This window comes from Bactrocera neohumeralis, chromosome 5, assembly GCF_024586455.1.
Source record: "Bactrocera neohumeralis isolate Rockhampton chromosome 5, APGP_CSIRO_Bneo_wtdbg2-racon-allhic-juicebox.fasta_v2, whole genome shotgun sequence".
Taxonomy (NCBI): domain Eukaryota; kingdom Metazoa; phylum Arthropoda; class Insecta; order Diptera; family Tephritidae; genus Bactrocera; species Bactrocera neohumeralis.
In genome coordinates, this window is record NC_065922.1 from 93,956 (window position 1) to 156,525 (window position 62,570).

Consider the following 62,570-nt stretch of genomic DNA (forward strand, 5'->3'; position numbering starts at 1 on the left):
TACACATGTATATATACCGTATATATATGTATCTATATATATTCAAGTATCATATGCATATGAATGTCTATATATGTGTGTATTCTCGTAAAATTCTGGTCTATAAAGGGCAACTGTCTTTTTATATTCAGAGCTATCGAGGACAGGTGTAATTTAATTATCCTTACGTGTAAATACTGTAATTGCTGCACCGTATAAAAATTCGTTATTGCCCTTAAATTTGCTCAGCTATTATGTTGAGTTTGTTTATTATTAGTACACATAGTTCCGGTCTCTGACTTTCGTTTTTGCACACTTACAATGTTAATACGAGTGTTCCTTTTAAATTAAACATAAAATTGTTCACTTATCTAAGTTGCCACTGAACTCCTGAAGTACGCAACAATACGAAGTGGTTAGTTAAGGGTACCGATAAACATATTTGTCTATTCGACGACATATGAACACCACAAAATGAGTTCTGAACAAATTTCGTCTAGTCATGTCTGCGCATTCGTGACCCTTCCAACCCCACATAGTGGACAGACAAACATCTAAGATTGCATGTTACTGTTCTTATGTATTTTCGTTAGAGAAGCAGTTGTCAGGTGTCCTGTCGCTTTTATCCTCATTATAGTTAAAGGCAATTTAATTGTGTAAACGATTACAGTATTCCCGTTCAATTATTTTTAAGAGGCGTTAGATTTCACAATTGAGGTTTCTGTGAACACATATTGTATGTAAATCTATACATTCTTATTAGTTTTACATATCCATAGCAAATAAAACTCGAGTACTTGGTGGTAGGCCAAGATACCGATATTAAATAATTAATGCATCTGTACGGCTTGTATTAATTGTTCACCTGAATATGATCGGCGTATGTATGTACGAATACGATGGACGAATTCGATCCATCACTTCATTGGAACGGAAATAGAAAAATTTACACCTGATTAATTTCTAGTTATGCGAAGAGAATGGAATTTGCTTCAATATTTGTATTTGCCAAGTCTTACAGATAATTTTAGAGACTATTCCCTTTGTATTTTTTTCACATGTGGTTAAGATTTAAAATGGTCATACTTGTATAAGAAAGCGTACCAATTTTTTAAGTTCTTCTTCAGTTCACAATTTATTAACATTCGTTTTCCTATTACGATAATGTTTTCTCATTCGCAACAAAACAGTAGTTCAAATCGCTGCATTTATTAAACACAAATTAATACATAATACCGTTATATTTCCATTTTAATAGAGTTCATTGCGTACATAACGAAATCGAAATAAAAGATCAAAAAGTTGTTAATCGATATGATAAAACAGAGTTCACAATTATAAATATGTGCTAAATATAATAGAAATTAATACAAGGATTTAGAGCAGAGATGGCTTGAAGTGATTCAAATATTTAAATGATATTTTCCCCGCTTTTCAATTTAACTAGTGAAATTTTAAAGTAAGAAAATTACGTTAACTAGTATGATTGATTTCATAACTCAGCAATTACTTTACCGATTTAAACCATGTTGAATATTTGAAGTGCCTTCTTCTATCACATTCGTTTGCTTAACCATAAATAAGTCAACTATCAATATAGATATCGAAGAAAACCTTGGCACAAATAGTGGCACTGCGGCGGGTCTCATATAAGAATCTTTTCTTGCTTCTTTTAACCCACACGAATCGAAAATGAAGAAGCTGACATTGTACTGGAAATATTTACCATTGTAATAGAGAACAAAATTAATTGGTTGCCTTTATATTATGCACACATAAAAATGTCAATGTGAGATATGAAATTGAGTTGAAGTGCTTTCTTGAGGACTCTTCAGTTTACTGTGAAACGAACAAATTCGGACGATTTGTTACGCTGACCTTCACACCTATGTATATTATTTAAATGTAATCATTTTTGTAGCCGCGTTTTTGTGGCTATGGTATACATACATTAAATTATATTACAATACAGACGAAAAGTTATAGCCGATAAATTTGAAAGTGATTAATATACATTCGTGCAAATCTGTATTAATCGCAAATCAACATAAATTGTTAAGTTTTATATTCAAGTTTGTAACAAATTGATTGTTAGTTGATGATATTATGAATGAGGTAAGTAGGGTAAATCATTAGTTATTTTTAACAGTAAAATTTATAATTTCGAATTATAAATATTTGATTTAATTCAGTACTGTTCGGTGCACAATATTCTTCGTTAATCTATCTCTAGCCTGCACAAGTAAATAACGAATGGGAAACTGTAGTCATCTGAATAAAATCACGGATTCAGATAGTACATATCATTGACATACTTAGCAATAGTACTATTTTCACTTTAATGTTTTCATTGAAAAAAGTTGCAATGACCGTGTACCTAAGTTCCGAGTTTTAGCGATACAAACGAACAGCAATTCATTGTTCTATATACAAGTATAGATATATGTATGTTTCAGAAGCAATAGTATACGTAGATATAAAGTTACACGATACTAAAAATAAGGATAATTTTGTTAAGATAAGCACCCACATTTGGATTGTTTTTATTAAAATGTAAGTAAAAGCGGTTTTGTCATGTTTGGAAAAATTCAAAATAAGAAATCGAATTATTGTTTTGAAAAGGTCGTATATGTACATATACATATTCATCTATATTTTGATTACTTTCATTTGTTCATTAATCATTGACGCCACATTAACTTATTATTGCGAAGGCTTCCGTTCAAAAACGTAATCAATTAAGCCCATAACGAATTCGTGGAATGACGCTGCATGGGTAAAATTTCAATGTTGCATGCTCACGTGAAATATATGTATGTGGAGTTGTATATACATATGTTATAAGTATATGTACATATATATGTATATACCTTAATAAATGTATGTAGTTCTGAATGCTGCTAAGGGGTTACAATTTAAATTATCATAAAGGACGCAGGCTACCAAATGCTTTGTCATGACCGCAAAATAACGTTTCACTCGTTGAGAAAATTGTATTACTACCAGAGTCGTTTTGAATTAACAGTAACTTAGAGATTATTGATTAACATTTTTTTAGTAATATTAAGTAAATGTGTGCCAAAATTTCAACGAATGTAGTTCATATTTAAATTAGTTTATGATAAACCACAATTAAAATAATTACAATTTCTAATATGATACATTTCAGTAGCAAGGTCTTAGCCTCTTATACATTCATACTCGGTAAATTATTTGGAATTATATTATACAATAAATTTATATATGTACATATGTATGTATGTATCTAGTGAAACTCATTAGAAAGAGGTGTGGAAATAGTTAAGTGAAAGCAAGACAAGCCATCAATCACATTCACTTGACCGATACTTAGAATTGTACCGTGTTCATTCCCGCTTTCCGTTTTTTGAAACTGTACCACGATAAGTAACTCCACAGCGTCAAATTTTTGTCAAGCATGTTGTATGACCTTAACAACATTTTGGCGTTTCACCACAATAGTGTGAGTGTGAGGACCTTTTCTGCTACAATCCAATCATACCAAAGCCATTAGCTAAGAGAATGAAAGGACAGGTATGAAAATAAATTTTCGTAGTGTAATATAATTTATCATCAATCAAGATGTTAGAGCTGATAACTGGTTGGGTTTCAAAAGAGCGTTGAGGGTTTCCCAATAATTCAATTAACGCTTTTGAATTGAGTTTTATGCATTATGAGTATATGGTATACGTATATATAAAAAGTTAAATCAATGTGCTTGTAGCCAATAATTATGTAGACAAGTTGAATAACAGTGGTTTTCAAAATAAATATAAAATTTATATATGTATACTATGTATATTCAAAATTTATTACAATGACTTAATTACTCACACTACAAAAAATAAACTTATATTTAAATTGTTCTGGTTAGTTTAAAATTCTAAGTCACTATGAACTATTTTCATGCAAAGACACTTTATACATATTAATTTGAAATGATGAGATTTTTCATCTGATTTTCATAATTATTGTTTCTATATTGATTTATCAATCGTAAGGTCCTTGATTTATCAAGGCGTTGATGCCTTCACTTCGGGGATAACATGCGACAACAGAATTTTTTCCGGGATGTAAAATTGAATCATTCATTACACAATAACTCAATCAAATTTATAATGATTTTTCTTATTTTGCTTATGTCTTTGAAACAACAATTATGTACTCAAACTTATATTCTGTACCTATAATATATTTTAAATTAAATTTCATAATACTAATGTACATGTGCATCTACAATATATAAAGAAATCTTGCCACAATCCTTTTACCATATATTTTAATCATAAAAATTTTAATTGGTGAAAATTTCAAACGTAAAAGTAGACTAATGAAGATATTTCTGGAGAGGTAATTTGAAGATAAATACATGTATGTACTATATACATACATATGCGCATATGTTCATATGCTTGACAAATGGTAGCAATATTCATTAGCACATTAAGTACTTACGGGTGACAAAATTTCCGGTCATCAACCATCACGACTGCAAAAAGTATTCAAAATTTAAGAAATCATGAGGGACAGAGGTAATTAAGAGCAATGAAAGAATCGTAGTTGTCTCTCATTAATGAAAATTTGATACCTGTTTATTATATATGTATGTACATACATACTTATACCATATATACCATATATGTATAAGCGCATTTGTTTATGCAATATATGCCTCAAACAATTAAACTGAATTTTTTGAGAGAAATTTTAATTAAAATAACTACAAGCTAATTAGATGTGTAAAAAAATATATAAATTAATTACTAAAAAATTGATACGCATCGTCAATCTACCACCAAAAGTATAAGGAAAGCATGGCTCAAATAATTACGTAAAGAACGAATATTACAATCATAAGGTAGTAATATTAAGAGATATGTAAAAATAATATTTTTTCTTTTTACATGTTGCGACGGGATGATCATTGTCATAACGACATGGGGAATGTTAGAAAACGAGGTTCCTCTAATAGTTCCAAATCATAAATTAAAAATTTAAAAGTTTGCCTCAAAATTCAAGAGGAAATAGAGTTGTAGGTCTATTGATAATACTATGGTAATCATGTTAGGATACTTAGAATAGAGTTTCTAAAAATATGCACTAGTTACTGCACTAGCTACAACACACTGCACTCAGCGTACTGGGATATTGCATTGAATATTTGGTAAATAAGTATGAGTAAATACATATGTATGTATTAAAAAAAATATCATTAAGCTTCAACTTTGGAAGCTCGAGAGCTAATACTCATGAAATGTAGTAAAATACTCATGAATTCACCTTTTAAATATGCAAAAAGAGAGCAATTTACATAAATTTTCCCAACATTAAAACAATTTTAACTCACAACACCTTCACCCTTGACACCTACATACATACATATATATAAAATACCTATCTTCATGAGCCATTTTGTTGGTGGGTGAATTCCCCATTCGAAATTAAGGCCTCTCACCTTCTTTCATTTTGCTTTGCAATGTTCAGAGTAACTTGGGGGTGAAATCTCACTGACAACTTTGTCGTCAACCACATTAACAAATTTACAGCACGCCCTTTCTTGAATTAATAAAACACCCAATGAGTGTATACAAAACTCTTAGCAGGACTTGCGTACCCTTCGACTTTTTTTAATTTTTAGTTTATTATGGGTTCGGTTAGGTGTTGATTTGTAAAGTCAGGTGCCCTGCCATGCTGTGGAAAGTGGAAATTATATATTCTGACACCATTAGTGTTAAAAGTGTACACATTAAAACATTTGAATTCCATTCCATGTCAACAAGAATGTACCTATTTCGTCATGATGAAATATTCGAACGAGATGGATTTTCTTTTATAATTATTTTAACCAACCAACCATTTGTTCATTCATTTTCAGATATAATTTTATGATAAAATCTTTTTGAATAAATAGTTACACATTTGGAAAAACCTGCCACCAAGATATGAATAGCAATTGAAGTTAAATAAAGTTTCCTCACTTATATTTATGCGCTGACTCGGATCACTAAAGCATATAACTGCCGTACAAACGTCAAAATCATTTCCTTGTATGGAAAATCTTATTATTTGATGATATATTCTCAAGTACTCGAACAAATTGTTTGGATCAGAGCACTATATCATAAAGCTGTCTCACAAACTGATCGATAACAAGTAAGGAAGACTAAGTTCGGGTGCAACCGAACATTTTATACTCTTGCAACTTGTAAAAGTCAAAGCCACGGGAATACATAAAGGGTAATACCAATCATATAAAGTATAGTCAGCCTTCGAAAATCCTGATATTAGTTATATAGGGACTAGGTCAAGTTTTTGCTCAAATTTATCTATTTTGGCACAAAGATACACAGTTATGAGTAAACCACGTTCTCTTATTTTATTGAGATAATTCACATATTGGTCGATATTTGCGGTACAATTTCATCCGGAAGGTCGAAAATTTTTATATTAATTATATGAAAGTTTGGTACGATTCAACCCATTTTTGACATACAGGCATACCATTATAATATATGTAAGAGTTATCCCTTCATTTCAGTTATACTATACATATATCACACATTGACCGACATTTTCGATCAAAAGTCAACTATAGGTACCGGGGTCTAAATATTCGGTACCTAGGGGCTTAAACAGTTTATATTGGACTTAAGTAATTATACCCTGAACAGGGTATATTAAGTTTGTCACGAAGTTTGTAACACCCAGAAGGAATCGTCGGAGACCCTATAAAGTATATATATAAATGATCAGTATGTTGAGCTGAGTCGATTTAGCCATGTCCGTCTGTCTGTCCGTCTGCCCGTCTGTCCGTCTGTCTGTCTGTATATATACGAACTAGTCCCTTAGTTTTTAAGATATCGTTTTGAAATTTTGCAAACGTCATTTTCTCTTCAAGAAGCTGCTCATTTGTCGGAACGGCCGATATCGGACCACTATAACATATAGCTGCCATACAAACTGAACGATCGGAATCAAGTTCTTGTATGGACAACTTTCACATTTGACAAGATATATTCACGAAATTTGGTACATATTATTTTCTAAGACAACAATGTAATCTCCGAAGAAATTGATCAGATCGGTTAACTACAGCCTATAGCTTCCATACAAACTGAACACATAGTTACTAACAGAAATGCACCTGTGAAGGGTATTTAGCTTCGGTGCAACCGAAGTTAACGTTTTTTCTTGTTTTTGATTACAAGGTGGTACACACTAAAGACATTATTAGTGCAAAGTTTTATCCCGTTATATTAATTGCTGCTTGATTTGTGCACTGAAACTGAACGAATCAAGTGGAATTTAAAATTGTGCTACATGGGAAGTAGGCGTAGTTGTAGTCCCATTTCGCCCATTTTTACAATGTGATAAAGAATGCCACTTACTAAATTTTTTCGAAATCGGTTAGTCGGGTTCTGAGATATGGTATTTCACCAAAAAGTGGGCGGTGCCACGTCCATCGTCCAATTTTCACACCCATTAAGCTCTCTCCTACCACCTCTGTCGTAAAATTTAATGTCGCTGGCGAATTTAGTTATTGCTTTATCGTGCTTTTAGTAGTTCTTAACAGTACCGTACTCCGATTTCATTTATTTTCATACTGTCGGTAGAAGTCCTTATGGGATGTATAGTCAGCAAATTTTGTTGTTATAGCTTAAGTGGCTTAGGAGATATGTACATTAAACTTGTTAGAGGACGGGGGCACGCCTACTTTTTCAAAAATTTTTGCACAAGTGTCCCTTGCTACTACGATCCTCTAAATTCGATATCTGTACAATTATTATTTATACTAGTAAAATATTAGTTGGAACCATTGTTATAATATTGCTTGTAACTACACTAAAAGATCAGAGAATTGTATCACTGTATCGGTTTTATACATACATACATGCATATGTTTAAAATGGCTTAAATTTATGTTTGCATTTTAGTTAAACTCAAATTCTATCGCTCAATTATGTCATGATAAGACACAGGCACATTGTATGGATTGGTTCGTGCTGAGCATTCTTATTCATTTGCTTACTAACTACAAGCCAAAAGAACAAGTTACAATTACGGCTGCAACCATCAAGTTAGTTGCCTGACTTGCTATTGGAAATATGAGGATGGCGTTAAAATCCCTTTAAATTAATGCCACGCGTATTAAATGTGCGTCGGTTCCTTTATTCTACAGTTCTTCCAGTTCTTCCATCTTTCGTTTATTGGTGCTATGAAAACAAATCCCCCTTTCGAGAATCAATTTATTGATGCTGTTCTTTAAAGTTGTTTTAAAATTTATTACCAAAATTATCACCTAAACGATACAGGCGAAAACATACCATGTACAGAACGAGTATATCCGAGTTCGATCTTTATACCTACTAGTAGGTGTGAGCTGTTTGACTGAGTCAGTTAAGTAAGAAAATGTACGATAATGGTGTTTCATTCTTACTACGCTTAAATCATTTAATGTGGGCCAAGAAGTCGATGTGTGTACGTCGACGTGAGTATACGGCCAAAAATCAAAAGACATTTAATAATAGAATGCAAGAGGTTGACATAAAATATAAACCTTTTAATTTGCTTGTAAAGAAAATTTGTTATCTCCTAAACTATGTTGTAAAAAATGTAGAAATTAAAAAGACTTTGCTCATGTGTTTTGATATTGTGAAGTTTAACCTTAGGTCGAGTAGTATAATCATCAACTAATCACAAAACCTGTTAAGCGCAGAGCACCTCTTGCTGCAACGGAAATAATTCAGAACGTTATATACAGTTAAAAGGCCGAAAAAAGCGAAATTTGCCAATTTTTTCTGTGAAAACTTTTAAATTTATTGAACCAAAAATTTGTACACATGCTACGGTATCTTTTAATTGTATTTTAAGAATTACTATTAATAAAAATATTTATTTGGAAAGGAACTGCAGCTGATCTCCGGACCTATATCTCTGAATTGGATCTTCTGAAATTACGAAACCAAACAGATTTCGTTAAAGTAATGTTAAATCTAGTAAAGCAAATCAAAGGAATAAGCAAAATAAAATTTTTTGACAAAATGGCGGTTTCTCAAAAAAACATAAATTTTTACCAAAAATTTCGGCCTTAAAAAATATTAATCGGTTAGAAAAAATCTTCGTTTATTTACTTAAATATATATTTACGAAGCTATTGCTAAAATTTGGGACTAATCGGTTTAGCTGTTTTCGAGCAATGTTGGTCACCGAATTTAAAAACCCCATTTTGAGAAAAACGAGCACTCTGAAGCTCCGTTTCAAATTTGCGTGTAACTTCGAAAATATTCACCATAACGATATGAAATTTTTCTGTGTATTCTTAAGTATATGTACATTAAGAAAATAAAATTAAAAAAATGATTTTTTTTTTTAACTCTAACTTTATATAACCCAATAAATTGGATATTGAGCAGTCCAAATTGTTCCTTAAGGAAGAGTTCTACGAATATTCTCCTTTATATTTATTGATTATTAAGTTATCTATCATAAGGTTCAATTACCCGATGGGAATCAAATAGCGTTATATCGCAAATACATTATGTAGGATTTTGAGGCTTTTTAAAATATCATCATGAAAGAAACTGTTAAGAAACTATGTTTAGAAATTCTGTCAACTGTCTTCTCACTATAAATTAGAAAAAATTATGTAAATAATTATCGCATTTGTTTTTGAAACAGTGATTGAAATATCAAAGCGATCAGTTCAACGTTATTGCCTAGACATCAGATCAGATTTATTAATATTCAATACGAAGCTTCTGTTAATAAAACAAACCTTAAGACATAAAGTATAGTGGATAGTGCAAATGCCGAACTTGTGAATGTAATTTAATAAAATTTAAATAAAATTCATATTTGTACATTAAGTATGTATTTTAATTTCTATATATTTAAATGTTTATCTATTTCCTAGATGAGAAAGGATATGAATACTTTTTACCATCCACATTAATTTAATCGAATACTACGGACAATCTAATAAATAATATGAATCGTACCAACAAGTCCACAATACAAAGTTTTAATCAATTCATAGTTATTATATGTATTTTTTATTTGTAAAATAAATAGTGATATATATATGTATATACATATATGTATATAAGATATGTGTTATCGAACTACAATGGCATTGTACTTGTGAAAATCATTTGAATATTTGAGATAAAGAATATTTTTTTTGTCTTTTTAAATACAAATCCACCGGCTAAATGCACATAAACTGCTTAAGGAGAGGTATATAAGAGTGAGAATCGGCATTCAAATTTATGCTCGAGCTCATAAAACGCAATAAATGTCGAGAACATTGCTAATGGATAATATCGTTAAATACCTCTTAAGTGCTTTCAACGAGTTTATGGTGTCAACGATGTTCATTTGTATCTATGTATTTTAAAATCAATTAAAACTTATGTCGAATTAAATAGGTGAAGCCCTTTTGTTGTGATACCTTATTAAATCTTTGCCGTCGCAGCAATCAGGGCATTATTTCCATCAACCTAATTATTATTACCTCTTTGTACAGTTCTTTCGTAGACTCACACTTAATGTATGTAAATATGTATGTATATTAATTACAAAGTACTATATATACATTTGTAGGTTCAATTTAAACTGGTACCGAAGGCTGTTAACTAATTGAAATAACAATTGAATATATATCAGTTATATTTATATGTAAATATGTGTGGACGACAACGGTTTAACAAAACACCATAACGAAGGGTTTCCCAATATTTAATATTTACATACATATGTATGCATACGGCACGAGTATCAGAAGCTGATTTTGTTTTAATATCATTTCTTTCACATAATGACTTTCCTGCAATGTTAGTTTATTTGGTAAGTTAAATTTCTAATTTCCATTAAAGTCGGTTAAAGTTTTTTCAAATAATATTTTTGTTTGAAAGGTGTTGAAGTAGAATTAATGCTCTCCGATCAGCAGGATTGCTTTGAAATAAATGAGTGCAGTCAAATGTATTTCCGTCTACAGATGCATATAAGTATGTACATGCAGACGTGCACGTCCTATCCCTTGCTATACCGAAACCGAAGAAAGCCTGCTGTGCTGTATAGCGGTTACTAATCACAAAAATTTGTACAACTGTTTAAAAAGCCTTAATGTACTCCTAATAGCAAAGTTGGCATTACCCTGCTGGCAATTCAAAGTAAACAGTTGCTGTATCCAATTACGATCTGTAATCCCGTCGAGTGGTGTGGCACGCTTCAACAATTTGCTTATTGACTCAACAGTTAAATGCAAACATACATATAGAAGGTACGTATGAGATATGTATGAATATATGTATACATATGTATGTATACATGTTATTGAAAGCATCGATCCATTCTTAACTGGGTGACTGCTCATAGGACAATACGTTGATAGAGCGAATTATTTCGATGTAGGTACGCATTTAAATTTAATTACATCAATGCCTCTGCTAATTTGTCAAATGCCAATAAAATCGCAGTTTGTATGGAAAAATAATAATTCAACAAATTGGTTTACTTAAATACAACGCCGAAACCACGAGGCACGTATTTTGAAAAAAGATAAATAAAATCACCAAATGTGTTTGCCAGGCATAGTAAAGGTAAATCATTTCATTTTTAGACAATATTATCTTGTAACACAAATACCAATGTTAAATTATTGAGTATTATTATCACTTTCATGCCGAAAAATTTATTTTTTGGAAATTAAAAACTATCAAGGTTCTGCGGAAGATTTATGGTCCTTTGCGCATTGGCCATCTGATAGAACGACGAGCTGTATGAGATATACGACAACATTGACATAGTTCAGTGATTTAAAAGACAGCTAGACTGGCTAGGTCATGTGGTCCGAATAGACAAAAACCCTAAACTTTCTTGTTCGTAACAGTTTCTTTTATCCACAAAGGATTTAGTTCGAATATCATTTTATTTAAAACAAGAAATATAATTATTTAACGATTGTTTTGTGCGTAAAAGATGAAAATAAATACGGGTATTTATTACTTCCCGATAGATTAGGAAATTGCCGTCATAAATTTGGCCTTGAATATATTAATAAACTATTTAATAAACTCTGATGAGCTAGGGAATTCCCGTCATAATAATGGGTACACTAAATATTGTTCTACCACATTCATGGTAATTTCTTGTTAGCAAAATATGAGACCAACATTCAAATGAGCTATGCAACACGCGAGTCGGCGCCGAAACTGGTTTCTCGCTTTAATAAGCTTCGGATTTGGTCACAACTTCCACTCTGCGGTGTCTGTGCAATTTCGCATGAAACAGTACTCACATTTTTTTGAAACTGATTTCTCGCTTTAGTCAGCTTTGCGCTCGGCTCGGTTTTGAGCGTCCACTCTGCATGCATTCTAAGGAGACTCTACAAAGTATAAGGTTGTTAAATATCTCCCTTTCTCTGCTTTTTTGCTCTTTATTCAATGCTTTTTAAAAAGTATTACAGTGATCGGATTTAGTTCAAATATGCGCCGTTTCGTTCTATAATCTGTTTCCATCTAGACGGCAACTTCATAATACCCCCCTCGTAGAAGCCGCCCTCCTTATTTGCGAAGAACTCGGACAGCTACTTTTCACAAGCCTCTTTTGAGTTCTACTTTACACCAATAAGGGCGTTCGCCGTGGACAGGAACAGGTGGTAATCACTTGGCGCTATGTCCGGGCTATATGGTGGGTGCGATAAAACCTCCCTTCCGAGCTCCCGTAGTTTCTGACGAGTCATAAACGAAGTGTATGGTCTTGCGTTGTCCTGGTGGAACACTACAGCCTTCCTGTTGGCCAATTCTAGACGCTTCTGGTCGATCGTCTGCTTCAAGCGGTTCAGTTGTTCGCAGTAGATGGTAGAATTAAGCGTCTGGCCATATGGAAGCAGCTCATCGTGGATGATTCCTTTCCAATCCCACCAAACACACAGCAAAACCTTCCTGGCCGTCAATCCCGGCTTGGCCACTGTTTGGGACGATTCACCGGCCTTCGACCACGACCGTTTTCGCTTGATATTGTCGTATGTGATCCATTTTTCATCGCGTTCCCTCGCGGGTCAAGTTCGTTCCGTTTCAGCAGCATATCGCAGGCGTTGATTCGGTCAAGCTTTTTTGTGTATCCAGCCTTCTGCAGATGGTTTAAAATGGTTTGGTGACTAACTTCCATCTTCTGGGCGATAACACGAGATGCCACATGCCGGTCTAACTCAATGTTTTCCACGATTTGATCGGTATTCTTCGTCACAGGTCTTCCGGCGACTGGCTCATCCATGGTGTCGTTTTCCTTTAACGAAGGAAAACTCTAAAATAGCGCGAATTTCGACGTTAGTGAACTCCATGTTTACACGTCTATAACTGTTGAACGCAATATCTAAACTACTTACGTAATCATGCATAGCGTCGTTTTTAGGTTATGTCAAGAGTATTGCCAGATACGAGCTCTGCAGCGCTTTATACATAGCCGCTAAATTCAAAAGACAAAAAAGCGGAAGAGAGATATTTGATATTAATACATATGTATATAGAGTGAAATTCCAAATTGCGGACAGTCCTTATGCCCGGTCACGTCCTATAACCGGAAAATTTTCATAAAGACAACGTTTACATTAATATTAAAAAAAAATTCTGTACAATTTGTAATTGAATTGTGCAAAAGTTTTTTTTAAGTACAATACGCAAAATGATCCCAGCAAACATATTGATTTGCCAGGTTCGCGGTGGCTCAACGGAAACTAACGGGTTAATTCTCATTCATTCACTCATGCCTGACATTGGTTTGCATTTATTTGTTCAGTAGAAATATAGTTGTGTAACATCCAGTGATCCAAAGAATTTTCGCAAAATCACCGATTTTGAAAATTAGCAGTTCATTATGAAGGGGACCAGACGCACAACTAAATATTTCATCAAAAATCTTTTTTTTGAAATTTAGAGTACGATGAAATCGTTCTACTATTTTCTCATAAACTACTAGAGATAAATCCATGAAATTCAGAGAGAATCCTTTTTTCTGTAGGTAAATAAATTTTAATTTGAAGATTCTTTAGAATTTTCAATATTAATCAACTTGAAAAACTGAGTCAACACACAAAAATTTAGTAGTGTCACGACGAAGATACAAATTAATTCCATTTCACTATACATGACTATGAGCGTCATTGTTCTCCGTTTATTTCTGTTTTATTTAACGATTTCTGTTAAAAATGTAAGCAGTGCTGCCAAATACAGGGTTTCCCAATAAGAGTGATATGAGGTTTTTTCAAAGAAAAAAATACTCTCATTGTTAAGGAAATTTAAATGTTTTTTATTTAATGTGAAGCAAAATTGAAATAATTAACTTCTGAATATGACATTATTCAAATGGCATACACGACTCCTTTTGCAGAAACGAAATCGATGTCGAGTACTTTTTCCACTAAATCAAGTCGTATGTCATGAATTCCATCTTGAATTCTTAAGCTTAAAGAAAGTCTGGTATATTGTTTAATACCAATTACTTCAAATAATCCCACAAAAAGTAGTATAATCGTATTAAAAACAACTTCTAGGAGGCCATTCAATTGCACAATTTTTTGAAATAATGGAATCTCCAAACATTTCTCGCAATAAATCGGTTGTTGCTGTGGGGCAAGTAGCCCCGTCTTGTTGGAGCCAGATGTTGTTAAGATCAATCCATTTGCGGCCATAAAAAGTTGGTTATCATCGATCTATACCGCTCTCGAAAGAAGTACGGGCCGATGATTCCACTAGACCAAAAACTACAGCAAACTGTCAGTCTAGGTGAATGTAATGGTTGTTCATGAGTAATTTGTCGATTTTTTTCGCATCAGAATTGACAGTTTTGTTTATCTATTGCATCACTCAGATGAAAATCGAGTTCGTAGATGGACGTAATCGGCCCACTGCCACGCCCACAAATCCCCTTTAACCGAAAACACATCAAAAAACCTGTGGGAAAAACATTCGGAAAAAGTGTTCCTGGCTTCGCCCTCTAATAAGTTTAATGTACATATCTCCTAAACCACTAAAGCTACAAGAATCAAATTTTCTCAGCGCAATTATTAAAAGAACTCCTACCAACAGTATGAAAATTGATGAAATCAGATGATAACCTTGCTCACTCCCCATATAACGGTACTGTTCAAAATTACTAAAAGCGGATTAAATCAATAATTACTTACACCAAAGACATTGCATTTTACCTCCAAGATGGTATGAGAAAGCTTTATGGGCACAGGTGTGAAAATTGGACAATGGGCGAGGCACCGCCCACTTTTTGGTGAAATCACATGTCTTGGAACCCGACATACCGATTTCGACAAGCTTTAATATGTAGCATTCTTTTTATATTTCTAGATCATAATGTGAAAATGAGCGAAATTGGAGTACAACCCCTCTACTTCCCATATAACACAATTTTAAATTCCTCTTGGTGTAAAAAGGACAAGTGCAAAATATTAGATATATGTATGTACATATATCTCAAAAACTGAAGGACTAGATCGTATATATACAGACAGATAGACAGAAGAGCGGACAGAAATTAACATTTTCTTAGTAACTTCTTTAATTCATAAATATGTACATACATGTGCAATATTAGTTTTTATGAACTCACATTAAAGAATCAAATGGAATTATTTTGTTGAGACTATAAAGAAATGTGCTTCCATGTGTAAAAATGCATACGTGGTATACTTGTATATGTATATATGTATATATGCACATGTTAAGTTCATGGATATGTAGAACAAAGTACTCATATTACAAAACAGCAGTTGACAGTGAAAATTGTTTTCTATAGCGGCTTAAATGGGGGTGTAAGTATATGATGAGCCTACTTCCAGGTCGGAAGTAACGTAGTTAAATATGCGCCACTGATTTACCATGATTCACATTTTTTTAGTATGAGAAAGTATTACATTTTCTTCGTAAGTAACTGCTCATATTATTTGATGATAGTCCAATTACTGGGGAATTTATTGCTTTCGGAAGTGTGCTTAGAAGTTTTTATTTTCCAACAATGGTGATGCGGGACAAATTGAAAACGTTATTTATTACATTTATTGTATATTTGTATAGCCTGGTGGTTGTTGATACATGCATTTCGCTATTTTGTTGAAAATACTGCCACCATTTTTTATATTTGGCACGTGATAGGAAATACAAATTTGTGATGAAAGATTAAAAAACTATTTATTGAGCAAATAACATCACCCAAAACATTAGCTTCATTGTAAAACTAGTAATATCCCTTTGAAATAATTTATCTATCCCTTTAGTAATATGTTCTTTTGCTTTTGATTGTGCTAATAATTGTATTTTATAAAATGTGTTTCTTCTGTAGTGGAATAAAAAATGAATAAAATTCTATTAAAAAACATTTTCACTTGCCATTGTGTACAATATTATCTTTATTAAACATCGCTAAACTGATAAACCATTGCAAACTTCAATTTAACAAAATATTGAATTAAAACAATGATTTTTCGTAACTTCTCAATTTAAACTTTATTTAATTCACTTAGTTTAGTTAATACATCTTGCTTTGTTTCGAAATACTATTTTCATTAAACTCAGCCTAACCAACTCAAATTACTATTTTCAGTATACCTGAATAGGGTACCTAGAAGACGTGTTCGTATGTCTGTAAATACGCGAGGAACTAGGTTTTAGCGGTATCGATCTGAAGTTGTTCAGTTGTCGAAACCGCCGATATAGCATCACTATAGCATAAAGCTGCCATACAATTATTCAAATCGGATAACTATAGCATATGAATTGCTACCATACAAACTCAACGATTAATTGAAGCATCAATTCCTTTCTATTTGTGAATGGTATTATAACTGTTTTTTCTTGTTTTTACTACGGCATACCATAATATTGATAAAAAAATATTCTCGCTTCATTTTATTAACACATCTACCGCCAATACAGATATTTGAGATATATGCTCAACCAAATGAAGGAAATACAATTATTAATATTATAGGGAATATGAGGAAAACACACACCTTTCTATTCTGTTGTCCCTTAAAATATCTCACATATTAAGATCAGAAAGTCGAAAATTATTATTTTAGGTATATTGGGATTAGGACAGGGGAACATCTGAACTGATTGCATTTACTTTCGGTATTATATGAATTATAATATATCCAACATTATTTATAATTATTTAAAAATGTTACAATTATTAGTATAATAAAAAACTTGATTATTTAAATATTTTCGTACCTCTAATCTAAATTTCGACCCAAATGTTACGAGATTGTGTCCCTTATATTATCAATTGATAATATACCAAGCCTGCCAGTTTTTCTTGACACATAGTAGATCACAGGGTGTTTTTGATAACTTTCATTTTAAAAATTTAAATAACATAAATTTTATTAACGCTTATTGGTATTCGTATACATTTCGTTATTTTGTTTTAAAGCTGTGCTTTTGTGATCTTATTACGCTTTTAATCTTCACAACGGACGCTTCGGTTAATAATAAAATGCATAGGAACATAGATATATAGTATGTATATAGATAATACATATGTATGTACGTTTATATATTTGTCTTCAACTTGAATCTCGCACTGATCTGGACACTTATCGGTGGTTTTAAAATTGATTAATTTCTATTAAAATGTAATGATCGTTGATGTCTATTAAAAAAATAATATCATGTTATGTTAAATCAAATCAAAGTATACCAAATTATGGTACTCTACAGGATATGTTCACCTTAAAATTTAAGTATACATATTGCACTTCAAATATCTGCATTTTAACCCTGCAAATTGAAATGTTAATGCAGACATACATGCAGATTTGGAAACAATTTCGAATTTCTCATAACGAGCACATCGAAATATATCAAGTATTTCTCAAGTGTGATTAATATGTAATGAAAATATAATAAAACCGGCATATAAATAGGAAGTAATGTGCTAAACAAAAATAAACAATAAAAGTCATTGTAAAGGCAGTGAGTTGGCAGTTGTGAAAAAAAATATGTAATACAAACAGGGTGAAAAATATACCGACGATTTACTGACTGCAAATTTCATGCTTTGCCTACAAGAGGTGGTGAGAAAAAGTGAGCAACCAGCGTGCGACCAATATTTTTCGTTAACCGTGAAATATTGTATCCGAAAATAACAATAAATACCAAGTAATGTAAGTCAAATAAGGTGCACATAAAGGAGTTTCTATATACAATATATAATATATTACATATGTATATATATATATATATATACATATATAGGTATATAGCTATAAATGTGTTATATTAATTATTATTTCCACTATTCGTATCAAAGGATTTTTATTAATATTGTATGCATGTATATGTACATATGTAAATACAGATTTGCAAATAGTTGCATTTCATACATATGTAACTAAATTGTGACGAGTGATTGCTAAAAGACAAAAACTAGACTCCTTTGAGTGCACCTTATTTGACTTACATTACTTGGAATTTATTGTTATTTTCGGATACAATATTTTACAGTTAACGAAAAATATTGGTCGCACGCTGGTTGCTCATTTTTTATATATACATACATACATATATACTATACATATATACATATTTCTGCATTCGCAAAACTGTATTTTCTTTTATATAGCATTCGCCCATATGAATAACAGCTGCAAAGAGTTATTTTCGAGCTTTTATTGACTTATTAAGTTATGTTATTGTTGTTTCAATAAAATTACTCAGATGGAAGTAATGAGTACTTCACCCAACTCGTGTGCAAGTACCTTGTGGGTATCGAGTACCATTCACATGTATTTGCTTGGTTAAATAGGAATATGCACTACTTGAAAAATACAAAATATTACATTTTTGCGCTTATTATCCAATTCACAAGTTTGAACGTGAAAGTATTTAATCTTCAAAATGATTAAGGTATGAAAAATGAATGATCTTACCTACCATTTGTACCAAAATAACTTCTTTATACATATACCATACCACTATAGAACACAAAATATAGAATCACTAGAATAAAAAATATGTAGAAGTTTATATCTGAGTTTTATAATGGGATGAATTATATTGCAGCACTTCAGTTATTATGAGTACTTAAAAATTTTCGAAATTTTAGATTCAAGTTATACGATATCTCAAAGTGTTTCTGAATAATATATTTCAAAGATATATTTCATTCATAATTACAATTTCATTATAGATATTATGATAATAATAATTTGCGCCGAGTTTTCCTGTTTTTACTTTTTATTTACAATATCTCTTGAAAGCAGCGGTGATGTTTTCTATATCTGGTACTTCTGTATCAATGGTGATAAGATGCCACTCCCTGTAAAATATTTGAATAATATTTAGCGACTATATGCATATACAGAAGTATGCATATAAGTAAGCATATACATATGCAGACCCAATAAGCATTTATGTAATTTATAAAATTAATTGATTCGCTATAATAAATATTAACGAGGTAAGTTAAGTTTTTAGTAATCAGTGAGACTTTATAATGCACCGTAATTACCTCGCATCGTTATTATCTATTTATTTATTGCTAATCTGATGAACTTCTCAGTGGCTAAAAAAACGCAGATTTCAGAAGGAGGTTTTTTTGTCCTCTTACCACTCCTTGGTTATTTATGATATGTCAATGAATATTACTTTTTGGATGACACAATATTATAAATGAATTAATATACACAAAGTATTATATGTAATTAGAAGTAATGAGAAAACATTGGCTTTTGAAAAGAGCGGCCTTCCACAGACAAGCTTGGCATAATTCTCCGTCTCCTGTAAAGAGTGAAGAATGAAATAAGGTTCAAGTTTTCCTGTTCATATTCTTATTTTCAATATTTAGCTAATGTTATTTGCAAAATAAAAAATTATAATAAATGTGTTTCTTAAAATACAAAAAATGATAAATTTCGAATATATGTATTTTATAAACTAGTTTACAAAATAATATTAAAATTATTTATTGCACGCACTCAAATAGAAAGTCATCAGCAAAATTGTATGGAAAGCAATTGTTATCATTATGATATATAATTGATGTAACGTAACCAACAAAGAAAATACTCGAGAAGCTTTTAACCGCGATAATTGTAAAGGGCACACTTTTTCATTCGTTTTGGTATGCGGTGTATTTCAAATTGCCTCTACTCTGTTCCACTATTAAGAAATTTGATACGGAGATTTGCGTAAAGCCAATATAACTATGCAAGTTCTCTCCATGAATTCAAGTGAGAGGTTGAAGCAGTCAATACTTATTTCAGCGTCATTAATCTTCTATCATCTTTACAATCAAAGATGTGTGAGGAGAATGAAATTATTTTCAAACGCTTCCTATATTTAAGAACTACGTCAGTACTCACATATATGTACATACATACATACTTATTTATATATTATTTTGAAATTTTATTCAATCTCTCCCGAACTGAAGGTACATAGTTCTCTAGTTTAGAAATAATGTATCCATTGCTCTTGAAATATAACTGTGCATATACACACTTATTTATATCAAATACTTTGAAGTATTTTCGATAAATGTTGTACTCTATTAGAGTGATGTCTTTTATGTTTAAAATTACATCATTATTATCAAAAAATAATAAAAGAAAAAATATAAAAATATATAAAATTGGAGCTACAGATGATTTCAAAAACTACCTTCGATTTCGATATGAAGCCTTCACTTAGCAATCATTCAACTCGATCACCTATTCGGTATTAGATTTTTTGACATTTGAATGATATTTCCAGAATGAAAATAATCCGCGTTTCCCATTAACTTTTTTAGCTCCATTAAAAACTTCCAGCCGTTGTCATCATTATTTTCACTACCTGCAGGTTTATAAGAGGTAGAGATATACGAATATTATGAGCAGTGCCATTTAAAAAAAAAGTATTGAAAAAAATATTAAAAACAAAACAACCGAAAACTAAACAGTACTTCAACGTCAACTTATCGACGAACCCTCGACAATAACAACTCCCAGTTTTTGTTGTTTATGTTTATAAAAAAATAAAAATATATAGGGTTTTCACAAGTCTCATAAAGTTATAAGTTATAACGATTCGAAAACATAGCATTGAGAATTGTAAATGTGTAAGCTCATTTTTGTATGAAATCCAACAACAAATTTTTTAAACAAGTGTAAAAATGTATAATTTTACGATTTTACGATGCTTTACGACGGGTTGTGAGTACCCCAATAGCTATTTTAGTTTCTAATGACTCATGGTGTATTTTATTCATACAAATACGTGGAACACTAGCCCCCAAAAATAATTACTTAAGTAATATTAAGGAATATGTATGTATGTATGTATGTACATAAACCCTAGATAATATATTTAGTGAAAATATGATTGGTAAAATATGCCATAACACATAGGGATAAATTTGGATAAAATGGATAATGGAAATCGCTTTTAGCTCGTAAATATATATACATACACAGATTCTGTAAAATATATATAACTATATATATTAGGGTGTGTCATTCTGAGGCAACCTTTTTTTTCAATTGAAAAACAGGCTAAAAACTTTCGAAAATGTGAAAAAAGTCACTCAAAAGATGAGCTCTTAATATTAATATTAAGAGGTGCCTGTTTCAAATTTTCTATTTTCCACATATGTAAATTACATGAAAAAAAAATCATTTTTTTTTGTGGTGGTTATTGTGCGGAGGTTATTATATGTGCACGCGATGGCTGGCAGTAGGGATGGTAAACTCGATTCCCATTCTACTCGAGAATCGACTTTTCTCGTAAATAATCGATTTTTCGAATGTCAAGAATCGATTCTTAATCGAATTCGACTACTGAAGATCGATTCCGAAAAATCGATTATTTTACGAGAAAACTCGATTCTCGAGTAGTATTGGAATCGAGTTTACCATCCCTACTGGCAGCCATCGCGTGCACATATAATAACCTCCGCACAATAACCACCACAAACAAAATGATTTTTTTTCCATGTAATTTATATGGAACACAGAAAATTTGAAACAGGCACCTCTTAATATTAATATTAAGAGCTCATCTTTTGAGCGACTTTCTTTTTCACATTTTCGAAAGTTTTTAGCCTGTTTTTCAGTTAAAAAAAAGGTTGACTCAGAATGACACACCCTAAAATATATTAGAACAGGTATTGAAACAATACAGTCCATATTATACATATGAAATTAAAGCTATAGTCCATATATGTAGTTACTTAATTATTATGCCAAATCCTTAAAAAAACTAACGAACTTTCATTTTTAATATGCAAATGTGATTTTTATTTTATGCTACACATGAAATGTAGTTGTAAGTAAGAGACCTACTGAAAACCCAACCTGGTATTCTATCATTCATACATATATGTATGTATGTACATAGTATAAACGATTATTCATTTACTTGCGATATAGTTATTTTGTACCATATACTTCGTTTATTTTATATGTTGTTTAGTTATCAGTCGTTTATAATATTTCTAAGATACTACTACATTAGTAATATTATCAAAAAATGTGTATTCTGTATATGCGCTAATCACATTTATTACTGGTCTTAATAATAATGTCTTCATCACTATTAATATTGTCACCATTACCGTTGTACCTTTGCTTTTGACAAGGAAAAACTTGAACTTCGGTTGCACCGAAGCTCCAATACTATATAAGTATTCGCAGATTGTACCATTGCTTTGGACAATAATCAAATTTGGTGAAAGTGCCTTATCAAATAAGAAAGTTCCAGTCCAATATCGGCAATTCCATTGGGGTTCTTGGAAGAAAAAGGCGTACATTTCGGATCGATATCTCAAAAGCTAAGAGACTGATTCGCTTATATACAGACAGGCAGCAGACGGATATAACTAAATGAACTCAGCTCGTCACTTTGATCAATACTCATAATACATACAACGTCTCCGACGTTTTTACATGTTTTACAAACTTAGCAAACTTAATATTCCCTGTTCAGGGTATAAAAAAATTGTGCCTATTGAGTTATACATATATGTATACACTTTTTATAAAATCAGATGGAATACAACAATAAAAGTATCTGTCGGACTTTGATCGAGGAGATCTTGAAATGATTTAGTACTACCTTTTGTTACTTTTAATGCACTGTCAATGGCGTTTTCATTTTGAGTAAAATCCATTTCTGCAACGTTCCAGGTAAAGTTAATCATTTTAGTTAAGCTCTAGTATCGATGGTTGCACATATACATAAAGGGTTATAACGTTAAATGTGCGTACATCTTAAACAAATATTTTCTTGTAGAACATTAACATATTGCTGTATCATTGTATGTAAGTATTTGCATCACTCTTCTCTCACAGAATATTTCCGTTTAGGTATATTTGTACTATAGGAATTGAAAGTTACCAAACGTATTCCTAATACTGAAAGTTATATACACAAATCAATTATTTCAACTACCGTGAATTGTATAAGTAATACTCGTAATACCGTCGGTATCGAGATTTTTAACCAAATATTCGTTAGCATGCGATTATAATTTATCATTGGAAAACATTAACCATTCGTTTTCAATAACAGTCCGAAACTAAATCATCACTTCGTTGAAACTTCAACTTAAAACCAGTACACGCTCTAATGATACGCACGAACACAAACAAATATCAAAGCAGCTCCACCAGAGTAGCGCCGTTAATCTTTCAAACATATCCATTCACCTGTCTCGTCTTGCGTTGTCTCGTTTACACCAACGTGGGGAGTTTACTTCTTCAATAAAGGGTGTTTTACATACTGTTATACATATTTACATACAGGTATCTGTGAATATGGGAATGCAATCTTGTTTCTCAATGAACTATGTACGCGCATGCTTTGTATTACCCTATATATGGTACATAAGTAAGTTGTTTCTATTGATCAGTATATTAATAGTTATTGGTTGTAATTATTTCCGATGGACATTCGTTAGTCACTGTAATAAATAGAATTACATACCATTAAAGTCTCAATCAACACAAAATAAAAATAGAAATGGTTTCGTATGTATGTATGTATGCATGTTGGGAATGTATGGTGAATTATCAAATACTATAATGAGGTGAGTTTTCTAGATGCCGATACTACGTACCTCCCTCTTAAGCCGAATACCAATCGGTAGATTTTCTTTCTATGTTGAATTGGGATAAACACGACTAAATGTAAAGAAAAATTGTGACTACAGAAGATCATAACAAACGCCCCCGTAAGATTTAAATTTTTATACTTTCATTAAATTATTATATTCGTAAGAAAATAAAACATGCGCTTGTAAGCAACACGTTATCTGTTGCATCTGAACTATATATTTATATGTATATTTAGATATGTATGTCTATGCTCACCAGATAGTTTTAGCTGAATGGAAAAAATCATCTCATGAATTATGATTTATATTAATGCAAGCATATGTGTGTGTGTTCTAGCGAGATGACATTTTCGTAATATTTATTTCAATATCTAAAAAGAATGTGCATACACTTAAGCATTCCCAGACGTCTGTATGTGCATAATAAAAACGCTACAGTAATGTGGAAAATTAGTTTAATATATACATACATGGTATGTAAGTAAGTACACAGGAACGTAAATTCGAATATGTACATAATTATGACTCTTTAGAGTTTTCTGCTAGTTCTTGTATTACTTATTATAAAATTAACATGCTATAATTTCAATTTCTTCATGCTATAATACTAAATATTCACCATTGTAACCCTTATTTTGCGCTCATGCCTCCTAAATATGTTTGCAGTATGTAGTATATAGTACCATATAATGAAAATTATCCAATTTCATTTGGCATCTTCAACATCCAATTGCTTCGTGAGACACTGAAAAATTTAACTCCACCCCGACGTACGCCAGTTTGCAGCATCACCAATACTCAGCTACAGAAAGGTACACTCGTGTACACATATAGCTATTCCGTTCTCACATCATTTCAAACATGTCCAAAAATAGAAAATATCTTCGAGCAGGGGTTGACAATGGCAAAAGTACGAGACAAGTCTCGTCTCCCGCAAATATTTTCAGCTATTAGTCTTTTTTGTATAGCATTTTAACAGTAAATTGGCATTGGTAAATGGTTACTACTCTTCTTTTAACACTTATACCGAATTTTTTAATTTTTGTAGCAAAAATGAGAATGTATTTGGAATGCACATATGTACATGCAGATATATGAATTTGTATTGGTTTATTTTCAAATATTCTCAATTTGAAATAATTCTAAACTACATACATTCATTTAAATGGATAATTTGTATTAGTAATAAATGTAAATAATAAAAACAACTGTTAACAAATGGATTGTTCGCTGTAATCTTAAAGCACAATACTCAATAATACTATCACGAACAAAAAATAGTAAGGACTTATTCACAATTTTAAAATTCTTAATTTACTCTTCAAACAATCCTCGAAACAATTGTTAAACAAACAATATACTTGTGCTAGCGTTTTTCATTCCTTGAAACAGTTGTTAAAGTGAAATTCAGAAATAGCCTTCAAGCGGGTAGCTTCACGGTTAATGTCTTCAAATGACTCAAAACGGTTTCTCCGGAACGATCCTTTGAGTTTACTGAAGTCAGTTGGAGCTAAATCAGTTGAATACGATAGTTGCGGCACGATATTGGCTGAAAAATTGGCGAAAAACTCACGGTTAATCGTATGCGACGGTGCATTATAGCTTCACGCAAACCACGCTTAACACAATAATATTCCTTGTTGACAGTTTGGCCGATCGGAAGGAATTCGGAGTAGTGCACTCCTCTATAATCGAAGAAAACTATCAACATTACCTTGATTTTTGACCTGCTTTGATGTTATCGTAAGCACAGATCCAAAACTCATCGTCAATAATAATACGTTTCATGACATCTTCATAGTCGGAAAGCATTGTTCTGCAGAAGTTAACGGGACGCTGTTTTTGAAAAAATTGTGCTTTCACTTTTAGATTCAAATGATCTTTCAAAATGGTTTTCAATGAACCTTCCGATATTCCAACGATGACAGTAAGATCAATGACTGTTTAATCGTCGATACTAAAGCACCTATTTCTTTATTTTATTGACGTGTTGATTATCAGTTGATGTTGATGGATGAGGTTCGTCGTCAACGCGTTATCAACCCTCTTTGAATAAGTAAACTTGCACTTATCTTTTATTCGACTTTGTATACCAATATATAACAAGTATTCAATGATGTGGAGAGATTTGATGTCAATTCAGAACGATTAACTATTTTAAAGACGACCAAATATATTATATCAGTGTTGGATATCAGGATGTTTTTTAAAATAAGCCGAATTTCTCCAGTACCCGGTCATCAAAGAACCTGTGTGCTGGCATATATATTTTGTAAGAACGTACATTTTTCAGTACGTCCTACATCTTGGTAGACTTAAGTAAGGGAAGATAACTATCGGTGGAAATATAGTGCCATTAGCGGATATAACAATCAATACTGTTATAGTATCCTTTTCTAACGCAGACGATATTTGGTAGACGTTTTTGTAACCTTTCCCTGCTATAACCCCCACCCCCTTTTTTCACAAAATGAAAAGCCTCATCGCCATTCAACATCTTCTAAAATGTCCTCGATTTTAGTATCTACTCTTCAGCAAATTAAGCAGCAAAGGAAAATAACTTTCTAAATAATTCCCTGCTAACTGCAGATCTTCCTTTTTTAATGGATTTAGTTTCTCCCAATGACAACTCAGAATTTAAGACAAGCAACTTCAATTTTTAATGATTTTATTTCATTCAATAAGTGTAGAACCTTTTATTACAATTTTTAATGATTTTAATTCATTCAATAAGTGTAGAACCTTTTATTACAATTTAACGACAGCAACTTTCAATGAACGTGTTTGTGTTGCCCATTTGTAAACGTATAAAATTCTTTCCGCTTATTAAATTCATTTGAGAGAATAAAATAAGTGTTTTTAGATATACATAGGTAAGGTGAGCTCCCAACAATATGCTGTAAATATATTCGTTTATTTGGGGTTTTGTACATTTGGGATATACATATGACCCCATTGGATTTGTTTAATTCAAATTCGCCGGACATACATACATACATATAATCCCATTGATATACATTTCCGCAATGGAAATATTTATAGAATTTGTATCTTTCAATTTTACAGAATGAATATTAGAAAGCAGTGTTTTTCTAAATTCCAGCGACTCTGACATAAATGGTTTTAATGCTTCTGACTAAGAATATATTACGAAGCGATGTCGCGAACTCTTTTTCAGATCTTAATGTCAAAATTATACTTTAACTTCCCTGAGAAACCCGAAGCAGCATCTACGTTTTATTATATGGAAGAAGTTACCAATTGTTTGAAATATACATTTGCCAAAGCTCCTACCGCTAGTTTACGTCAACGCATCGACGAATCTATGGCGAAATTTAAAGGCCGATCTTCTCTAAAGCTTCCGTTGAAACTGACTAAACGTTGCATTAAAATTTGGAATGTTTGTGACTCGAAATATGGATATACACACGTACGATTTTAAGAATTACGCGGGTAAAAAGGAATGCTCAACATTAAATGGAACTTGATGGGAGAAAGTCGTTTTTAAATTGTGCCAAACTATTCGCAATCCAGATACTATTTTAGTGGTTTTGGTTTTCTCAGGTATACAAAAAAAAATTGTTTCATTTTTTTTATTAAATTGTTTCATTTTTTTTTGTTACATCGTTACGAGACAATGATGTGTTCTTCTTCCTTTGTCAAAAATGATCGGGTACCAAATTTTAAAGAAATCTCGGACACTTTCTCAAATACTTTTTCGTTGAGGCGATATTGAATGGTGGAATTAGGAATTCCATAAATACTGGACGCTTTTCGGAGGCTTAACGCATTATTTTGGATGTCTGTTAATGCCGTTTAAATCGCTTTCTTAGTAAGAACACGTTTTTTGTGCAAGTTTGTTCACTCGTTACAAACATTTTTTTAAATTGAGATAAAACTTATAGATTATTGAAATATCTGCCAGTCCGGATATTGGAATATGTAGTTTATCTGAATTTTAGTAACCGACATTGGAATTTGACTTAATTTTAATTCCTTCAACCGGACAATTGAATTTATCAATAAAATTATTTTTTTTTAACAAGATTTTTATCACGATTTATTATAGATTATTTGTGATCAAACCATATTTTTATTAACGCATTTTTACGAATAATAACTTATAATTATTACCTGCAAAAATCTATATTTCACCAGCAAAAAAATATTTTACAAAACTACTTTACTTATTTCATTACATTAGGACGAATTTACACAATCCACCCGAAAAACGACTACTGCTTCTACCTTCGGTTGCTATTGATTAATGTACGCGGTTCAACTTACTGCTTTTGCTTATTGTGAATGGTACGGTGTGTGCAAGTTTTGGAGAAGTAAGGCAGCAATTACAATTGCTGGAACATGTTGATCACTGGAATGAAAATGAAGTTCGCACACTTTCCGCGATAATCATTTCGACATATCAGCCTTCAAATCCGCGTCAATTATAGGATACGAACAAAAATGACATCGCTAAAAATTGTAAATGGTGCAATTTCGGTTGATACTTCCGGTGGTTCGATATCAATTCCATCTTCCCTTTGTCAATTCACGAAAGATGAACTCATCACAAAAGTTCGGACATTGGCCAAATTATCGTAACTACGATTCCTTAAGTGCACGCGCAATGTTAGCTGCCAAAAATACCGATGTTGTTGACTTAAACTGGAAGATTCAAAGTCAAATTCCGGGAGACTTGCGCTCATACAAATCGATCGATCGTCTTGACAATGAAGACGGCGCCGTGAATTATACAGTGGTATTTCTAAATTCTTTGGACAGGCTTGGTATTCCATCGCATCATTTGCGTCTCAAAGTAGGATCGGTCGTTATTATGTTTCGCAATCATCATGCCACGAAACTGTGTAATGGAACCCGACTGATTGTGACGCACCTATCGAATACAAGGAGCAGAATGCTTGATTCTACGAATTCCTTTGAGTTCTAACGATTTCCCATTTCAGTTCAAACGTATTTCGTTTCCAGTGAAAATTGCATGTGAGATGACAATCACCTAAAGATAGTCGCATAGTGTGAGGCATAAATTTGGAAATGTTATGTTTTTCATACGGCCGTGGCGTGCTCACGAGTTGGAAAACTATCTTTCTGTGCACCGGAACAGAAACCAAAATATGTTGTTTATCAAGCTGCGTTACATTGAAAAAAACAAAAATTAAATGATAAATTTAACTTTCTTTTCATTTCAAAACACATAATTTCACGCAGGACAACGGCTGCGGGGTCAGCCAGTTAGTTATATAGGGGTAGGCCAATTTTTTGCTTAAATTTAACTATTTTAGTCACAAAGATACACTGTTATGTGTAAAACACGCTATCTCATTTTCATTGAGATAACTCACATATTGGCCGATATATGCGGATATATAAGGGAAGTATTGGTCCGGTTCAATCCGGTTTTGACATACAGACATACCATTGTAAGAAAAGGATTATCCCTTAATTTCAGTTATACTTGTATATGTATATCACATTGACCGAGATTTTCGATCAAAAGTCAACTACAAGTACTGGGGTCTAAATATTTGGAACTTAAGGGTTTGAACAGTTTTTTATTGGATTTAAATAATTTTTGGTCTAAGGAGGCACACATTAAAGACATTATTCGCGCAAAGTTGTATTAATTCATTCTTGGTTTGTGTACTGGAAACTGAACGAATCAAGTGGAATTTAAAATTGTGCTATATGAGAAATAGGCATGCCCGATTTCGCTTATTTTCACAATGTTACATAGAAATATAAAACAATATCAAATACCAAATTTTGTCGAAAGCGGTCAGTCGGGTTCCAAGATATGGGATTTCACCAAAAAGTAGGCGGTGCCACACCCATCGTCCAATTTTTACCACGGTCCCTATAAAGTCTTGGCATAACATCCCGGCGGCAAATTTTTGCGTCTCTGGCGCATTTAGTTATTGATTTATCGAGCTTTTAGCAGCTTTGAACAGTACCGTATTATGGGCAGTGAACGGTGTTTTCATCCGATTTCATCCATTTTTACAATGTATGTAGGTAGGAATTCTTATAAGATTCGTATTTGGTTGTTGTAGCTTAGATGGTTTAGGAGATATATACATTAAACTTATTAGAGGGCGGGGCCACGCCCACCTTTTCAAATTTTTTTTCCCACAGGTGCCCCTGGCTACTGCGATTTCCTTTGTCAAATATGAGTTTTATATCTTATTTTAGTGCTTAGTTATAGCATTTTACAGATTTTCGGTTAATAGCGATTTGTGGGCGTGGCACTCATCCGATTATGCCCATCTCCGACTCAAACTTTTTTTTTGTACTAAGAAACTTGCATACCAAGTTTCATCAAGATGTCTCAATTTTTACTCAAGTTACAGCTTGCACGGACAGACAGACACTCAACCGGATTACATCTTTTCTCGTCATCCAGATCATTTATATATGTATATACATATGTATGTATGTATATATATAACCCTATATCTATGTATATCGCTTAGTTTTAGGTAATACGTACAACCGTTAGGTGAACAAAACTATAATACTCTGTAGCAACTGGTTGCAAGAGTACAAAAACTAAGAAGCACGGGTTTATAGCACATCAAACTAAAAAGTTAAAAATAATTACTAAATAACCTGACAACAATAATAAACGAAAGGTACTTGAGCCAGAGAACTTAAAACTTAAAAGGAGCATGCATACATATGTATATTTATGTCTCTTCATATTCTTGGGTATGTGAGACAGAGAACATAATGTGTTTTGTACACATTTTTCGGTGTCAAAAATTAAACAAAATATTAACAAACAAAACGAAATTCTTCGTTGGGAGTCTCTTCATATTCTCTGCTTCGGCATATATGTATGTATGCCTTGTCATCATATGCCGTAAATACATATATTTCTGTCTCTTCATATTCTCGGTTAGAATATATCAGAGAATTGTAAACAATGTTAAAATTGTGAAGCGAATTCCGATCTACAATGTTAACAAATGCGGCGAATTCCCTTTCACGAATCTATCAAATGTTCGCAGTCGAACCTGCACCTTCTCTATGTTTTAAGTTCTCTGGCTTGAGCAAATTTGTTATTCCAGAGAACGTAAAGTATAGAGAAGGTGCAAATTGAATTCTGTATGATGTTCGATTGGACGGTTAACAGAGCTTATAAAATTGCGACACGGAATTTCACCATTCTCGCTGCTATTTAACAGAATTGAGCATGTGCAATAGCAGAAATATATGTAAAGCGACTGAATTCATGCGAGAATGAATAAAGAGAAATGCTTTGAAGAAAAATATGCAAAGTCACACAAAGAACGTAAAGAAGCATTTTCTGAGACACATGCATACATATGCGTGATCTTGTATCATATGAACCATTTTTTCAGAAAAATTGTAAAAATTTTAGTTCTTTACAAAATCGTAAAAAATTAGATAAAAAATAATTAATTTTATTTTTTATTTTTTTAATTATTTCAAAAAAGTTATATTTATTTCGTCTATTACAAAGCGAAGATGTGTCAAATGAACTTCATTTCTTAAAAAAAATTAATGACCTTCATGAAATATGCATATTAGCATTATTTCGTTATCATTTCCATATTTGTACCAATAGAATTTCTAAGGCATATACATACATATATTATTTCTTTGGCACATTTGTCAGTATGTTTACGAAAGCAAATGCGAGCCATATACATACATATGTACATACATTCATAGTAACAAGTGTCGCACGCTTCTTTCGCATCTCCATTGTCACGGTCAACCAATGGCCGAAACTTGCGTTTTGTCAAAGAGTCAAGTGCTGAACAAATTGAGCACGACAGATTGCAAGCGACATCTGTCAAATATTAAAATACACACGTTCTTATGGACACAGTTATGTAGTTGTGCAGCTGGCTCAATAACTGTGTCCCTAAGAACGTGTGTATTCTAATATATTCGTTTGCAGTCGGTCGCGCTTATTGTGTTCAGTACTTCTATGTGTCGAAACACTGACGCGACGGTAAAGCGCCACAACATTGTGTTGTTGGTAGAAAATCCGAGCTGTGCCGAAAGAAACTAACAAACGATCGCCGATTGTTACCGCTTCCCTTGCCGCTGTACAGCTCCGCCTACAAACCAGCGTAAATATGTATGAAGATGTATGCGCGTGCATACATATCGACGCAGATTTTTGCGAGTCACGGAAAAATATTTTAGACAAATATTGTAAATCGACAACGGCTATGTTGCCATTTTTGTCACTTCTTTCTGTGAAGAATCATCAGAAAGTTGTTCAATTTATGATTTTTAGCTTTTGCCATCGTCGCGAAAAGACGCTTGTTGGCAAAGGCATGCTCGGGGAGATGTTACGGCGTCTGTTTTTATGAATGAAGCGAGGTCGCTTGTGGAATTTGCGCCTGCGTTTATGAATGAAATCGTTTTTGTTGTAAAATTTACTACATTTGAGCTTCGCCAATTCGGCTGCCATATTAGCTTGCCATGCTTATGCTATTTAGGCAATTGCTGTTTTTGTAGAACAATGCTTCAATTTTTGTTGGTGACATATTCATATGTGTATGTTATATGTATGTTTGTATCCTTGCGAATTATTTGTTCGGAAGAGTATACAAATATACAGATGTACAAATAAATATATGTATATGAATGCATGAATATGCAGATCAATGCGCGCACATGTAATATATTGATAAGTGATAAAATCATGATTTGAATTTCTGAATGCGCACATGCGTATACGTGCAATCATATGGGCAGATAATAAGATTAATATGATAGACGATATATTTTTGCATGTATATATTTTTGTGGTAAATTAAATTTCTATTAGTAAGAAACATAATACAAAAATATTTATTAGTATATTAGAGTATACTATGTAAAAATCAAATAAAATTATTAAATATGCAAGTCCAAATTGACTGTAAATATTACTATGCATGCATTTATTATACTCATAATTATTTTTACATGCCAATATGTAAATGCCGACGGCAAAACGCAAAAGCATACATATTTGCATACATTGCGATTGCCTGGTTCAAAGCAAAAATTGAAGCATGAAAATATCACAATGCTGTGGTTGGGAGTATCATAAGGAGCCTGCATACATACATATATTTATGTCTTCATATTCTTGGGCATGTGAGACAGAGAACACAATAAAAAATGTCTTTATGTTCTCTGTGTGAGACGTGTCTTTTGTACACATTTTTCGCTGTTAAAAGTGGAATATCAAAGAACTTATTTTTCTTCAATATTCTCTGCTTGAGCATATATGCCATCTCATCATATGCCGTAAATTGTATATTTATTTCTCTTCATATTCTTTGTTGAATATGTGGAGAACTGTTAAAAATGTTAACATTTCACAGCGTGAATTCTGTATTTGTGTGGTGAGATTCCGTGTCGCAAATTTATCAAATGTTCGCTGTCGAACCTGCACCTTCTCTATACTTTACATTCTCTGTTCAAATTATAGCATGGAAAGTTGATGCTTTAAGCTGCATAGTTTTAGGGGCATATTTTTGTTTTATTATTATTTCTTTGGCAGTACCTATCAAATTGTTGATTCTTTTATCAGAGCCATTCAGTTTCAATACCCCTGAAAAAAATTACAAACATACAGGTGAATCTAATAAAAGCGTTATAAATTAACTCAATAGTCGGATTTCGACAATTTTGGGCAAAGCTAATAATAACACTATTTATGTAAAGTTTTGTACCGATATATTACTTTGTGTTTGATTTGTATACTGGCAGTGAAAGAATCAGATAAAATTAAAAGTTGTGTTATATGGGGCGTATAGACGTGGCTGGGTTACTTCACATACCAAATTTGGTTGAACTTAGTCGAGTAGTTCCTGAGATATAGGATTTCATCTTAAAAGTGCGGTAACACGCCCATTGTTAAATTTTTACACCTTCTTTCAATTTTTTCAACATAACTGTTATATGAGAACAGTGATTTTTATAAGATTTTACCCTTTTTCAGATGACCTTTGTTACCGCGGTCCCCTGTACCAAATTACAATCCGATATCTTAATTTAGTGCTTAGTTATGACACTTTATAGGTTTTCGTTTAATGGAGGTTTGTGAGCGTGGCAGTAATGCGATTACACCCATCTGCAATATCGTCCTTTCTTCAGTACCAAGGAATATATGTACATATATAGCAAGTTTTATCAAAAAAAAGTTACAAACATACATTCATAGATACATCCATCCATACATACATACATCCATGCAGGTGGAGCTAATAAAAGCGTTATTAAAAAAAGTTGACACATCTGTAAATATTACATTGATCCAATTACGGTTGATGTTTTCTTCACCTGCGATTAATGTCAGATCTTTGAAGTCTGTCCTATATTGTATTTAAAGGTATTTCTAATCACTTTTTAAACATTTTTTTTAGCTTCATTTAGACTGAGCAGAGCTTTCTTTTCAAAAAGAAGAGCAATAACTTTGTTCTCACTTTTAGATGTCACATGCTCCCTCCCAGGTTTGGCTTGTCATCTGCGGTTCCAGTTCCTTCTTAATGATCAGACCACCTCTTCACAAATATACATCTCGTATTCAAAGCTTTGGACATCTGGGACCTTTAGAATACTCGGTTTGAAATGATGCTTAAAAACGTTTTATACTGAGCACTAATTTTTTCTTATTTTACAGCACGACGTGACAAATTAAGAACATTGAAAAGAATCTGGCTGAATTGTACACAAAGTGTGTTTTTCGTGAAATTAAATTTTAAACAAGTAAGAAAGGGCTAAGTTCTGGTGCAACCGAACATTTTATACTCTTGCAACTTGCAAGAATAAAAGCAGAGGAAACAGTACACGTTACAGCTTGCACGGACGGACGGACGAAGGAGTAGACAGACCAACAACCGGTTTTCAACTTTTCTCATCCTAATCATTAATATATACATATATATATGACCCCGTATCTGTCTCGCTTATTTTTAGGTGATACGTTAGGTAAACAAAACTATAATACTCTGTAGCAACTGGTTGCAAGAGTATAAAAATATAAAATGAATTTGTTTTAAGAAAATATTGAAGATTCTTCTGCGTAAATTGCAATTCTGTTTTATATACGTACATCTCAGTTTTAAATTTTCTCAACATTATGAAATGCTATAATAAAGTCATGATTGATAAAGGAACATTGCGAAAAATTTATTACATGTATGTATATACAATGTACATATGTACATATGTATACAATTTGTCAGAAAATTCCTTAAAACATTTAATATTTTTTTGCAGTATTCCATTTCGGAATTTAGTGAAAAATAAAGTCAAATATGAGTCTTGTGGTATGGCTTCGGCTGTAAAGGTTACACCCCACCGCTTATAATGTTCCTGACTACTGTTTTCTAGACCACGTTAATTGCCTCGCAATAATCTTCCATAACATATTACTCAGGCATGAAAGAAAGGACATTGGCCGACGCCATGCGGATAATTTTATAATATTTGGCAAGGTAACTCATCCATCTTACTCTGTGTAAGATTTAATTAGTAGATTAGGAATACAAATTTTTAATATAATATGTGAAAAAGCACAAGGCAGTGAAATTGCTCCAAGGATTAATAATAGATATTTGAAATGATTTCAATGTATCAAGTTAAAAAATATTTAATAATTTCGCACGCTTAAAATAATGACAAATTTATAATAAACAACACACATTAAGTATTATTTTATTAGATATGCTACAGTTAAATTAAGTACACTAATGTCGGTATTCTGCTTGTCACTTCAGAGACAGACTATATAGCATACTACTATACTGTACATATCTGCCAGAATACCAAAATGAGACTCCTGACTAACAGAGTCGCTAAATTACGATTGTGACAATTAGAGACATGAGACAATCGTGACAAGCAGAATACCGACATAAAGCTTAAAGCAGTTTAAGTATTTACCCTCATAAGCAACAGTAAATTCAGCTTATTAGTTGTAAAGCAATAATAGTGATAGTAATAGATTGAAAATACGTCAAAATAGCGAAAGCGAAAGAAAAATAAATAGTGTGGAATGAAAAAATTATAATCACAAGATTAACTATGATAGAAAAGATTCTATGTATGCATGTGATTATACAAATTTTATTTGGTTTCTATCCTGCTTTCATCACTCGAGCTGAACATAAAGTTGTTGTGATTGTAATAATGTAAATCCCAGCCCATGAATATTAAATGAGCACAGACGATTCTTGCCTCAAAGAAATGTATTTGTGATAATAACAAAGCAAAATTCGAATATTTCTGTAAAATGTATATTTATACTTAAGAAAGTGTTGAATTTTATATTAGACAAAGTACCTTTTTGAATAAAAATTATTACATTTTTGGTAAATTTATGAATGAATACATATGCATCGTATGTAAGTATGTATGTATGTACCCATGCTAACGCATAAACTCATCTTGAATACGATTGTGGCATTTCGATAAACTGAATTATGATTTGGATCATTCGATTAAAGTAAGTTACCAAAATCATCGTACAACTTTTTATATATGTTATAAGAGAAGGCATAATAATTTTCATATAGAGCTGGTTTCTGGGTAAGCGTATGAAGATTATATGCAACGCTGCAAAATTAATAACTTCTATATATGTATGTATTATATCGATGTTTCGTCGTTGGCGTAAATAATTCACTTTAGCTGTAAACAGAGAATATTTCTTGTGACTTAGTTTTAGACCAATGCTTTCCATTGGAAAACTTCTTTCAAACAAACATATTTCAGAGTTAAAGGCGATACATAGGTATTTACGTTAGAGCGGGCCGATTTAAAGGTAGCCAAAAAAGCGGAAAAATCGCGTGAACTGGAAATGTTCAACTCATCATTCTGAACAACTTTGCCTAAGAGACTATCGATCTAAAACCGATTTCGAGCGAGCCTTTTATCTGGAGAATGGCTCTGGTCCCATTGGCTAGACCAAGACCGCTTCTCTCGCAAGTTTGTCTGCTATTTCGTTTGGTTTAATACCAATATATTCCGGAAAACAGAAGATCCGAAATTTATTTCGTTCGCTTCTTGACACATTCCTACACCATGCGCAATCTCTATTAAAGTTCTTATTTGCTACTTTTTAGTTTCCTTTCCTTGTTCCCTTTTTCATCTGAAAACACGCTAATGCAATTGCTCCGCATGCTACATATGTATACTCGTTTTTATTATTTTTGCGTACCGAATTTTGGGAGTACATCTCCTTGTTTTTCTTGCTAATGCCCTGCATACTATTAATACAATAACTTCGTCGCTTTATTGATTCCAAAGTCCGTCTTTCCACGTTACTTTGGCGTCAACTTACCTCAAAATATTTATTTTCAATAATGGGTTTTATTACGATCTTAATTATTTGTATAATTCATTTTTATTTCTTCTACTAAATGGCACGATTGCTGTCACCATTTCTTCGTTAGTTCTACCGTTTCCGCTATTTTGTTATTAAGCTTAAAATTGAATTTCTTAGTATTTCTGATAATTGAAAAGATTAATTTTTTGCACTGTATCGTAGAATTCTTAAAAGAAATGTTTTCACTAAGTCCTGTTGAAAATTTATTTAACCTCAAGTTTTGTACCTTATTTTGTGACTTTGTTGTACCATTTTATAATTTTTTAAGTAAGGGAATGTTGTGCGTGTGGCAATATCGAACATATTAGTATAGTAGTTGAGTTCTAACTAATTAAAAAAAACGTTATCTTCGGCAGCGCGTGACCGATACTCTCCACAAACAAATAAGTTTTCATAGACATCCAAAGAGGATGTAGCGTTGCCTTGTAAAATAATCCATACGAAATCTCTTTTCATTCATTGACATCTGTATGCTATAGTGATCCAATATTAGCGGAGAGAAAAGGACGAGTGCGATTTTTCAGATTGATTTCTCTAAAACTGAGTGGCTACCAAGCAGACGTTTCCTTGTAGATGTTCCAAACTCAGTGACTATGTTAATATACTCAGTCCAGAGTGTATTTCAAGAACGCAGAGGTATTACTGACGTGAGTTAAATATCATTCAAAAGTATCTAAATAATCAATTTCTAAGCAATCAACCCAAAATATGATAAGCAGTTACAATTTAAATATGCATCCTAGCGCAAATATACCATAACCTTAAGAAAAGAATAACTGAAACTAAAAAGTCTTCTTATAATCATCACATTATGTTGATATGCCACGCCTTAGATTAATCTATACAACAAACATGAACAAATCATCCTCAGTTGCAAAAATTACCTTTCAAGAGACTTATGGGATCGTGTCAGTGTGACGCTCCGAAAAATCAGTGATTTTCCCGATTTTTTTTCATGCTAAAATTAATTATTTAATCCTATTTTTTATAAATAAATACATTAATGACGAATACAAAACGATTTTTCTGTGTTTATTTATGGGGTGTATAGTAGTAAAAAAACGATGTACGATGTCCACGATTGCGGCCGCAATTTTGGTTTAAAACAAAAATTTCAAAAAGATTATTAATCTGTTGAAAAGTCGCTATAGCGCTATAGAAACTTTTTTTTGTTTTTTTGAAACTTTGTTCAAATTGCCAAATTGCGACGGTTTGAACAAAAAGTATCGAACTTGGCTCTTTCGATTTCAAAGAATGTTTATTACAGTGTATTCTATCCTATAATGCATCAAAAAAAATCGATTTTTCGAAAATTTCACATTGGGACGATTCCTTACGATCATCTTTAGATATTTTAAATCAAGTATTTTTGTTTTTTAGATCACGTGGATTCTTCTATTTTATTTGATTATTTAAAAAAGAATTAAAGTAATCATGGAAGTTATAGGAAAAAAATAGATCTAAAATGAACAAATATTGCAGATATAAAAAGACAACTTTTTCAGCTTGCCACCATGATCGGTTAACAGTCGTATATAGATGTTAAAAATATATTTTCTATAAATTATATACACGTAATTATTGATGCTGTTTAGTAATTTAACAAGAGAAATTGGTTTTTATGTTATTTTTATAAAAATATGAAAAACTTCACGATCACTTCACTTCAACAAAAATGGCAAGGTATGTTCGAAATTATGGCATCACTGTTGTAAATTAGAATGGGTTCATGAACTGATCGTTTTCGAATTATCGATAAACTCGATATTCGAGACTGAACGAGAATTGATAAAAATGAGAAATACATAATAGAAAAATTTATAATTCATCATTATTGCAGAAAGAAGAAGAAGATGGACACAGAAGAGCGCTCGAAAAAAAATAACCCTGGTCGGTCCAACACCCCGGCGTTCATAATTCTTCTGTGTCCAACTTCTTCTTCTTTCTGCAATAATAATGAATTATAAATTTTTCTATTATGTATTTCTCATTTTCATCAATTCTCGTTCAGTCACGAATATTGAAAATATCGATATTTTAATTTCTTTTTATTTTTCCAATTATTATTATTTTCCTATTATGTACATATTTCTCATTTTTACCAATTCTCGTTCAGACTCGAATATTGAGATATTTTAATTTCTTTTTATTTTTCCAATTATTATTGTTTTTCTATTATGTGTCTCTCATTTTTATCAATTCTTGTTTAGTCTCGAATATCGAGAGTATCGATATTTCGAAACCGATCGCTGCTTGTATCACTAATACCCAATTGAATTTCGAATAGTGATGCCATTTATAGCGTAAATATCGTGCAAAATCATAATATTTCTTTTTGTTTTTATTACAAAAAAACATAAAAATAGATAACGCGCCATACATATTCGTGAATCGGAATTAAAAACGAATTTTTTAAGACATTTCCCGTGAAAATTGGTGCACGTTTTCTGAAAAGCCGCTCTGCTGAACATTTACCCCTTTTTTTTTCTTGATAATAATTTTATCTTTTAACAGCAAGGTCAAATAGTTGGCTATAATTATTACCAGTACTACTAAGGCAAAACTGCTTAAAATTAAAATATCGAAATATGTATATTTTTTTAATACGTTGCCAATCAATACTTACTTTAAGTACTTATATCTTACCTAAACATTGCTACAAATTATTGTATTTTTTATAATCTATATATCGCATTATATATAAAATATAAAGCTCTCATTCGACTTGGCAACTCCATCTGAATAAATACGTTGCGAAATTTCTATTCTATACATTAGATCGTTAATAAATTTATTTTGTAATCAAATTAAAGAAATACATCTAGTTGAAAATTGAAATGCATAAAAAAGTTATAGTTGCTTCGTTATTGCTTCTTTTTATCCAAATGTCAAATGGCTAGTATTAAAAATGCATCGCGTTCGTGCTTTGTTGAAGTCTTTTGTTTTGTTGTTGGAAATACATATATTCATATAGACATTGATACATATTAGTTATTTTTTAATAATCAAATCAAACAAAACAAAGCTTTTTTGGTTGTTCTTTTAAGCCAACAAATCTATACAATAATACATTTCTTTAGGTTTGCTTCGTCGGTGTTTTCAATGTCGATCTAGAGGTGAACTTGGAAGCTGTAAAGATCCATTCTCTTTTAATGCAACTGATGTTGAAAATGAACCCGGATTGTCGGCTGTACCATGTGCATCCGGATGGTGTGGGAAAGTAATTGAAGGTGGTGGCACATATGCCGTGGACGGTATACAGCAACTTTTAAAAATTTAAGTATGACATATTTATACACCTATATTTTTTAGACTATGATCAAGCAATACAGCGGATGTGTGTGCAAAGGGGCCCTGATGACAATCAAGATCGCTGCGCCAACACAGTTTACAATTATAAAAAAGTGTATATGTGCTTTTGCCAAGGAGATTTATGCAACTCAAGTTCAAATATTAGCAGTCATTTTTGTTATTTGGGACTTGTAATAGTCGCTTTTATATGTAATATTTTCTTTTCCTTCCAACGATAAATTTAGATTAGGTGTTCCTCAACACTCTCTAAATTAACTTATAAAATACTGAATTTGTTTTATTCCCAGGAAGTGTCCCGTTTAGCCCAGCTAAATATTTGAAGAACGCTTGAAAATATATGTCATAATATTGTTAATAAAAATGAAACACGAAAGAGTGGAATTTTTATTTCAATTTTATTATTTTATATTAATTCTCCAAACAAAAATAGTACTCAGAATTGTAGTACTGAAGCTTTTATCCGGAACTATCGTTTTCTGGATCACATTTGATAGTATTAACAATATTGAACAGGTTGCGCATTTGTAATTTGTACATTTTGCTTTCTTGCTGTAAATTCACTCGCCGATCCCTTTCATGAGCCAGTTTTTTTTCAAGCTCTTGTGCAGTGGAATGCAGAGCATCTGCTTTCAAAAAAATTAAATTAATCTTTAGATATTTCTTTTGCACTAAAGCAACGTTCAAAATCTCACCCTTGCTGGATAAGCTTGATCGCTGACGTTTACAAGCAGGACAAAGGTTCTGTAATACATTTCCTTGAACAGGAACGTTTGAATGATCAGTTGTCTTTTCGTCTTCTTCTATATGACATAATTGATGGTAGTATCCTTTGCATTCGAGACATTCATCAAAACAACCTGAAGTGATCAAAGCTTTAATTTGTAACACCTTAAACCTCAGTAGTTATTTTAATTTACATACCCCCACTTTTTAGGCACTCATTGCAGCAACGTTTTTCGTCTGGTGAGCTAGAGCTAGATCGAGAAGGTGCTTGGTTCTCGTTTTTGTCAGTATTAGTACGCTTCGGGCGTTTCGATTGTAAAACGCGTTTTACTTGTGGTGAAATAAGAAAAGCCTTGCGCTTTTTTTCTGGAGGAGGATAGCTACCATACTAAAAAACAAATATTTAAAACATTAACTTTTTATCAAAAATATTTTAATTGCAATTTTACCTCAATGCGCCCATAGTGAAAATCAGCACGTTCGTTGTTATGGACAGTACGACGTTTACGTTTCGAACGACGTTGTTGCATCTGAACGAGCATTATTGGGGTAAAAAGTTGAAACAATCGTAAAAACATTTCTTGTCCGTAATGTTCGGGCAGAGTTCGGAGTTCAGTCGAATCCATGATAGTCCATTGGCATTGGGTTGTGGTTTGGAGTCTTTCAGGATTAGAATCATCAGAAGATGAATTTAATTCTGATGTATTTTTTTCTCTTGCGACTATTGCTCCCGTTAATACATTTCCACTAGTATTTCTTGAAGATCTTGTTCTGACTTCATACTTTCGTTGAGAATGTGTTACCGATTCTAAAGAAGTGGAGGCAGGACAAACCGATGTCGAGGAAGTGGGTATAGCTCGCGCTATCATGCTTGCAGCTGCCTTTGCTACCATATTTTCAGTACGCGCTTTATTAAGAGCTTGCCGGAGATTTAGGCGGCTAATTTTTACGTTCTTAGAAACAGGTAAATCTTCTAATGGCTCAATAGATTCATTACTTTTATGCGACGTACCGGGAAAATCTGATACATCTTCTAACGGCAGTACATCATCCTTTAATGCCTCATCATTAGCTTTTTCTTCCACAAGGTTCATTTGCAAAAATTTGGAAGCATCTGTAAAGCGCCCACTGCCAACCAATCGTTGTGAAATTGGTTTTAGTAAAGACATTTGAGACAAACTATTCGAATTTCCCCCAGGACCTTGCAAATGGAAGGCATCATTACTAGTGGCGCTAAAATCATCAATCAAGTCACCTGAAGACAAGATTTGATTATGGTCTTCATCCGAATCTTCAATTTCATATACTATCTTCTCTTTCTGTACTTCAAAATACTTTTCAATTAACTTTTGTTCCGTATTACGAAAAAGTACCGTTGCGGGTAATATTTCAATAGTAAGGTCATTTATAAGTGGTACCACCTCCTTGGAAATTGTAGAATTTATTGCTTCATAATCGATGAGGACGTCATTCCTTTTCAACATTTTTGTGAATTCATCAACTATACGACGTAGTCGTAAAAATAGAAAATGCTGCTCAGCATTTATTTCGTAAATCTCCGATTCAATTTCTTCCAAAATTCGTTGTTTTTGAGCCGGATCCTACAAAATGTTTGTTATATTTTTGAGTAATACACATATGTAATTATAATCCTTAATTTCGAAAATACACATTATACTTAACATAATAATTATCTTAGGACAATATTGAAAATAATATTAACTTAAATAATGCGCGAATTCTGTCTTAACTTACTGCATCTTCCTCGTGGTTAAAAACGTCGATCACCATCTAAAATATACAACAGTTTTGTTTAATTACATGTGATAATAATTTACATACAAAGTAAAATATACCTGATGGACCTTAATATGAGCCTTTAAAGAGCGCTGACAGTAAACAATATCATTCCTTATTTCTTTGGGAAATTTAAAAAAATTATCCAAATAATATTGAAAAACACGAGAATTCACTGTCATCATTTTTAGCAAACAAATTTGCAAGGTTAAATCAATTTATGATAAAACGAGGACTTTGATACTTGTGATAAAAAAGGTTTTGAAATTGCCATTCAGCTCCAACTTCCGTTTTGAAATCAAGATTTTATGATCCTAGACAAAATCACAACAATATTTTATTTAAGAAGTAACTTACAACTTCTGTCAAGGAATGCTAATTTCGATACAGTTTTTTATAACAATCGATTAAGAGAAGACGATTCTTAGAGAATATGATACACTTTTTAACCAGTGTTACCTATTGATGTATCTTAAATAAATTATAATTCCTCGCATTTTGTTTATAAAAACTAGATATAAAGTTTTAAGTAAATTATCTTTGAAATTGAACCAGAGAACATATTCTCTGATTGAAGTACATTAATTTGGTTAAGTTTATTCATTAAAATTAACAACAGATGGCACGATGATCATCCGCTTGACTTTGAAATTGTTTAACTATTTAACCAGAGAACATAAAATAATATAATATTACTTCTCATTGTTGAATATGAGAATGTAATGTGTTTTACATTCTCTGATTCAATTTACACCTTCTCAGATTGAACTTTTTAACATATTATTGCATTTTGGTGGAAGCAAAACCCATCAACAAAAGATGTCGCTATTAAGACAGTACAGTACAGAGAAGTTCAACTTATTAAAATAAATTGTTTTTTGAGGTCATAGTTTAGGGTAAGAATTTTCATTTGATTTTTGATGTGAACAGAAAATGTTTACCTGTTTTTACACAACAAAACATGGCGATATTGAATGAATGTAAAAGTTTATAAAATCGTATTTATTATGTTTAGAGATGTTAGATAGTGTGGCAACTCTGCCGACCACTTCTCGGTAATAATTATGTTATCGAATATTATATGAAATAGTGCCGATTTCGAAGCTTTCTGTGTGTGGTTCTAAGAAACACAGTTTTGTATATTTTTAACAAATTGTTCGGTCATTGCCATTTTTTGCTTTTATAACATGTAAGATTATTTATATAACAAGTGATTTAGTAATATTAAGGGAAGTGCTCAATTAGGAAATTTTTTTGTGGACTACACCGGTCCCTAACCTTCAACATTACATAATTTCGATTGGCATATTGCATATGTTTTTTATTGCAGATAAAATGTCGTTTGTTCGGAATGCTCGTTATTTAATGGGGCGCAGCATCCATAATATACAAAAGCGCGGATTTGCTGATGAGATGAAACTTACTTTCGCTGCTGCTAATCAAACATTTTATGATCAATCGGAGGTTCGTCAGATTGATGTTCCTTCATTCAGCGGAAGTTTTGGTATACTTGCAAAACACGTACCCACTTTAGGTAAGAGTAACTACCAAAAATACTTGAGTATAAATTTATATAATGTTTGTTTAATGTTTATTTTTTAGCCGTTTTGAAGCCTGGTGTAGTGCAGGTCATTGAAAACGATGGAAAAACCTCAAAATATTTTGTATCAAGTGGCTCAATAACAGTAAATGAAGATTCATCTGTTCAAGTTTTGGCTGAGGAAGCGCATAAGGTCGAGGATATTGACGTTTCTGAGGCGAAACAGCTTTTGTCACAATATCAATCACAACTAAATTCTGCTTCCAGTGAAGAAGTAAGTGTTTATGTTTCTTTATAATAAATTTTTGATTAACGAATTTACTTTTATTCAGGCTAAAGCGGAAGCAGCCATAGCTATTGAATGTGCAGAGGCTCTTGTCCGCGCTGCAGAATAAAGTCGATTATTTTCTCTACATCGTTAAGGTGATAGAAAATGGTATACAAAATGAATATCTGCTTGAATGTTCAAACTGAAACTCATACTTAAAGTTTGAATAAACTATAAAAATGTCGACATGTGATGATTTCATAGTTCTTTTTTGTTTCTAAAATAATATAGGATAATTATGCCAACCAAGTGAAAATATTAAATAGTCTATGCCTGTGTAATTAAAACGATTTTCGAATGTAAAATGGTTTCTAAATTATTATAGGAAATGGAACAATATATAAACATATGTTTTTTTTTCATATGTGAGTTTCCGTACTTTTTCACCTACAGTTCAGGTAATTTTATCATGAAGTTTATAACATCTAGAAAGAAACGTTGGTGGGAACGATCAGCGTCAAGATTTTTTAAATTCGCCAAATTGTTTTTATGGTGTTAATTATGCATGTCCCTGAAATACGATAACATTTTTAGCTGTATTCATTGCTTACTTTGTGCGTGAATTCTTGACCAAAAACAATACTGTAACGATGCCCGAGACTTCATATTGTTCTGACATGGCTCCGTCTGACTTTTCTTTTTCCAAAAATTAAGATAATTTCTTCAAAAAATTTTGGATTAACACCTCGTACTTATACAGTTAACGACAATAAACAGGTAACATTTTTTGAAAATTTTCATTTATGTACATATAATATTCATAATAAAAATAAGGAAAGGAAAGTTAACTGTAATTTAAAAAGTGCAAATAGCGTGCCTCGTGCTTTAAAAAGTGTAATAAGTAGTTATATTAAATTAATTAGATCTGTGGAATGAAAATTTATATGGGTCGAAAAAACATTGTTCACAGGAGGAAAGATTGTGCGTCCAAAATTTGCAAAGAATGGGTCACACGAAAAGGGGAATTGCAAACATACTATAGATAGATAGATAGATAAATTAATGAGGATTGCACCGCGACCTAGGGTCTATTGTGCCCTCTCCTGACTCACAGAGTCTCAGCTAGCCCCAGCAAATTGATGAACTCCAATATACTGCTAGGTGCTATTGAGGCGATGTGATCCCTATTTAGAAACATGGATCCTAGGGCCTTGGTCCTGCGCCTACAGATTGCCGTGCAATCCATTAGCAGGTGTTCTGGAGTTTCGGGTTCCAAATCGCAGAACGTGCAATTTGCACAAGAAGCTAGGCCCATGTTGAATAAGTGCTTCTTCAGCTTGCAATGGCCCGTGTAGAAGGCGATCAGTAGCCTGATTTTATTTCTTGGGAGATTGATTATGCATTTAAACCTTTTGAGGTTATAACTCTTCATCAGCAACTTTGCGTGCCGCAAGCCTGAAAGGTGTTGCCAATGTATCTCCCTACCCACTGCTACATCATTGCGGACCTGCTCCTTTATGGTGTGGGGACCCACCGCTATGAAAGGTTCCGGTCCTACCATGCTGGTGGATGCTGCAGAGCGGGCAAGCTTATCGGCCAGTTCATTACCGGCGATGCCTCTGTGGCCTGGCACCCAAATAAGGTGCACCTGGTTGCATTCTGCAAGACTGTTGAGCCGGTCTATACACTCCTGCACCAATAGCGATTTTATCTCGTAAGACGAGATCGCCTTGAGTGCCGCTTGACTGTCGCTAAGTATAGCTATACGTTCGTTGCGATAGCCGCGTTGGAGGTTCAACTCTACGCACCGACTTATAGCAAATACCTCCGCTTGGAATATGCTCGGAAACTTACCCATAGGTATGGAGAGTTTTGTGCGTGGTCCTGCGACCCCTGCGCCAATTCCCTCCGACGTTTTCGAGCCGTCGGTGTACCACCTGATCGAGCTATCCCTGAGTAGCAGCTCGAATGCGGAGTCGCTCCATTCGGCCTTGCTGCCGAGGGTGATCTTAAACTTCTTAGTGAAGTTCAGCTTTTTGTTAATGCCGTCCCTTGGAAGAGGAGCCAGTGGTATAATGCCACTAAGCTCTTCCATGCGTTGGGACGAGATTATTTTACCTATGCCAGTCCCCTCTGCTGTCATTTGAAGCAGAGTGTACTTGGCGACTTGACCAATTAGTAGGTGTAGCGGGGTGAGCTCCAGCAGGGCCTCAAGTGCAGCTGTCGGGCAGGTGCGCATAGCTCCTGTCATACAGACGCACGCAAGCCTTTGCAGTTTCGATAGTTTGAGTGCTACCGTCGTCTGCTCTGCTTTCGGTGCCCACACCACCGCCCCGTAGGTGACAATTGGTCGCACTATCATGGTGTACAACCATCTGATGATCCTTGGTTTGCACCCCCAGGATCTACCAGCCAGCCGGTTGCACACCATCAATGCCTTAGTAGCTTTGACCATGGTCAGGTCAATGTGCTGCTTCCATCTTAACGTGGAATCCAGCGTGAGACCAAGATATTTGACCATGTTTGTCATCTCTATCTCCCTGCCTCCGAGTGTTAAGTTTCTCAGGCCAGGCAGAGACCTGCGCCTCGTAAATGGGACGATGGTCGTTTTCAGGGGGTTGATGTTTAGTCCAACACTGTTGCACCAACCCTTGGCTAGACCTAGTCCCCTTTGTACGATATCGCAGAGAGTACTCACAAATTTGCCTCTAGCTATGATAACAATGTCGTCCGCATATCCTTGACAGCGGATTCCATTGTTTGTTAGCAGCACCAGTAGTTCGTCCACGACTAGGCTCCACAACAGGGGGGATAGAACTCCTCCCTGTGGGCAGCCCTTAGTAGTACCGAGACGGATAGTGGTGCCTCCTGATGTGGTTTCAGCTATTCTGGTGCGCAGTACAGCTTCTATCCACCTGCGCACTGTAGGTGCCACATTCCTTTTCTCCAGTGCCCTTGCCACGCTCCCGTGGGACGCATTGTCAAAGGCACCTTCGATGTCTAGGAAGGCGCATAGCGTCACCTCCCCCGTATCCAGCGAGCTCTGTATCTCCGAGGTTAGCTGGTACAGGGCGGTATTCGTCGACCTGCCCGCTCTGTACGCGTGCTGATTTGCATGCAGGGGTGCAGTTTCAAGTGCCTTCGATCTTATTTCCTGGTCTAGGATCTTTTCCATACTTTTCAGTAAGAAGGAGGTTAGACTAATCGGTCTAAAGGATTTAGCCAGCGAATAGTCTTTCCTTCCCACTTTCGGTATAAAGATCACTTTTGCTGTCCTCCAGGGTTCAGGGATATACGCCAGCGCCAGACTATCTCTCATCAGCTGTACAAGGTGTGGCAGTAGGATCTGCTCACCTTGTTGCAGAAGCGCCGGAAAGATGCCGTCCGCGCCCGGAGACTTGAATTTGGCGAACGAGGCCGTGGCCCACCTGACTGAGTCCACAGTAAACAGATTTCTTGCGAGCACCCAGTCCAGGCGAGATGGCTTGTGCTCTGCGACAGGTAGGCACAGGTCCACCTCAACCGTCTCCGGAAAATGCGCACGTAGGAGTACCGTAGCCCTCTCCTCCGCATTTGTCGTATAAGTGCCATCGTCTTTTTGAATCGCTAATTCTGTGTTCGTCTTCCTCTTGGCCAGAGCTTTGTGCAGTCTAGCTGCTTCTGGTACTGAGGAGACGTTCTCACAGAAATTCCTGAAATTTTCTTGTTTTGCAGACCTAATCTCTTTATTATAAGCAGTTAGGCTGCTTTTGTAATCCTCCCAGTTCCCAGTACGCTTGGCTTTATTGAAAAGCTTACGTACATTCGATCGGAGATCCGAGAGTTTACTAGACCACCAGGGGCATTTACGCCCCTTGGTGATCGTCTTTAGGGGGCAGCTGCAGTGATACGCGTTTGTAATGGCCTGGTTCAGCGCAGATATCCTGCTCTCCAAACCCAGGGCTGATGTACCTCTGACCGACTTCCCCTCTCCTGACAGATTCCGTTCTAACGCATCCCGATAAACAGTCCAATTGGTGTTCTTGGGAATGCGTTTAGGGGGAATTTTCATGACCTCCACCCCTAGCCCGAATCTCAAGATCCTGTGGTCTGACATTGAAGGTTCTGACGATACCCTCCACTGCGAGACCACCCCTGACATGAGCTCGTTGCTTAGGGTGATGTCCAGCACCTCCCTTCTATTGCTTGTGACAAATGTGGGTTCGCACCCAACATTTTCAATACTTAGATTATTGCTAATGATAAATTCTAGGAGAGACTCACCTCGTACATTGCAGTCCGTACTTCCCCATTCTGTGTGATGCGCATTCGCGTCACACCCCAGAACCAGGGGTAGCTTATACCTCCTGCAGTAGTCTACCAGGCCCTGCACCGCTTCCGGGGGCGCAGTAGGTGTGTCACCTGGTAGATAGGCCGTAGCCAAAACAAAGTCCGCTCCCTCCTCTTCTCTGACCTGCACCGCAACTAGGTCCTGTGTTAGGAATTCTGAAATACATAATACATCAATATTTCTCTTAGTTACTATGCAGGCTCGGGGTCTCTCACTAGAAAGATCCCAGATTACCTTATTGTTGTCCACATTGAGGCCTCTGACTTCGCCTCTGTGGACCCATGGCTCCTGTATTAACAGGATGCCCAGGTTATCCGCCGAGAACCTGCTCGCGATTACAGCGGATGCTGACGCCGCGTGATGCAGGTTCACCTGGGCTACTCTTATGCCTTCGACCACTATAGGATCGGTTCGATGAGGAACTGGTCCTCATCTGCCCCGTCCCCCGCAGTACCTATGTCTTCGAGTCCCTCCAAGAGCTCCTGCGTAGAGGGTAGCTCCCCCTCTTCCGTGGTCGGCTTCACTGCTGGGACTTCCGCTGTGGTTTTCGCAGTTGCAACCTGCTCGACTGTCATGGTGCAGGGACGAGTAGATTCCTCGTCCACCTGCATCTTCTCGACTTCCTCTTCTGTAGTCTTCGGTTTGTAGGGCCTTATGACTACCTCACTATACCGATAGCTCAGGCGGAAGCCCTCCTTTCGGATGAATTTGTAGGACTCGTCGTCCACGCACAGGTTTAACCTCCATCCGGCACCCTTCATTTTGCTGTCAACAACTCGCCAGGCCGAGGTATTGATCCCTCTGTTTTGATTCCTGAGGAGCCCCAGAGCAAATTCGAAGGGTTTCCCTTCGCATCTTGGGAGGAGTACCGTCATACTGTGCATGATCGGGATGTCCTCGCCCCTCCTGACGCAAAGACTGGGCCCTTTCCAGCCAGTCAGCTTGGGAGCGATCTCTCTTAGCCAGTTGACGCTGTCTTCATTCCTGCAGTCGATCTGCATAAATCCGCCCTTGAAGTGCACCCCAAGGAAGCGTACTGGGTTCTTGCAACCCCTGTACACCTCCTCCATGAGGAGATTTTGTAGAGCGGTAAGCTCCGCTGCTTTCAGAATCTCCGCGGGGTAGTTCAGGGGCAGCACAGCCATCCGTATGCCCTTTAAGGCATCCGCATATCTACGCTGTCCCTCAGCTGCCCGCGAAGGATTCGGTGCAGAGATCTGGCCTCCAGCTACCTGGGCGTAGCTGCCCCGTTGTCTCTTAGAGTTTGGTGGCTCCTGTGGCGTAATTTGGCTGCTCTTGCGTTTGGCTGCCGGGGTTGCTATCCTGACACTACCAGTCCTAGCGGTTGGATTTGCGTTGACACGACCGCTGCCCCGAATCCCGCTGCTCCCTTTACAGTTGGATGCGATGTTTGCGCCCTTACGCACCTTCGTGGTCGGGGAGGCACTGTTGCCTCTGACTCTGTTCTTTGCCAGTCTCTCGGCCTCCTCAGGAGTTCTTCCCTCCTGGAGGTGCCTAAGGTACCATTTTAGGCTGGCACCACTCATACCCCGCCTACGGGGGTCATCGTTCCCACCCGGACGACCTAATGGTGGTAGAGGGGGCAGTCTTCCCCTGCGCCTCCTTTTCCTTTTGCGCGTGCCTCCTGCTGCGCAAGATTGTTGCGATTCCTCTGGGCTGATCCCGGTTTGAGGAGTTGCGGAGTGGTCCGCTGCGTTGTTAGCGGGTGCAGTGGATGCCGCCTGTTGAGCACCGCTGCATGAGGGCATGTCATCATCATCGTCTCTCGCATGCTCCTCAAACAGCGCTCGCTCATCAGGCGATAGGGCGTCCAGGAAGCTGAACTTACGTTTAGCCCCTGAGCCTCCCTTGCCTGCAACAGTACCGCTGTTGTTGCCGTTGTCCATTGTCGTCTGCTTTGTTCGTTGCCGTGTCATGGTTGTCGTTGAGTTATTAGTGGTTGTTGTTGTTGTTTCGCTCATTCTTTTTCGTACGACCCTTGGCTCAACGAGGTGAGCTGTCGGGTCTCTGTGTTTTTAGGGGAACTCAAAGGTCCGCCGCGCCAGAGCCCCATGCCGCGGTAAGGCCACCGTTACTTCCCAATTCGGCCCGGTGTTGGGAAGGCTCCGTTAAAATACAGCCGAATTTTCCTCCTGGCTGCAAATCATCCAATGGGCACGGGAGTCGCCCAACACCCTGGATTAGGAGGTGGTAGCTCTTGGCTGCCGCACGCATGCGGCACCCGACAACCCGCATGGGCAGTGCCCAGCTGACACCACCCACACCGGTTGGGGGGCGCCGAGTATGCCCTGCGACCTAAGCCCCTGCACCACGACAAGGTGCCTACCATTCGCATACTATTGATATATGATATATGTCCTAAAAACCTCATTATACTTTCCTTAGCCTAATTAGGTCTATGCCTAGAAGATGTGCATTTATATTAGACGATAAAGAGATACACTACAAAATACTAACAATTTTTTCTATTAGTTATCTTAAAAAATGTTTTTTTGATGGAAGATATATTTGCTACCAATAGCACTTGACATGAAGTAAATAATAAAAATATATTTTAGTCGAATTTAAATCAAATTTATATTTTTTTAATAAGGAAAATTAGTACAATGGATTATTCTATTTGAAATCCCAAATCTATCTTACGGTAAAACTAACCAAATCGTTAAGTAGTTGTACGCTGTTAGCGGAAGTGCAGTCTAGCTGAAGGACTGTGAAATACTCCAGACATAGTTAGTAAAATCGCAAAAATCTCTTAGAGAACCAAATATAGTTACTCTAGTAGTTTTTCTTCACCAGAAGAAGTGCGACTGTAATGTAATTGAGGTATATACTGGAATTGAAAAAAGTTGTTGTTGTTGCAGCAGTTTCGAGGAATCCTGCCGAGTTAACAGTCCTTGGCCAGATAAAAATACGGCTCCGTTACGATTACATATTTGGTATGTCAGGGTCGATTCTTGATATCTATCCACGTGGAAACGGGAATCTTCCGCGGTCAGCGCGCGTAAAAATATCCTAAAATAAATATAAATTTAGTGGAAAAATTATTGTATACCACTAGTAGATACGGCCATGCGTTGCTGTGAATATGATATATAGTACAATAAATACTATTCATTTTGAAAATGATTGATGCAAATATTTGTCAATAAAAAAAATAATGAACTTTTGGAATTTAGTTTTTAGAAATATATTTTTTTATATATGAATTGTTTCAATTTTTAATATAATTGAGATATAAACTTTTCTATCTATTAAAGTGGAACAAAAACAGTCTGTTATATTTGACTATTATAGGTTGAGTAACTTAGGGGTTTATCCCGGACAAAGCTTTTTAAGCAAAACTTTGTTCTCAAACATTTGCTTCTTCGCTATTTTACATATTTATTAAAACAAGTTTTTTTTTGCGCTATGAACAAGTTATATTCAATTAGTTTTCTTTAATGCCTATTTAAGGCGTTTCTTCGTATATGGCAACAGCAATTTGCCAACGTGCAGAGAGTTTTAAAATAATTTATTCTGAGGTTAAAGGATAAAAACATAAATCATATACAAACATAGATTAGTAATCAAATCATATAGTTCTTATTAGGGGATTAGTATCTATGGCTTCATGTTTGCTTACAATGCATACAAATAGGATAGAAAAAATGACGTGGGCATTTTTTTATTAATGATTATCTACTTCTGAAGCTTAATTGTGTCTAGCAGAGCAGTTGGCTTCGATTTCAAACCACACAATAATTGCTTTAATTTAATAATGGCTTTACCAGGATTAAGCCCTTTTGGGCAGGTATTTGTGCAATTCAAAATAGTGTGACAACGATAAATACTATATGGATCATTTATCTGCTTCAAGCGTTCTTCAGTAACATTATCTCGAGAGTCTACAACCCATCGATAGACCTGCATTAAAACCGCTGGTCCCAAATATCTATCTCCATTCCACCAGTAAGATGGGCATGACGACGTACAACAAGCGCAGAGGATGCATTCATAAAGCCCATCTAATTTTTTGCGATCATCAAGGTGCTGTAAATACTGCGCTTTTCCTATTGAGCCTTTAATAGTATCGTTACGTTGAAGCCATGGTTTAATTGAACGGTATTGAGCATAAAAGTGTCCTAAATCTGGAACAAGATCCCGAACCACATACATATGTGGCAATGGATATATTTTTAATATTCGTGAAGGATTTCTATCAATTTTACTCGTACACGCCAATGAATTAATACCCGCAATGTTCATAGCACATGAACCACAGATTCCTTCTCGGCAGGATCGTCTGAAAGTCAATGTTTGATCCATTTCGTTTTTAATTTTGATTAGGGCATCAAGAACCATTACTCCACATTTTTGTAGATCTATATGGTAAGTTTGAAGTCGAGGTGTTTTCCCAGGCTGCCAGCGATAAATCTGAATTGTCTTTATAAGGGCAGTATTTTTCCTGTCGTTTGCTACGGTTGTTTCTTTAACTGCTGATATCTTAGAAAAACTTTTGGCATGTGTATTTCTTCTAGGAATTAGTTCTTCACATATACAATTGCACGCACCTTTAGTTACCCGGCAATGTCCGCTAGATTTTATTAATATTCGACCGCTTAACATTTTGCAAACAAGATATTATGCAATATTTGCTTCTTATATAAAGTAAAGTGAAATTTAATATACTATGTATATGTATATAATTTAAGGCATATTTTTCATCACCTACTCTAAACTTATGGAAGCCATATATTTTTGTAGTGGGTAGTTATTCTTCAAAAATACAAACATGTAACTAATACCGCAATAAAAATGTAATTATAACTAACAAGAGATGAATGGTTCGCGTATTCCTTTAATAATGAACACTGATTAAATACGCCGTTTAAGCATTTAATTCTTAAAAAATAAGAGATAATATTACTTTGGTTGAATGGTTCCACCTGATGGGCATTCGAAGATGAAAAGAAAGATTGTAACTTAAGATTTTGAGTCCTCCTACTAAAAGTGTATATTTTAAAAATTAATAATATAACTTTGAACGCGAAATAGAATACTATGGATCGCCAGGCTTCACATACTTGCACATAAGTATGTACCATATATCGTTCCGTCACGACTTTTTTGGCTTTGTTAATGATTTCTGCTTACTGGTTACATAAATTAAGATGACGTTTTGCAAATAATATATTTAAAATTACGTTAATATAATCGCCGGAACCAAACAAATGAATACTCCACTCAGCAATTTACCTCTCCATTTCTACTAATTTGATAATATAATTTTTTTTTTGAATGTTCGAATGAGATTTTGATTCAAACAGAGATATACAAGTTGTATGTATGCTTATCAAGGATAATTCCTTTCATCTTCGCTTGTATAATGTGCCACAGAAATTTGTGATCAAAAATAGAGCAAACTTCTAATAGCTTCCTTTACATCCTTACCTGAGTTTATTGATCTCTCGTAACTTGTACTGTAAAAGAAATTAGATCAGCTGGATATTCTATAACAAATATACAAATCGATCTTTGTAATTCCATATTTTAATTATGAACTTATAAATTATAAAATATATGGCTTATTTATTTAATATCCACAGATATTGTACTTCTAAAACACGATTCATAACTTAAAAAGTGTTCATATACGTAGTGTCTGGTAAGAGTAGATAACCACAGATCTTGGAGTAGAACATACATAAAATATACATATTTACATCGACACACGTATGTGTAATAAAATCAATTGTTATTCTTTTTTGTCATCGGAATCTTTGTACCAATCTTCACAACCGGGAACATTTTCAGGAGCATCACACATCTCCGTTTCTTCATTGTAGACTTCGCCTAATTGACAGGCTAGGTCGCGTGGATCTTCCCCATTTAAGCAGACATGGAATTTTTGACAGTCTGTAGGATGGGGGAACTTCGGATGAGTAACTACCTGACCTTTATCATCATTCTTTGGGCGATCCTTGGGGCACACAAATCCGGTTGGAGATTTTTCTAAACCAAACGAAAGTAATTCAAAATACAAGTGTGTAGAAAATATGATTATTATAATATATACGAGTATACGTAGCACAGTAGATTTTAAGATAATTAAAATTGTCTATCCCTATAAAAGAGGTACTACTTACTCTGTGGTGCTTCGCAACCTTCACGTTTTGCAGTATCTGGCCAAACACAAGTCCCACCAAATTCATCAAAGTGCAATCCAACAGTGCATTTCATTTCTAAAGCATCTCCATCGATACAATTGTAAAAAATATCACATACAGAAGAATCAGGATGTGCGAAGAATCCGTTTTTACGAGGACAAAATTTCGAAGATTTTGGCTCCTCTGTAATTTAAAGTAATTATTGAATAGCTCAAAAATATATTTAATATATACAGAAGTACATACATAATTATATAACAATTCTTGTTTAATTTTAATTTATGAAGTTATGATTTTATTATCAGAATTTTGCAAGACTCCTTAACGTAAGCATATCTAGATATTAAAATAACGATTAAAACTTACGTAATTCAGTTCGGTCACCGCAATCTACATTGAAAGGTTGGTCACACTTATTGATGTGTCTATTGAGAGGATCGAACACTAAGCCATCTGGGCATAGCTTTTCTTTTGCTACGCCATCATTACATTGATAGTATTTATCACACTGGACATCATCAGGATATTCGCCTTCAGGTTTGGGACATTGGAATGCACCTTAAATAAAAATTTGAATTTAATAAACAAATTTAGAATTATGCTTAACTGAACTACATGCAGCATCGGTAAACACATATGTATGTATAAATATTAATAACCCAATGATTTACCGACATCCAATGAAGAATAATGATTCTATAATTGATAATGTGGTAAACAACTTAAATGAAGTAATTTTAGAAATGAATAAATGTTACTTTATGTTAATATAAAAATTGTTTCAAACTTTACTCCTTATGCCAATAGGTAATGTTATGTGAAGTACCTTAATGGAACTCAGCTAACATCTTTTTTATTAATATTGTATAGCAATGTCAAAAATAGATAAAATCTGGTCAATACTACCCTAATGTCTTATATACAAAATATAAGATTTTCAAACTTCTGGTTGGCTTTATACCGTATATGTACCGTTCAATATGTAAGATATCGTAACAAAATTAACTGATCGTATACTTTAGTTTAATGCTGAATATATCAAAAATTATTCATATGTACTATGCTTTTCGTTACTCTAACAATCCGTATGACGAATATATCGGTCAGTGTGTGAGTTATTTCTTTATAAATATATCCGGTCCTGTGATTTCCGCTTTACAGCTGTATTTAAACCATTTAGGTTGATCAAGATATGTGATATAAATTAAATGAAGTGGACAAGGTTTCTTTAAAACTAAATTTACAGTTTAGTTCTGAATATGAATGGAGTAAGTCTAGACCTTCGTCTAAACGTCAAATTATTAACATAATGAGTTCCGTTTCTCTGTTTGAGGTTTTGCACATCAACTCAATATACTAAAATTATTATCTTCGATTCTGTTTATATAAGATATATCTTATTTGAAGATAATTTTAATATAACTTTCGCTGACGGGAGATAAAATATAGTCTGTTTTGTCGAAAAATTAATGTTGAATTCTTTTGCAACATTTTTTATGCAATATATAATTTTGCCAACAACTGAAGATATTTCCTTGGTTTTGATCCTTCCAAGGTGCAAGAGTATGCAATTTTCAGTTACACCAGAGTTTAGTCCTTCCTTACTTGTTTTCGATTAATTTAATTAATTTTGTGCATGTACATATGTCAAGAAATATGTCAGGACAACAAAATTTGGCTTTGATAGTAACAATTCGCAAGACTTCGAACTCCCGGTGTCGATCGAAGAACAACTACATGCTTCTGCTGACGCCTATCTTACCAAGAAAATTTATTACTGATGTGATAGAAGAATGTTGCATGTAAAAAAATTATTTTCCTAAAATACCGATACTTTATTCCAAATTCTGAACATACGAAGCAGGACCTACTTAAAAACCGTGACGTAAATTGGATATTTTAAAATTTTAGTTCGAATATAAGAAAAATGTGTACATAAATAACCATTGCAACTTTATTTTGAAAAATAAAAATAAAATCGGTGTAAAAAAGCAACAATATGTTCTATGAGAATTTGTTTGATAAGAAATAAAAGTAAAAATAAAATCTAAACTACAATGCAAAAATATTGTATTCAGTCCCATTGTAATACGTGGTTTTAAGATATGTATATATACATACATATGTATGCATTTTGCGAATTGTAATGATTTGATATGCGTACATTATGGTATACTACTAGTAAAGCTGGTTCCATACGAAAAACTCCCTTCCTATTTATCTTTCTACATAATTTAAGCAAAGCACGTACATACATAGGTACATACATATATACAGTATTGGAACTTAAATATGAGTATATAATGTAGTATATGAGCATATGCAACATTTTAATGGATTTTCGTATGGAACAAACCTAAATATGCAAATGACTATTTGTATCAATGATTATATTTAGTATTATTTATATCTTCATGAGAGTAATTATGCAAATTTATTCAATGCATTAAAACTCTGACGTCTACATATGTATATCCGAGTATGTATATTAAATATTTTTAGCACAACCATTATGTTACTGGGCAAAATGAGGACGACTAAACAAGTTTGTGATTTTAAGGTTAAAATTTGAGTTTCGTAATAATACCAATTGCTCAAGGTGATATAACTTTTTGTAAACTTCAACTAAAATCCATGCACATATATGATAATATACATATACATTTCTGACTTTTTACTTTCTCCTTATACAAATAAATGCACTCACCATTAGTGTATAAATATGTAAATATGAATGTAACGAAAGACTCACTGAATAGCAATTGAATTCTACGCCAACTATATCAAATTATATTTCAAAAAAATTAAACAGTATTTCCAAATAACTTACTTTCCGCTACGATGCACACCGTCAAAGTGACAAGTGTTAAATACAGAAACGAATATTTCATTTTGATATTTATATTTAGTTATAAAATATTTTCACAAATAATTTTAATGATAAATAAAAATGGTCTTTTCGTACTACTACACCGTACGACAAGTGACTACAAACTATTTTTCTTTGGCCACGATACCGACTTTTGAAGACTTTTATTGTATCCAGCATGTTAATTTATAAACGAGTTGACTCTCTTTATTAGTTTTTCTGTTGTGTGGCAAAACAACTTTAAAATCCAGTTTGTTAACAAAATGCATAAAGTACAAATACTTGGACTGGTAAATAGCAAGCGGTATGGATAATTGCTAACTTACACATATATGTACATATGTATTTTCTTGGAATCGGTATAAAGTTTCGCGAAATACATATATGCAAAAGCACATAAGTATATTTTTCCATTCTTTTACAGCTCTCCAGAAGATACGAAGACTCTTATTCAGCCAAAGAGAGATAATAAATGTAAATTTATTTACATATGTATGTGCCATTCTATACGCGTTGTTACATTATGTTCAAATTTTATGTGCGTGGTCTCCCAAATATGATGGGAATGCTATACTAATTATTGTGTTTGGATAACGTAAGTATTGTCTGAAATTGTTTAGGTCAAATTATTTCGGGATATCATAAGCATAAATTTCGTATAAACAAGTATTGGCTAAGTTCGCGTAACCGAATATTTTATACTCTTGCAACTCGCAAGAATCAATCCCGAGAAATTCCTTCAGGTGCTGGCTAACTTTATATTAAAAAACGTTGCGAAAGAATTAGACATTCATTATTAGATGAAATCGTGAATAAATTATCATTCAATTTGTCATCGTATTGACTTACATATATTGAAGGCCATTAAGTTAGACTTAGTTTTATTGCTATCTTTCAGTCCGCCTCAGCTAAAATTTAATTAAAACATCTTCAAATAAGATATATACTAACGTATGTATGTATGTGTATGAGACATTAACTCAACCGAAGAGGGTAAATTAAATTGTATATTGGAAAATGTAAGCCAGACGATAGAAATTCATTATATTATATTAGGAATATGAGGTTTAAACCAAAATCTAGACCAATTTCATTCTAATTCAGCGCTTTTAAGATAACCTGTTTAAAAATTTCTTCTTCATTGGCTAACGCGATTATAGCCGAGTTAACAATAGCGCGTCAGTCGTTTCTTCTTTTCGCTATGTGGCGCCAATTGGATATCCCAAGCGAAGCCAGGTCCTTCTCCACCTGGTCTTTCCAACGGAGTGGAGATCTTCCTCTTCCTCCGCTTTTCCCGGCGGGTACTGCGTCGAATACTTTCCGAGCTGAAGTGTTTTCGTCCATTCGCACAACATGACCTAGCCAGCGTAGCCGCTGTCTTTTAATTCGCTGAACTATGTCAATGTCGTCATATATCTCATACAGCTCATCGTTCCATCGAATGCGATATTCACCGTGGCCAACGCGCAAAGTACCATAAATCATTCGCAGAACTTTTCTCTGCAAAACTTGCAACGTCGACTCATCAGTTGTTGTCATTTTCCAAGCCTCTGCGCCATATAGCAGGAAGGGAATTATGAGTGTTTAGTAATTTAGGCTCATTTTGACCAAACTGATCGGTTTAAATATAGGTGGAAAACGGAAAATAATTTTATAGGTTATATTTGGGGCATAGGAAAGGATGGACTCACTCAGTTATGTAATACTCGAGAAGCAATTTTATATATACATAAATATACGTAATACTCATAACCTGACATAAAATTGAGCATAAAATTTGTTAAAAGTGGTATATGGAAGTATTGATTGGATTTTATCTATTTTTATCACACAGTAACAAATGCACTTAGGATTTCATCAAAGTCAGCCGGATGTTCGAAAATTAGTTATTTTGGGGCAAAGTTTTCGCCACTCATTTTTGTTATAAGCTCAATTTTTTATTAGGAATATTGGATCTAAGGAAAGTATTGACCCAATTCAATCCTGTTTTCGCATATACCCTGAATTTCAATTAAATATATCTCGCACATTGACTGATATCTTCGGTTAAAAGTCAAATTTACGTACTGGGGTCCAAATATTCGATAATAGGGGTTTAATCAGTTCGATTTCGACAATTTGTCACTCCATCGTCCAATTTTGACACCGGCTCTTATAAAGCTCTCTTGTCCCATATGAGTGTAAAAGTTAATGTCTCTGACTCATTTGGTTATTGAACTATGGCAATTTTAGTAGTTTTTAACAAAACCGTTATCTGCAGATAGGGCGGGGTTATCATTCGATTTCAATAATTTTCACATTATTGTAAAAAAGATTGAAAAGGTTGGTCTCGTGCTAATTCGGATAATACATATATCTTGACTGGTTTGGAAGATACATAAATTAAACTTATTATTAGGCGGGATCATGCCCACTTCTTTAAGCTTTTAAAACACAGGAGCCCCTCCTTAATGTGCTCCATATAATAGCGATTGTCAGAATGCTTTCTATTAAAATCATTATTATATGTACATAGATAGTTAGTATTTGTATAAGTTTTAAATAAGGTATCTACATTCACATGATGTTGCTTTCCAAACCGCTTAACCAATTATAATCACTTTTATAACACCAAATAGAAACCTTGCAAGGGTGATCATATCAATGCAGTTGGGCACAGTCTTTACAAATTTAAATCTTCATAAGGTATACCTATAATTTTTTTTGCACAGAATACAAAAATTCCCTACAAAGATTATATGATTACACTCAGAGAAAAATGAGGGTTATTGAATTTAAAGTTCACTTTTCTAATATCCCTGGAGATTTTTATGATTTCATTGAAATTGATATTAATCGCAAACACCACATCGAGTAAAAAAGAAAACTTTTACATAAAATTCATGATTCTTATTAAGAAACAACTATTTTTAAAAGAATAATATAATTAAACCATCACGATCAAGTCCCGTAAAGCGGGTTTAAATCAAAATATTCGTTAATTTAACATTTTCACCCACTTCTAATTTGAGACTATTTTAAATACGGTCAGATTCTTTCAATTTAGAATAAATAGTAGCTCTAATGTATGTAAACTCTGACCTAAAAAATGTTGCGGATATGATATTGAATATTTTCTAGCCCCCACATACTGAATATACGAATCACCATGCCAGCGGTCGTTACATACCGAAACTACCTTTAAATTTATTAACTGTCATAATGAAATTAACTCATTGTCAGGAAAAAAATCAACATAATTAACACAAATCAGATATTAGCGTTGTGGTAGCTACATAGTGATTTCACAAATCTTTGATACCGAACCATGTAATTGTAAAGATATTCTCGCTTAAATGGTTTTGAAAAAAACGAGTTATAAACAAGTAAGGAAGGTAAGTTTATACTCTTGTAACTTGCAAAAATCGAAATCAGGGAAATACTTAAAGGTGTAAAACCAATCATATAGAGTAAAGTCAGCCGGATGTTCGAAAATCCTGATATTAGTTATATAGTGGCTAGGCCAAGTTTTCGCTCAAATTTATCTATTTTAGGCACACAGATACATTGTTATCAGTAAAACACGTTCTCTTATTTTCATTGAAATAACTGACATATTGGCCTTTATACATATGCGGTACAAAGTCACTCGGAAGTTCGAAAATCTTTAAATTAAGTCTATGAGAGCTAAGGGAAGTATTGGTCCGATTCAACCCATTTTTGACGTACAGACACACCATTATAAGAGAAGGACTATCATTTATAATATATCACATATTGACCGACATTTTCGATCAAAAATCACCTATAGAGACCGGGGTCTATATATTCGGATAAGGTGGCACACACTAAAGACTTTATTCGTGCAAAGTTTTAAGCTGTTATATTGATTGCTTCTTGATTCTTGATCTTGCTTAGTTATGGCACTTTATATGTATGTTTTCGGTTAAAGGCGATTGTTGGGCGTGGCATTGGCCGCCCATCTACGAACTCGTAATTTTTTGGTACTATAGTACATAATTTCATCGAGATATCTCCATTTTTACTCAAGTTACAGCTTGCTCGGACGGACGGACAGACAGACACTCAACCGGATTAC

At 33.9% G+C, this 62,570-nt stretch overlaps 5 protein-coding genes and 1 long non-coding RNA gene across 7 annotated transcripts; 2 read left to right on the forward strand and 4 right to left on the reverse strand.

Moving 5' to 3' along the window:
- Positions 1-19,135: 19,135 nt before the first annotated feature.
- Positions 19,136-23,597, reverse strand: LOC126758817 (uncharacterized). The gene is made up of 4 exons (XR_007666898.1): positions 23,442-23,597; positions 20,673-20,846; positions 19,522-19,790; positions 19,136-19,329 (listed from the first exon to the last, which is right to left on the reverse strand). It is a non-coding gene; the product is annotated as an uncharacterized LOC126758817 (long non-coding RNA).
- A 16,462-nt stretch (positions 23,598-40,059) lies between these two features.
- LOC126758258 (uncharacterized) lies at positions 40,060-41,171 on the forward strand. 2 transcript variants are annotated; one of them, XM_050472421.1, is made up of 3 exons: positions 40,060-40,117; positions 40,567-40,740; positions 40,799-41,171. In XM_050472421.1, exons 1-3 carry the CDS (start codon positions 40,075-40,077, stop codon positions 41,014-41,016), a joined length of 435 nt encoding a protein of 144 aa, XP_050328378.1. In that variant the 5' UTR covers positions 40,060-40,074; the 3' UTR covers positions 41,017-41,171. The 2 variants fall into 2 exon arrangements, with proteins under 2 accessions (XP_050328378.1, XP_050328377.1); XM_050472420.1 differs by lacking the exon at positions 40,060-40,117 and adding an exon at positions 40,214-40,381.
- Positions 41,172-41,174: 3 nt separating this feature from the next.
- On the reverse strand, positions 41,175-43,708 carry LOC126758255 (uncharacterized). The gene is made up of 6 exons (XM_050472418.1): positions 43,378-43,708; positions 43,277-43,312; positions 41,971-43,122; positions 41,720-41,909; positions 41,491-41,655; positions 41,175-41,421 (listed from the first exon to the last, which is right to left on the reverse strand). Exons 1-6 carry the CDS (start codon positions 43,501-43,503, stop codon positions 41,255-41,257), a joined length of 1,836 nt encoding a protein of 611 aa, XP_050328375.1. The 5' UTR covers positions 43,504-43,708; the 3' UTR covers positions 41,175-41,254.
- A 680-nt stretch (positions 43,709-44,388) lies between these two features.
- LOC126758257 (ATP synthase subunit delta, mitochondrial) lies at positions 44,389-45,379 on the forward strand. The gene is made up of 4 exons (XM_050472419.1): positions 44,389-44,507; positions 44,649-44,852; positions 44,921-45,132; positions 45,191-45,379. Exons 2-4 carry the CDS (start codon positions 44,654-44,656, stop codon positions 45,251-45,253), a joined length of 474 nt encoding a protein of 157 aa, XP_050328376.1. The 5' UTR covers positions 44,389-44,507; positions 44,649-44,653; the 3' UTR covers positions 45,254-45,379.
- Positions 45,380-52,935: 7,556 nt separating this feature from the next.
- Positions 52,936-54,082, reverse strand: LOC126758060 (succinate dehydrogenase [ubiquinone] iron-sulfur subunit, mitochondrial-like). Its single transcript, XM_050472054.1, has one exon. It carries the CDS (start codon positions 54,080-54,082, stop codon positions 53,156-53,158), a length of 927 nt encoding a protein of 308 aa, XP_050328011.1. The 3' UTR covers positions 52,936-53,155.
- Positions 54,083-54,988: 906 nt separating this feature from the next.
- Positions 54,989-58,640, reverse strand: LOC126759118 (protein obstructor-E). Its single transcript, XM_050473735.1, has 4 exons — positions 58,454-58,640; positions 55,990-56,181; positions 55,603-55,806; positions 54,989-55,468 (listed from the first exon to the last, which is right to left on the reverse strand). The coding sequence occupies exons 1-4, from the start codon at positions 58,512-58,514 to the stop codon at positions 55,212-55,214; spliced, it is 714 nt and encodes a 237-aa protein (XP_050329692.1). The 5' UTR covers positions 58,515-58,640; the 3' UTR covers positions 54,989-55,211.
- Positions 58,641-62,570: the final 3,930 nt, after the last annotated feature.

What these genes read in the sequence shown, in the direction of transcription:
- LOC126758258 (XM_050472420.1), top strand. Translation starts at nt 40,324, where the DNA reads ATGCATAAAAAAGTTATAGTTGCTTCGTTATTGCTTCTTTTTATCCAA. An exon ending in TTTTATCCAAATGTCAAATG is followed by an intron (nt 40,382 to 40,566) that starts GCTAGTATTAAA and finishes ACATTTCTTTAG; the next exon opens with GTTTGCTTCGTCGGTGTTTT. An exon ending in TGGCACATATGCCGTGGACG is followed by an intron (nt 40,741 to 40,798) that starts GTATACAGCAAC and finishes TATATTTTTTAG; the next exon opens with ACTATGATCAAGCAATACAG.
- LOC126758255 (XM_050472418.1), bottom strand. Translation starts at nt 43,503, where the DNA reads ATGATGACAGTGAATTCTCGTGTTTTTCAATATTATTTGGATAATTTT. An exon ending in TTAACCACGAGGAAGATGCA is followed by an intron (nt 43,123 to 43,276) that starts GTAAGTTAAGAC and finishes AACATTTTGTAG; the next exon opens with GATCCGGCTCAAAAACAACG. An exon ending in TTCACTATGGGCGCATTGAG is followed by an intron (nt 41,910 to 41,970) that starts GTAAAATTGCAA and finishes TTTGTTTTTTAG; the next exon opens with TATGGTAGCTATCCTCCTCC.
- LOC126758257 (XM_050472419.1), top strand. Translation starts at nt 44,654, where the DNA reads ATGTCGTTTGTTCGGAATGCTCGTTATTTAATGGGGCGCAGCATCCAT. An exon ending in AAAACACGTACCCACTTTAG is followed by an intron (nt 44,853 to 44,920) that starts GTAAGAGTAACT and finishes TTTATTTTTTAG; the next exon opens with CCGTTTTGAAGCCTGGTGTA. An exon ending in ATTCTGCTTCCAGTGAAGAA is followed by an intron (nt 45,133 to 45,190) that starts GTAAGTGTTTAT and finishes ACTTTTATTCAG; the next exon opens with GCTAAAGCGGAAGCAGCCAT.
- LOC126758060 (XM_050472054.1), bottom strand. Translation starts at nt 54,082, where the DNA reads ATGTTAAGCGGTCGAATATTAATAAAATCTAGCGGACATTGCCGGGTA.
- LOC126759118 (XM_050473735.1), bottom strand. Translation starts at nt 58,514, where the DNA reads ATGAAATATTCGTTTCTGTATTTAACACTTGTCACTTTGACGGTGTGC. An exon ending in CGGTGACCGAACTGAATTAC is followed by an intron (nt 55,807 to 55,989) that starts GTAAGTTTTAAT and finishes TTTAAATTACAG; the next exon opens with AGGAGCCAAAATCTTCGAAA. An exon ending in AGGTTGCGAAGCACCACAGA is followed by an intron (nt 55,469 to 55,602) that starts GTAAGTAGTACC and finishes CGTTTGGTTTAG; the next exon opens with AAAAATCTCCAACCGGATTT.